The sequence below is a fragment of the Daphnia magna genome, linkage group LG1, assembly GCF_020631705.1.
Source record: "Daphnia magna isolate NIES linkage group LG1, ASM2063170v1.1, whole genome shotgun sequence".
Lineage (NCBI taxonomy): Eukaryota > Metazoa > Arthropoda > Branchiopoda > Diplostraca > Daphniidae > Daphnia > Daphnia magna.
Window position 1 is genome coordinate 10256317 of NC_059182.1, and position 56523 is coordinate 10312839.

General features: G+C 40.2%; 1 protein-coding gene, 3 long non-coding RNA genes and 1 pseudogene across 5 annotated transcripts; 3 read left to right on the forward strand and 2 right to left on the reverse strand.

The window, feature by feature from the left end:
- Nucleotides 1–7667: 7667 nt before the first annotated feature.
- Nucleotides 7668–16763, reverse strand: LOC116935577 (annotated as a pseudogene).
- An 11129-nt stretch (nucleotides 16764–27892) lies between these two features.
- LOC116926952 lies at nucleotides 27893–28883 on the reverse strand. Its single transcript, XR_004396405.2, has 3 exons — nucleotides 28372–28883; nucleotides 28165–28308; nucleotides 27893–28087 (listed from the first exon to the last, which is right to left on the reverse strand). It is a non-coding gene; the product is annotated as an uncharacterized LOC116926952 (long non-coding RNA).
- On the forward strand, nucleotides 28874–29616 carry LOC116926947 (translocation protein SEC62-like). Its single transcript, XM_045173161.1, has 3 exons — nucleotides 28874–29015; nucleotides 29242–29360; nucleotides 29429–29616. Exons 1-3 carry the CDS (start codon nucleotides 28965–28967, stop codon nucleotides 29547–29549), a joined length of 291 nt encoding a protein of 96 aa, XP_045029096.1. The 5' UTR covers nucleotides 28874–28964; the 3' UTR covers nucleotides 29550–29616.
- A 799-nt stretch (nucleotides 29617–30415) lies between these two features.
- LOC123471558 lies at nucleotides 30416–31586 on the forward strand. 2 transcript variants are annotated; one of them, XR_006646323.1, is made up of 6 exons: nucleotides 30416–30551; nucleotides 30602–30653; nucleotides 30737–30852; nucleotides 30923–31134; nucleotides 31194–31328; nucleotides 31445–31586. It is a non-coding gene; the product is annotated as an uncharacterized LOC123471558 (long non-coding RNA). The 2 variants fall into 2 exon arrangements; XR_006646322.1 differs by having other exon boundaries at nucleotides 30613–30653.
- A 17236-nt stretch (nucleotides 31587–48822) lies between these two features.
- LOC116922285 lies at nucleotides 48823–49979 on the forward strand. Its single transcript, XR_006646397.1, has 3 exons — nucleotides 48823–49174; nucleotides 49241–49457; nucleotides 49522–49979. It is a non-coding gene; the product is annotated as an uncharacterized LOC116922285 (long non-coding RNA).
- Nucleotides 49980–56523: the final 6544 nt, after the last annotated feature.

Here is a 56523-nt window from a genome sequence, read left to right on the forward strand (position 1 = left end):
AACAGACATGGGTCCTACTAAATCAGAATGAACTAGATCTCCAATTCGAGTGCCTCGAGTGCGACCGTCCGTTGGAAACGGTTGAATATGTTGTTTGCCGTACACACACCCCTCACATATGGAGATGGGTGACGTCTTCGATATCAACAAACCATCAGCAGCTCCAAGAGATTCCATTCTTTTGATCGTGGCTGTATTCAAATGTCCAAGACGATGATGCCAAGTGATTATTGGTGCAGCTGTTGTTTTTGAAAGAAGAGACGTGGAGAATGGTGATTGATCAAAAGGTTCACCACGGTTGACAGGTTCAAAATCAAGAAGATAGAGATTTGTCCCTTTACTTGTGCCTGTCGCAACAACAGATGAGTGATGAGTGATGCTGACTCCTTCGTCGTCGAATAAGATCTTGGCTCCTCTTCTTGCTCCTGCCCGAATAGAGAATAAATTTGCTCCAAGCTTTGGTCGGCAAACCAGTTTTTCGGATCTCTGCAAGTACTTGAAAGATATGACGTTATATGTGAAGAGAAACCGTAATCTAATGGCCACTCAGTATGGTGTTGACTCAAAGCTGCATCTGCATTCTTGAGTGAGCGAGTAGGCCTACCATGTTTGACCCAACAGCGTTCTTCAATATGACCAGTTTTTCCATTTGGATCACAAAAGTAGCAGATTCTTTTGTCAATCTTCTTGCTTGATTGTGCATCTTTGGGTCTGACTTGATTAGACCTTCTTGAAAAGAATGCTTTATCCTCTGCAGACTCCTCACTCTCGTGCATCTTGTTCAGACTTTCTTCTTTCAGAAGCCTAGTGGTAAGAAGTGGGAGTTTCTTCTTCGCCTCCTCAACATTTTCCCATGCCGAAACGACTGATCTGAAGCTTGGTGTTAGAGTGCACAGCACTTTGGTGATGATCTGATTCTCTGACTGAATTTCACCTAGATCACCTAGCTGGTTAGCCAGAGTTTCAATTTCAGTTATATGTGACATCACATCATGGCCTCGTTGAAAGGAATAATTGTAGAAACGTTGCTGTAAGAAATACTTATTTTCTGAAGCTGCTTGCTTCGGAACTGAAGCTGCCTAGATCTTAAATTAAGTCATGATATTTTTATTCAAAACCAATAACAAGTACTAAACATTGTGTGTTTTATTCCACTGATTCATAAAATGACAGTAATTTTCGGGATGAAGGGTAAAAATAAATATAAATCAACAAAAAGAAGTTTCCATTTGTATTAAAAGCAAGGATGATTCTATTGTCGTGTAATGGTAACCCTTGAATTTTCGTTTGATTCAAAGTTTAGATCTTAAATTAAGTCATTATATTAAATTTTCAAAACCAATAACAAGTACTGAACATTGTGTGTTTTATTCCACTGATTCATAAAATGACAGTGGTTTTCGGGATGAAGGCTAAACAAAAATATAAATCAGCAAAAACAAGTTTCCGTTTGTAGTATAAGCAGGAATGATTTTATTGTGATGTAATGGTACCTCTTGAATTTTCGTTTGATTCACAATTTAGATCTTAAATTAAGTCATGATATTTTTATTCAAAACCAATAACATGTACTAAAAATTTTGTGTTTATACCACTGATTCATAAAATGACAGTAATTTTCGGGATGAAGGGTAAACATAAATATAAATCAACAAAAACTAGTTATTGTTTGTAGTATAAGCAAGGATGATTCTATTGTTGTGTAATGGTACCTTTTGAATTTTCGTTTGATTCATAGTTTAGATCTTAAATTAAGTCATGATATTTTTATTCAAAACCAATAACATGTACTGAACATTGTGTGTTTTATTCAACTGATTTATAAAATAACAGTGATTTTCGGGTTGAATTTTAAACATAGATATCAACAAACAAAAACAAGTTTCCGTTAGTAGTATAAGCAAGGATGACTGTCCTGTCGTGTAATGGTACCTCTTGAATTTTCGTTTGATACACAGTTTTGATCTTAAATTAAATCATAACATTTTTTTAAAAACCCATAGTAAGTATGAACATTGTGTGTTTTATTTAACTGATTCATAAAATGACAGTGATTTTCGGGTTTAAGGGTAATCATAAACATAAATCAACAAAAACAAGTTTCCGTTTGTAGTATAAGCAAGGATGACTCTTCTGTCGTGTAATGGTACCTCTTGACTTTTGGTTTGATGCACGGTTTAGATTTTAAATTAAGTCATTATATTTTTATTCAAAACCATTACCAAGTACTTATTATTGTGGATTTAATTCCACTGATTCATAAAATGATACTGATTTTCAGGTTTAAGGGTAATCATAAACATAAATCAACAAAAACAAGTTTTCGTTTGCAGTATAAGCAAGGATGAATCTCCTGTCGTGTAATGGTAACTCTTGAATTTTCGTTTATGCACAGTTAAGATCTTAAATTAAGTCATGATATTTTATTCAAAACCAATAACAAGTACTGAACATTGTTTGTTTTATTCCACTGATTCATAAAATGATAGTGATTTTCGGGTTGAAGGGTAAACATAAATCAACAAAAACAAGTTTCCGCTTGTAGTATAAGCAAGGATGACTCTCCTGTCGTGTATTGGTACCTCTTGCATTTTCGTTTTATGCACAGTTTAGATCTTAAATTAAGTCATGATTTTTTAAATCAAAATCAATAACAAGTACTGAACATTGTGTGTTCTATTCCACTGATTCATAATGTGACAGTGATATTCGGGTTGAAGGGTAAACGTAAATATAAATCAACAATCACAAGTTTTCGTTTGTAGTGCAATATTTGATCAGCCACGTCTGACGTGACTGATTTGATTGCATGCAAGCAGAGTGATAAATACATAAAATAGTGTTAGTACAATTAAAAGTAGTATTTCGGATTGTGTGGGTGGTTTACGGTTATGTATGTTAAGATCCGTCAGCCAGTCATGTCGGCTGCCCGGATATGAAGAGAACCAAAGGTAGGAAAGCTAGCAAGGTTAGATGGAAGTTTACTTACGCTGGAGTTGATGACATGTTAACGCCTTGTTCGTGACGGTGAGTGCCGCAACGTCGGGTCTGGAAGCACGGGTCGGGCTGGCAGCGGGGTGCGGCGATGTATAAGAGGACACGGTTCGTACGGTGAGTCTTGGCACGAATCGTTTATTTCTCCAACACTTGTTATTCGGGTTCTACACGATAGTAGGGAACACAAAGTGCAATAACTACGCACGACTGCTAAAAGGTGGAAAACCCGAACATCTAAGAAACGGTGGGTGTTATACCACACCCAAGATGCGGAGGCTATAAGGTTAGCGTGGGAAATAAAGAAGGAAGGGAAGGGGGAGGAATCTGCCACCAGTTTGCAGGCCATGCAAACTGGTGTGAAAGAAGGAACAAGGTCAATGATAAGACTGGGTGTCATCGACACCTCGGTCAAGCGGAAGACAGTCATAAAAGAGATAGCGAGGGAAAGGAGGTCAATTGTGGGGAAAAGGAATATAAGATTTTACAAACACTTAACTAAATGTAGTTAACTTAATTTTAATTAAAGTCTTAACTCTAGTGGGAGTCCTTACATAGCTTCCCTTCCTACAAGATTGCGTCCCGCAATCAGCATTGCGTAGGGCGGTTGGGTCGTAAAAGGGTCAGTTATTCCCCGGAAGTTCTTCCTCCGTCACAAGGGGTGGATGACCTCGGCCAGGGCTCCTCCTTGCTGCTCAACGAATGATTCCCGGACGTGTCCAGCTTACCGATCTCCCATCCGTACTCCAGCCCCTTTTGGGGGGTAACCGATAGATGGGTTCGACATACCACGCTGCTGCTAGGTCCTCTTTGTCGGAGTCCAGGGAGTAATGACTGCTGACGAAGCTGACATTGCATTTTCCGCCACGAAGCCTCGCGATGCTGTCGTTTAGCGCTGCAATGTCTATGCCCCTTTCCTGGACGTCACTGACCAGTGACATGCAGTATGGTGAGGGCTTGTCTTCGAGTAGTGCGACCGGATCTAAGGGGAGGGTGGAGGTGCCTGAGGAAAAGGAGTCTTCTTCCCAGGGGTCGTCTACCGAGAGTAGGGATTTCAAGTGCTCAGATTTTGTTTTCTTTAAACACAGCTAGATTATTTGTATAAAATAAATTTAAAAAATTTAATTTTATCATGAGAAGAATGAATTTAATCTGTTTTGACTGTGACCGTATTGTATAACAACAACTAAAAGAATGTCTGCGAATGTGCTGTTATACATTACGGCAACAACCAAAACAGATTAAATTCTTTCTTCTTATGATAAAAAAATCAATTAATTTTTATTTTTATTTTTTTATACGAAAAATCTAGCTGTGTTTAAAGAAAAAAATATCTGAGCACTTGAAATTGATCCCAGCACCCCTGGTGGCGCAAGCACAAATCATAATTTTCTCTGTAAAACATTTCAGTGTAACAACTTTGGGTATAGGGAAGCATTTTTTTAGTTAAAATAATTCAAAAACATGCATTATATTCTAATAGAGTAAAGAAAAACGCGTCGTTTGGCATTAAAAAATTAATTTAAGGATGTTTTGAAGTATTTTATTTATATTTTTGGAAACGCCGGTATTAACATGGCGTTTATGGGGAGAAAAGTTGTGTACCTAATCATGTGAACTATACTTTAGCGCCCTGGGTGTAACTCCTACAATTTTTTCATGTTAAGATAACTTTTAGAGCACTTTCTCTTCTGATAGAGGAAAAAAGAAAAAAAATTTAGTCCTTATCAGTAAAAAGATATTCAAGTTTTCCTAAGACCCGTAGTGCCATAAGAATGCACTAAAAAACAGGGGTGTACGTAATCGTTTGGTGGGTACTGTAAGTATTTAATGTAATGTTTAAAAAAATTAAGTAAAGTAATATAAAGTAAAGTAATGTAATGTACCTTACCTTTAATTGCTTTGCGTCAGTTTCTTCTGTAACAGAAGGTTCAGAATATAGTTTTGCCGCATATTGCATGAACAATTTAAAGCCACCTTTGCCCTTCCATTTCGTGCGCAACATAAAAGATGCTAAATAACCCGCAAAAAATTTTTTACTCCTATTGATGTTCGGAAGACTTTTTTTCGCTGAATTCCACAATCCTAACACAAAATCAGTCAAGTAAAATAATAATATTATATACTAAAGTGATTTACCCTCTCTTTGGTTAGTATGCGCTCCAGTTTCGGGATCTTTAAAATGTAAACTATGGTTCACTTTTAAATGGATATATTCATTATGTTCCCTACGTAAAATAATTTTTTAAACAGAAATGGTTAAAATGAAAAAAGGAAAATGATTAATTACTCTAGCTTAGCATATGCTTTCCAGCAATCAGATATTATTATAGATCCAGGAAATATCCATTCTTTGATTATATCCAGTAGGGTATCAGCGGATCTATCAGGGACAGCAACGAGGAAGCATTTTCCTGATATTCTTTCAACCCCACCAAATACCCATACACTATCTACTCGTTTTACTCGATTATATTTCCCTGTAAAGGTTTCTATTCCAATAAATAACTCGACTACACCGTAATTAAATACTTTTTCCGAATTTGGATTCATCAATTTCTACTGTTATACCAATGCCACCTATCTTTTCTGAATTATTTATTACAATATCTTCTGATACTTCTCGGCAAAAGTTATACCAATCTATTGGTGTACCATGAGCTATTTAATAATAATAAAAAAATATAATTCAGCACAGTATGATATAATATAAGTATCATACTTCAGTAAAGTATAGTAAAGTATACTATATTATACTAAACAATAATAATAAATATAAACAAAACATCAACAAATACTACACTGAAAAATAAAATAATAATATAATAAGGTAAAATAAAATATAGTTTCAAAAGTATACACATACCTAAATCCAAATCATTTTCAACATATTTCTGTGGCATTTTATTCCACCAATAATAAGTTAAAGTCAAAATTTCATGAATAGTTAAATGCGACTTATGGAACCATGAATATCTTCTTATGGTATATTTTTGACCACATTTTTTTTAAATTGCTACTATCAATTGCAATTCTATTATTGCATTTTAATTGACAACCGTCAATAGCGGAAGTGCAAGGAATCTAATGATATACGTAATCAATGAGATACATAACATAACAAATATCGTAATGTAAAAAGTTACCAATGTAAGTTGGCTGGAACACTTCAGACAAAAGAAGATACACTGTTATTAATGAAACCAATTTCAACCAGGTAACTATACAAATCCGTAAGACGTTAACACCGAACAGATCATGGTTATAGTAAAAGATGTCCAACTTAGTTCATCAAAAGGAACTTGCGCTTTAACACTAGGTTTTTTTTTGCATTTTAAATAAAACTTTTCCAACATTTCACTATAACTTTTGATAATTCCACTCGATGAAGATAGAAAAATAGATCCGTTGCTATCCATACTTGAAAACAGACTGTTATTATGAACGTATACACCACCAAATGAAAACTCGATTACTTAATTATTGAATTTACTTAACTTAAAAAAAAAATTCATGTATGATAAAAATGATAATGTGAGATTTGAACCTATGGTCTCTCTCACAGCAATCAAGGGCTTTACCACTAAGCTACCTCATCTACTACATCTATATATTTAAATTAATACTAGTACTGCATTTTTTTGTGCAGTATTGTATAGTAAAGTACACATACTAAAATGTATAGTGTGTAGTATACTAAAGTATAGTATAATATTAAATATAATTACTATATACTATACTATACTAAAGATAAGTAGTACTAAATATAACAGAAAACAATAAACAATAAGGTAAAACCATAGCACAATGTCGATTATTTAAAATATTTACTTCATATAAGCTAGTCCATGAAAAAATAATAAAAAATTTAATGAAAACGGAAGATTTGAACCTATGACATCTAGCATAGTAATCGCGTGCTCTACCACTAGCTACCTAACATTCTAATTTTGTATAATTGTATTCATGTTAAACGAACAATTTAGTAAATACTACACTTTAATGACGGCAACATCGCCTAACTATTAAGTTTGGCAACAATGTCATTTTAAAGCAACTTTTATCCGTCTGACAGTAACTAGAGAACGAATCAGTATATACAGTTCAGTATATTTAGTGACTAAATCAGTATACAAGTTAAGTAAACTACTTCACTTACTTTACTTTACTTTAATTTACGTTGGTCGGGTAAAATAGACTTTTACCAAATCGGGGTATGCCAGAACAGGGTCGGTCATCAGGCATTTTCTAAGGAATTTGAAGGATTTGTATTCAGCGGGCCCCCGTTTTATCCTGTCCTGCGGTTTACCTTTCGCTTGATGTATGAGGGGGTGGGCGACTGTGGAGAACCCCTTGATAAACCGACGGTAGTATGACGCTAACCCCAAAAAGGACTGTTCTTTTGACTGTTCGTCCATTTCTATTTGCCAGTACCCTGATGCCAAATCTAGAGTGGAAAAGCATTTTTGGCCTTGTAACAGGTCAAGCACGTCGTCAATGCGGGGCAAGGGAAAGGAGTCCTTCTTCGTGATCGCATTTAGTTTTCTGTAGTCAATGCACAGGCGGTAGTCTCCTGTTTTCTTCTTTACTAACACTATTGGGGCCGCCAAAGGAGAAAGGGAGGGTCGTATAATATCGTTTGCTAGTAGTTCGTCGATGATTTTCTTTTCAACCTACCGTTGACGGGAGGATGCTCTGTATGGCCTTTGTCGGATGGGCCCTTGCCCCTGAGTGTCGATAACGTGTTTGACCAGGCCCGTGTTCCCCAGATCCCTTGTTTGAAACGCGAAGATACTTTGGTTTTCTAGGAGCAATTTGCGCAATTCCCCCTTTATGGTTTCCGTAACATCTGGGAGGGAGGCTTCGAAAATTGCGGGGTCTATGGTGGTAGGCTTGGTGGAACAAGATGCTATGAGTGTAGGTGGCTCGAAAACCACATGACCTAAGATGGTGTAGCGAGAAAGGGAGATAGTGTGGTTTGTTTCGTTGACTATCACAATTCTGAACATCCCATTGTCACGTTTTGTAGAGACGAAGGGGTCCAGTCGAAGACCGGCGGGTAACCGTGGGTTTTTAACTAGAAAACAGGCAGTGTCGAGAGATAGCTTGACGTCACTATTATTGCTCTCCACCACGCATGCGGATGATGGAGGTATTTTCGTTTTAAGAGCCACCATCATTGTTGGTTTGTCATCGTTTTGGAGTTGATCAGACTCCCTCACTCGATAGACTCGCTTCTCATGACCGTCGATCATAAACTTATGTTCATAAAGAGCGTCTAAACCTAGTACGCATTCTTCCATAATTTCAGAACGACGATGAACTCTTGTTGAAAGGGTTCACGGGGCCTTTCGTCCTCGACGAAAACATCTACTGTTACGGTGCCCTGGCAGACCAGGCCCCTGTTGCTTATATCGAAAAGGTTTACCGCTACTTCTCTTCGTGTCTGAATTCTTCCATTTGTTGCCGTAGTCTTTCGAAGAGTCGACTACTAATGAGGCTTTTGACTGCTCCACTGTCTACTAACGCTTTGAATGAACAATTTCCTACTCTTAGTCCAATTCTGGGGGTGGTAACTTGGGTGGACCCGGGTTTGACAAATTGTTGGTGCTTGGGGCACCCACCGAGTGGTTCAACAGTTGATTTGGTGGTTTCTAGTTTTCTGCCTGCAACCACAGGATGCCGGTTGGTGTCGCTGGAGTGTTGGCATAATGCCCTGATGGTGGAGGGGGTCTTGGGTTCCGGATGGTAGGGCAGAAATTATGTCGGTGCCCTTTGTTTTGGCACAGGCGGCAAAGCTCGTTCTTTTGTTGAAGCTTGGTGAAACAGTCTGTTCCGTGTGGAACCCCCAGATGTTGTGGAATTCGCAAAAAAGGGCTGCCCTTTTAAAAGCTTCGGGCTGCGTCACGTTCAGGTCTCTTTGTCTTCCACCAACCTGAGAGGGCTTCTGTGCTAATTGCCTTTTCATTTCTGCTAGACTCTGTTGTAGTTCCGCGTTGTGAGACGTGGCATTTTGGTCATCTTTGGTGCTTAAGCGATTTAAGGCTTCCAGTACGCTGGTCAGTTCATTTTGATGAGTTGGGGCGATCGTTGATGAGTATGCTGCATGGATTCTAACTTTCGTCTGTGATTCTTCAATAGCTAATGCGGTAAGTTCAGCTCGATCGATAAGCGTCTCGAACGATGCAAACTTTTTATACTTTAAGGGGACTTGCACGTCGCTGGGTAGACCTTCCAGAAACCTGTCCATCATCATTTGCTCCCGGGATGCGGCGGTAGCTGAATCTAATATCCCATCCATAGGGTAAACTTTATGGAATGCCTTACGATTACGATTTGCGCAAAGGCTCATGTTTTCCTCCGGTTCCCTCTTCATGTTGTGGAACTCGACACTCCTTTGTGACCGCGTTTCAGTCGAGTGAAACAGTTTGAAGAGTCGTGCTTTCACTGCTGCGTACTCTTGGGATCGGATAGGGTTGTCTAACTTGAATGTGTCGAATTCTTCAGCAGCCTCTCCGTAGAGCTTAGACGCATTAGGCGTAATTTCCTAGCTTCCTCAAAGTTGCCTAGATCGAGGGCTGATTCGAGGTGAACCGCAAAATCGTCGAAACGTCGACACATCTGACGATCGCAAAAGATTGTTGTTACCGATTTGCCATAGCGACTCGGCCGGGCTTCGCGCGCGCCTTTAATTATCCCCCTTTTTTCATCTATTGTTTATCTTAATTCACTTTCTGTTTCTGCGTAAGCGATCGGATGACGCGTATTAACGAGGGAGTCCCTTTTTTGCCGTTCGAGCGTCTCGTCACCATTTTTCGTCATCTCCCGTTTTGCAGTCATTTTTTCCAATACAGTATTTCTTACCTACCTCTTTCGTTCTACTTCGTTTCATCGTATCACCTTTTCGTTCTTTCGTCGTCTCGCTTTTTGTTTGTAACATAGTGGTGCCGAAACCCGGGAATTTTATTCGACCCTGGTAACTTTAAGTGAATTTGGCTTTTCGTTTCGGTTTTTTTTTGTGTGCCTTTGTCTCAAGACATCTTAACTCTAAATCAACCGCCAGCCCAGGAGGGGTAACGGTCAGGGTTCTCGGATTTCAGCAAGGGCTTCATCGCGTGCTACCGAGTTTTAAATGTACCTAGCCTTTATTAAAGACGTTTTTTGAGTATTTCGAGCATCTGGTACTCTCACAGTAAGGAAACATGGCTTCTCAAGATGACTTTGCTGATGACGCTGCGTTCGAAGTCGATGCCCCAGATAATGCTGCTCAAGCTCCTTCGCCAAGTCGTTCTTTCGCCACCGATTCGACCGGCTGTTTAGACCCTACAGCTTTGATCCGCAAACGCACCCACTCTCGAAGGAATTTCACCCGCAGTTTGAATATGGTCAGGAAGGTGATCCACGAGACCGGGGCTAGCAGCTACATGGACTTATTGAGAAGTCCGATACTCATTATGAGCAATGCATGTATTATCATCATCGGTATTGCGCTAAAATGGGTATTTCCGACGACGCTTTGTTGGACAATCAGCGCCTTGATTTTGATGCCGCTCACGAAGAATTTGCAAGGGCACGTTGCCTTGGGCAGCACACCCTGCCATCAATCCGTACGAGATCTCAAGTTTGTCCCGGTCTGGTCAAGTCAGCCCGTCAACCCGATTTAGCCCCGCTGGACCTGCCCGCCAATACCTCTCTCTCCGGTGGGATTGAGTCGACTCGTCAACCAGAGTTAGTTTTGCTGGACGTTAGGGCCCCCGTCAGTACCTCTCGTCAGACCGGTGAGGTACCTCAGGCCGAAGCAATTCGAGTTCCAGCTTGTGGCAGTCATCATAAAACCGATGTGGATTCTTCGCAATCTGTGTCAAGTTCGAAGTCCTCCATGGCCCGCAGTGTCTCGTCTTCCTATCTTTCACGAAGTTCTTCCCGTTCGTCTCTGACAAGAGAACGCCGTGCAGCCGAATTCGAACTCGAAATGGCTCACAAACGGCGGGAAGAGGAGTCGAAAGAGAACGATCGCCTGGATGAAATAGCTCGAAAACTTCACGAGGAGAAAATTCGCGTGGAAGCCAGGCGAAAGGAACGGAAAATCGAAGAAGAAATTGCACGACTCCGCATGAACGATGAATTATCAAGGAGGTTCATTTGTTCGTCTTTGCGGACTTCTTTTAATTCTATCAGCGAGTCAGATGAAGATTTTTTCCCCGGTCCATCGTCGAGGCGGAAAATTCATTCTCAAAAGGTTTCTGAAACCGGGCCGGCCGTCATGACTGCAGATAGCTGGATCGACCGTTTGGAGCAGAGATCATCAACTTCGCCCGCTTCCGCACCAGGGCCTTGGATGTTCGGAGGTTCTGCTCCATTCCCGTGCAAGACTACATTCGATGGCGACCCAAGAGATTGGCTTCTTTTTGCCTCGCGTTTTCAGGCGCTCGTACAAGACGTCATCCCAAACGACGCCCAGCGCTTAGCAATCCTGACAGAGTGGTTAGGACCCAATGTTTTTCGTCGCATCGCCCCGCTACTGAAGGCTCCCCGTGGGTACGCCACAGTTCTCACCTACCTCAAGAAACCCTATGGTTGGAGTGAGCAAATAGCGCATTGTCAAATCCACGATCTTCTTAGTCTTCCTGGCGTCAAACCGTGTCATCGTCAAGCGCTCGAAGTTTTTTCCGATCAGCTGCATGGAGCTGTTGTAGTTTTGGAGCAAGGAGGTTTGGAACACGATCTGAAAAGTGCTGCCAACCTAGACCAAGCAGTTCACAAGTTGCCTCCATTTGTCCGCCATCGCTGGGCCCGGTACGTTTGCAAGCAATCGCCGAAGGTTGTCGATCTTTGCGACCTCGATCGTTTTCTGGAAGAGGTTGTTGAAGAGGAGCGGTTGGCTCGTTCGTCCGTGGAGTTGGCGCCCCGAATCGAATTCCGTGAAAAGCGTGTAACGTTTCACAAGCCTTTTTTTTTAAACTTAATTCGGTGAAACCTCCAATTCGGAAACCGTCATCCGTTCGTCCACCTTCGACCGTCCTAGTCAACCAAACCGCGGAAGAAGTTGATGGCGAGTGTCCAGATTGTGGGGAAGCCCACCGGCTGATGGCCTGTGCCGAATTTCGACGGAAGACGCTGAGCGAACGAGCGCTGGTAGCGAAGGAGAAAGGTGTCTGTTTTAACTGTCTTGGCGGAAAACATCGTAGTGTCGACTATCGTTCGAAACCAGCCTGCGAATCATCCGGCTGCCGTGCTCGTCATCATTCGCTGTTGCATGGTGCGGAAAGAGTTTTTCCCGAGAAAAATAGACAACGCCAAATTCCGCCTTCCATCGGGGGCCAAGATTACGCTCAAGGACCTCAAACGCTCGCAATCACTCCCCGCCTTTCTTCCAATGTTCTCTTGGCCGTGGTTCTCGTACGACTTCGAGTTGGATGCCGGACTTTGGACGTTTTCGCTCTTCTCGATACTGGTAGCCAAGCTACCCTTTTGCGTGAAGACGCGGCCCAGGCAGTCGGCCTGAAAGAAAGGCCCCACAAAGTTCGTTTCTGGACCTTCCATGGGAAAAATCTTGTAGTAGACACTCGTCTAGTCGATTTCGCTGTTTCGTCGCTGGGTGGGGGGAACATAACTGTCAAGTGTCCGACGCTTTCGTGGTACCTCATCTTAATGTTGGTCAGCGCAAAATGACCGATGTTCTCGCCTCCTTCGAGTATCTTCGTGGTCTCAACTTTCCCGCTCGGAACGCTACCGAAGTTCAAGTTTTGATCGGCACGGACGTCCAAGACGCTCACCTGAACCTGGAAGTCCGTCGCCCGCCAATTGGAGTCAGAGGGCCTAATGCTGTGCTCACCCCGTTTGGCTGGTGCGTTGTCGGGAGAACCTTTTCGTCGCCCACAACACAAACCCCAAGTGTGAATTTCGTTAAGTTGGGAATGGTCCAGCAGCTGGAAGAGTCTGTCGAAAGGTTCTGGAAGACTCAATCTCTACCAGTTCATGAGGCTCCAAAGACCTTTATGTCCGCGCTTGACCATGTCGCCCTCGAACAACTCGAATCGACCATTCGTCACGCGGGAACGCGTTATGAGATTGGTTTGCCTGTTGCCGCCCAGATTGCCCTGAGTTGCCCGACAACAGGGAGTTTAAACGCCGGAAATTTTTCGCCTTGGAGAGAAGACGATGATCTTCGCCGAGCAGTCGTGGAGCAGATGCAGGAAGTCTTCAGCAACGGGCACGCCGTTAAAGTCACGTCGACGGCCCCTGGTTCTAAAGTCTGGTTCCTACCGTATGATCCGGTTCGTCATCCCAGTAAACCCAACAAGATTCTTCTCGTCTACGAAGCCGCTGCCCGTTTCAAGGGAACGGCCATTAATGACATTCTGCTGAAAGGTCCTGATCTTACCACGCAGTTACTCGCCGTGTTGCTTCGCTTTCGTGAAAGAATAATTGGGGTTACAGCAGACATTGCGAGAATGTTCTACCAAGTTCTTGTTCGCGAATCTGATCGTCCGATGTTTCGCTTCGTATGGCGTGATCCTGGAACGGAAGACGATCTTCCGGAGTTAGAGATGACGTTGCATATCTTCGGTGCTGTCTTTTCGCCGACGGGCTGCAGTTTCGCCCTACAACGCCTCGAAAAGGATTCGCCCAACCACCTTTAAGAAGTTGCGAGCCGTATCCGTTCCGACTTTTGTGTGGATAAATTATTATCGTCGTTCGATGAAGTGGAAGAAGGAGCGTCCGCTAGCAAGGTGCTCATTGAATTGCTAAACATTGGTGGTTTCAAACTCGTCCAATTCCTCAGCTCTTCGCGTCCACTGCTTGATCGACTTCCGTCATCATCTCGCCTTGTTCCTGAGCTCGATCTGGATTTTGACGACTTGCCGACCGAGCGGACACTTGGTTATTTGTGGAGCTGCGAGCGAGACGAGTTTGTTTTTTGCTTCGGGCGGATGGAAGAAGCACACACAAAATGATCGATATTGGCTGCAGTTTCCAGCATATATGACCCGCTGGGCCTCCTAACACCGGTAGTTCTGGTTGCAAAATTCACCCTCCAGGATATCTGGCGGCTTAAAGGTGGCTGGTACGAAATACTGCCCTCCGAGATCCTGAACCGTTGGGGTCGTTTCGTCGAGCACTTGCCTTTGCTAGAGCTGTTAAACATTCCCTGAAACTTCTTATCGCGCCCCCGGTCTACCTACCAGTCGTTCCAGTTACATGCCTTCTTGGACGCTTCGAAAGACGGGTTTCGCGTTGTCGTCTACCTAAGATCCGCTCTAGTCGACAAGATTGAAGTTTCAATCACGATGGCGAACGTTAGAGTTGCCCCAATCCATCAGCTATCTATCCCGAAGATGGAGCTTCAAGGTGCCTTGTTAGCAGTCCGGCTAGCAACTTAATTGTTGAAAGAAATGACTCTACCCATAACTGCCGTATTTTTCTGGGTTGACGCGATGACAGTCCTTCGTTGGATTCACGCAAGCCATCGCCGTTATAACGTTTTCGTCGCAAACGGAATCGCTGAAATCCTGGATTCCACTACTCCTCAGCAATGGCGACACGTCCCTGGCGTCCTCAACCCAGCAGACGAATGCATTCGTGGCCTTTGTCCGTCCGAACTCGACTCGAATCATCGCTGGTACCGTGGACCTGAATTTCTCGCTCTGCCCCCCGAACAATGGCCAGCCCAGGTTTCAGCGACTAAAACAATCGAAGCCGAAGATGATTCTGTTGGCTGTTTACTTATCGTTGCCTCTAACGGGCCGTTAGACGATCTCGTTGCTCGAGCAGACAATCTACACCGCCGGTGCGCATCTTCGCCTGGGTGGAAAGATTCATTTCCAATGTGCGGACCCTCGTACACCGAAATCGGGCTAAAGAAAAGGCTCTCCTGAGTGGCAGCCCCGAAGACTTGCAAACAGGACCCAGTGAGCTGAAAACGGGCCGGCGGCAAAGCACGGACGAGTTAAAAGCAGCCCGACACCTTCTGATTCGTGTTTCGCAACGCGTTTCCTATCCCGATGAATTGCGAATGTTGCAGCGAGCAAAGCCAATTCGCCCCGAATCCTGGTTGCGGAAACTTGCAACCTATCTTGACTGCACCGGAACTACTGTGTTGGTGGTTGCTTCGAAAATGCCCCTATCAGCCACAAAGCTCATCATCCAGCCGTTCTCGACCCGAAGCACCCGCTTACCAAGCTGTTTATCCTCTGGGCGCATTTTTCTGTCGCTCAAAAGTCCGTGCCCGTTAATGGGTGTTGAGAGAGCGTGAAGCGACAAAATCAGTCATCACGGCCTGCCTTTATTGCTACCGTATGCGTGCCCACCTGTTTCAGCCTATAATGACCCCGCTTCCGTCAGAACGTGTCCATCCGTTCAACACGCCGTTCATCAGCACCGGTGTTGACTACCTTGGCCCGTTCTTCATTTCGATTGGTCGTCGCACGGAAAATCGCTGGATCGCGCTTTTCACCTGCCTCTCCACCCGCGCTATTCACCTCAAGATTGCCCCGTCGCTGGACGTTGACTCGTTCTTGATGGCGTTTACCCGTTTCGTCAGTCGGCGGGGTGCCCCGATTGACGTTTTTAGCGACAACGGGACGAATTTGAGGGCTGGAGAACGTGAGCTGCGTGAGGCGGTCGCCCGATTAAACGACGTAAGAATCGCCGACCAACTCGCCCAAAAGGAAATTCGCTGGCACTTCTCTCCCCCTGCAGCACCGCATTTTGGGGGCGTGTGGGAACGTCTTGTCCGTTCGTGCAAAGATGCCCTACGAGCGATTCTCGGCCAGCAGACTGTTAAGGACGAAACTTTTGCTGCGGTGGTTATCGAAGTGGAAGCTCTACTCAACAAGCATCCGTTAACCAATCTAAGAGCGGATCCCCAATAGTTTGAGCCATTACCCCGAATCATTTCCTGTTGGGGCGACCCGATCCTCACTTGCCGGCCGACGTCATTGATCCCGACATCAAGTACTTTCGTCGCCGGTGGTTCCACGCGCAACGACTCGTAGACCAGGTGTGGAACCGATGGTTGCGCGAATATTTGCCAACGTTAACCACGCGCAGCAAGTGGACTCAGTCGCAGAAAAACTTAGAAGCCAACGACATGGTGCTAATGGTTGATCCGAAGTCGCCGCGTGGGCATTGGCTGATCTGCCGTGTTGTAAGAACGTTGCCTGGACCTGATGGGGTAGTGTGTGCAGCTGAAGTCATTACGAAGTCCGGCAAGACCTATACCCGCCCGGTTACAAGTTTATGTCGCTTCGAAGCCTGTAATGTTGCTTAAATTTTACCGCAGCAGGGCCGGCTGTGTTATCAGTTGCCATGGCAACTCGGCCAGGCTTCGCGCGTGCCTTTAATTACCCCCCTTTTTCATCTATTGTTTATCTTAATTCGCGCATCTTTATTCTTTTGTTTTTGCGTAAGCGATTGGATGACGTGTATTAACGAGGAAGTCACATTTTTGCCGTTCGAGCGTCTCGTCCCCATTTTTCGTCATCTCCCATTTTGCAGTCCTCTTTTCCAATACAGTATTTTTTACCTACCTCTTTCGTTCTAGTTCGTTTCATCGTATCGCCTTTTCGTTCGTTCGTCCTTTCGCTTTTCGTTTGTAACAATACGCGCATTAAGCGTAATTTCCTAGCTTCCTCGAAGTTGCATAGATCGAGGGCTGATTCCATGTGAGCCGCCCAATCGTCGAAACGACCAGACCTCTGACGATCGCAAAAGATTGTCACTGAACCAAAGGCTTGCATTGCCTGTTCCTGTTGTGCCCTCCTAATTTTGTCGTCTATTGCTACACTTGTTACGGATGAGGGACAACTGGCACTTTGGATCCCTGAGTGTGGGGTGGAGGGTGGTTGTGTGTTTAGCCAGTGGGGGTTTTCCTGCCCACTGTATGGCTGGTTGACTGGTGTCGACGCTACGAAACCTGGGTGGGCAATGCTCTGGGAGGGTTGTCCAGATGAGGCAAACGGATTGGTGGGGGCTGTGTTATAGCCCCGCTGTGGTACGGGTAATGGGGTGACCCCCTGTAATGTTGAAGTCGGGTACGGGTTGGTGGTTCCTTGTAGGATGTCTGTGGTTGCCGTTGGTTGGTTCTGCTCTGCTTGGACAAGGGTTCTCTTGGTACTGACCGCTGTCTTCGTGTCAACGCCAGCTTCTAGGAGGCGGGTCAACTCTTTTTCGTAAGTCTCAAAGAACGTGCTCGGAGGTATTGGAGCCGTTTTTTTTTGCATCTGCCCCATACACGGGGAGTACTGGTATAAATGAAGCCTTCCTGTTTGACGGTGTGTTCATCGACGTAGGGCACGGGGGGCCGGATGTACGGTGTGGTGCTGGGACATCGTTGGCGAGGCGATCGGTGAGCTAGTCGAAGTCGGAGGTGTGAATTTATGGGGGCGTTTTTTTTTTCAGGCGGTTCCACTGATTCATAAAATGACAGTGATTTTCAAATTGAAGGGTAAACATAAATATAAATCAACAAAAAGAAGTTTCCGTTTGTAGTATAAGCAAGGATGAATCTCCTGTCGTGTAATGGTACCTCTTGACTTTTGGTATGATGCACAGTGTCGAATTTTCGTCTTATGCACTATTTAGATCTTAAATTAAGTCATGATATGTTTATTCAAAATCAATAACAAGTGCTAAACATTGTGTGTTTTACTCCACTGATTCATAATATGACAGTGATTTTTGGGTTGAAGGGTAAACATAAATATAAATCAACAAAAACAAGTTTCCGTTTGTAGTAAAAACAATGATGACTCTTCTGTCGTGTAATGGAACCTCTTGAATTTTAGTTTTATGCACATTTTGGATCTTAAATTAAGTCATGATATTTTTATTGAAAACCAATAACAGGTACTGAACATTGTTTATTTCATTCCACTGATTCATAAAATGACAGTGATTTTTGAGTAGAAGGGTAAACGTAAATAAAAATCAACAAAAACTAGTTTCCGTTTTTAGTATAAGCAAGGATAAATCTCCTGTCGTGTAATGGTTTCTCTTGAATTTTGGTCTTATGCACAGTTTAGATCTTAAATTAAGTCATGATATTTTTATTGAAAACCAATAACAAGTACTGATCATTGTGTGTTTTATTCTACTGATTCATAAACTGACAGTGATATTCGGGTTGAAGTGTAAACATAAATATAAATCAACAAAAACAAGTTTGTAGTCTGTTTGTAGAATAAGCAAGGAAGACTGACCTGTTGTGTGATGGTACCACTTGAATTTTCGTTTGATGCACAGGATCGTTCTTAAATTAAGTCACGATATTTTTATTCAAAACCAATAACAAATACTGAACATTGTGTGTTTTATTCCACTGATTCATAAAACAACAGATATTTTCGGGTTTAAGGGTAAACATAAAGATAAATCAACAAAAACCTGTTTCCGTTTGTAGTATAAGCAAGATTGACTCTCCTGTCGTGTAATGGTACCTTTTGAATTTTCGTTTGATACACAGTTTGATCTTAAATTAAGTCATAATATTTTAAAAAACCATAGAAAGTTCTAAACATTGTGTGTTTTATTCCACTGATTCATAAAATGACAGTGATTTCGGGTTGAAGGGTAAACATCAACATCAATCAACAAAAACAAGATTCCATTTGTAGTATAAGCAAGGATGACTCTCCTGTCGTGTAATGGAACCTCTTGAATTTTCGTTTGATGCACAGTTTACATATTAAATTAAGTCACGATATTTATATTCAAAAGCAATAACAAGTACTGAACATTTTGTGTTTTATTTCACTGATTCATAAAATAACAGCGATTTTCGGGTTGAAGGGTTAACAAAAATATCAATCAACAAAAACAAGTTTCCGTTTTTAGTATAAGCAAGGATGACTCTCCTGTCTTGTAATGGTACCTCTTGAATATTCGTTAAATTCAGAGTTTAGATCTTAAATTAAGTCATGATATTTTTATTCAAGACCAATAACAAGTACTGAACATTTTGTGTTTTATTCCACTGATTCAGAAAATGACAGCGATTTTCGGGTTGAAGGGTAAGCATAAATATAAATCAACAAAAAAAATTTTCGTTTGTAGTATAAGCAAGGATGACTCTCCTGTCGTGTAATGATACCTCTTGAATTTTCGTTTGATGCACATGTGGTGGTATGGATAGTTGTGTTCCCGACCACTAGGTGGCAAAAAATCGCTCCACGTTGGAAGGGGAGAGAATGGCAGAGTTGGGCGCGAGACGTGGAGCAGGAAAGAAGTCGGAGTAGCAGAGTCCCCCCAACATTCCAGTTTATTTTGTGCTTCCACTTAATTTGTGTCTGCAGCGGGTGAAAATACAACAAATTTTGTGAGAGAACCAACCGTGCAATGAACTAAGCTTTACTTTTCCAGCCGATCCGGCGTCATTTGGTGTCAGAAGTGGGATCGAGTCCTCGCTTCCCGTGGCTGCGACGGCGTGGTGACCCCTTGCTAAAACTAATCATCCGGCTTAAACGGAAACATCCAGCTTGCTGAGGCATATTTCAACATCCATCGACATTCTCCGGAAGAAAATCTTGTCACTGAACATGGCATTTAGGTGTTTGGGAGTGAATTTCATCCTGATTCGCTGGATTTTGTTGCGGATTCTTCCCATCCTTTGCGACGACCACGTACGGAGCTCAGCGGCTTGGCGCCAAACCAACATGGCGGATCGGTGAATAGACATTTCTGGTTGCTTTTTTTTTTTTGTTTTTCAATTGCTGCTGGTAATTCGCTGAGTAGGACGTTTGCAAGTAGATTTCAGTCTTTTTCTTTTTTGGGGGGGGGAGTTTAGAGTGTTTGTGGGTAGTGAATTACTTTTGCATTGTTCTTGTGTTGCGTTGTGTGGGGTATTTTGGCGCGCTTTTCTCTGTGTGTGAAACAACAGCGGCTGGTGTTGCAGTGGCTGACGTTTTGCGTCGCTATCGCTGACATCCCTGCTGGTTGTGTGTGAGGACTCTCGTTATCGTTTATTTATTTTTATTTTTCGTAAACCAACGGCAGCTAGTGTTGCAGTGGCTGACGTTTATGCGTCGCTACCGCTGACATTCCTGCTGGTTGTGCAGAAGGGCATTTTTGTTAAACAACAGTGGCTGGTGTTGCAGTGGCTGGCGTTTTGCGTCGCTACCGCTGACATCTTTGCCGACCATGAGATAGGTTAATTTGTCGATTAACTAGCGCCGATATTGCGATGGCTGACGTTATGCGTCGCTACTGTTTACATTTCTGTTATTTAATATTAATTTTAATTCTCATTTGGTTGCTCAACACAGAGCAAGTGGGGAAGCTTTGCCTGCCTGTCCGACGTGCGGCAACCCTCCGTTGCACAAGAAAAAGAAGAAGAGAAGCCAGGGAAATAAAGACCGTAAAAATAAGTATAATCGGGAAAAGAGAGCTTTGAAAAGAAGAAACGCGAAGTGGGAGAAGATGCACCGTTTAGATCTTAAATTAAGTCATGATTTTTTTTATTCAAAATGAATTTTCGTTGATGCACAGTTTAGATCTTAAATTAAGTCATGTTTTTTTTATTCAAAACCAATCACAAGTACTGAACATTGTGTTTTATTCCACTGATTCATAAAATGACAGCGATTTTCGGGTTGAAGCGTAAACATAAATATAAATCAACAAAAACAAGTTTCCGTTTGTAGTATAAACAAGGCTGACTCTCCTGTCGTGTATTTGTACCTGTTGAATTTTCTTTTTATGCACAGTTAAAATCATAAATTAAGTCATGATATTTTTATTCAAAACCAATAACAAGTACTGAACATTGTGTGTTTTATTTTATTAATTCATAAAATGACAGTGATTTTCGGGTTGACGGGTAAAGATAATTATAAATCAACAAGAAATAGTTTCGGTTTGTAGTATAAGCAAGGATGACTCTCCTTTCCTTTAATGGTACCTCTTTCATTTTCGATTGATTCACAGATAAGTTCTTAAATTAAGTCATGATATTTAATTTTGCAACAAATAACAAGATCTGAACATTGTGTGTTTTGTTCCACTGATTCCTAAAATGACAGTGATTTTCGGGTTAAAGGGTAAACATAAATATAAATCAACAAAAACAAGAATCCGTTTGTAGTATGAGCAAGGATGACTCTCCTTTCGTGTAATGGTACCTCTTGAATTTTTTATTGATTTACAGAAACATTCCTTACTAAAAAAATTTAGCTAGCTTTTTGTGCGTAATATCGTAGATATCGATGGCATATGTGTAGAGGTTCAGGTTACGACGCCGGAGATCCTTGTTTGATTCCTGGTATATGAAATTGCAAAAATAGGGTTTCTGTATAAAAATCCTTGTTGTTTGCTTAAAAACAAAGAGAATTTTTATTTGTTTGTAAGAGATAATGTGAAATAATAAAAACAAATAAAAATTGTCCATGTTTTAAGCAAAAAACGTTCCGAACGAACGACGATTTTCATGAACATACCACTAATTATGCTATTTTTTATCAGGATTCGAACACTAGTCTCCAACGTCGTAATCATACCTTCTACACATATGCCATCGATGTCTAAGGACCCATGCACAAGCAGCTAGCAAATTTTTGCAAAAAACACACCCCCTGAGGGTTTCAAAAATGACCTGAACTGTTACTTTTCCTGAAGAAAAAAAAAGCAAAATGTAGACTTTTCCAACCCTGCCCTGTCGTGTCCTCACCACGTCTACCCTACCTATAAAAAAAAACCGTAACCCCGCCAATAGATGGCTTTCAACATTTAAATCGGTGTTCGGATTTTGGTGCAGGATACTGTACACCCCCGTTTCTTTAGTGCATTCTTATGGCGCAACGGATCTTAGGAAAACTTGAATATCTTTTTACTGATAAGGTCAAATTTTTTTTTCTCTTTCAGAAGACAAAGTGCTCTAAAATTTATCTTAACATGAAAAAATTTTTAGAGCTACACCCAGGGTGCTAAAGTATCGTTCACATGATTAGGTACACCACTTTTCCCCACAAAAACGCCAACTCCCTTTCCCCCGCTGTTAATACCGGCATTTCCAAAAATTTTAAAAAATTCTTCAAAACATCCTTAAATTTATTTTTTAATGCCAAACGACGCGTTTTTCTTTACTCTATTAGAATATAGTAAATTTTTTTGAATTATTTCAACTAAAAAAAGGCTTCCCTATACCCCAAAGTTGTTACACTCTAATGTTTTACAGAGAAAATTATGATTTGAGCTTGCGCCACCAGGGGTGCTGGGATCAATTTCAAGTGCTAAGATTTTTTCTTAAAACACAGCTAGATTATTCGTATTAAAAAATTAATTAAAATATAATTGAATTTCTTATCATAAGAATAAAGTATTAAACCTGTTTTGATTGTTGCCGTAATGTATTAAAACAAATTCACAGACATTTTTTAAATAGTTATTATACAACTGTCTGATTGGATGCACGCGCGTCACCAATCAATCTTTTAGATAAATATCTTGTGATTGGCTGCGCGTGTTGCGCAGTTGTTTTGTCCGATATCGTTCTGCTGTGAGCGATATCATTTTATTGACTGACTGTTTCTACCGTTCTCTCTCCGACGTCTCAACGAGCCGTGCCTTTATAGTTTCTTCCGTCACTTTCTTTCCCGTATCGCTCATGCTACGACGGTAAGCTGAATTTACGATAACTCCCACTACACGATATGTCCTTGTTCTTTTTTCTATTACTTCCGTGTAGTTTTATGGCCTTAGTTAGCAATACACATTTCATTATTGTGGGTATATCGCCCACGAGTTTCGTTTATTTAAATGCAATTGACTTTAATTCTCGTAATACCATCGACCTCACACGGGAATGTATGATATAATGGTGGCAGCGCTTTTTGGAACTCAACCACAATGAATGAGGATGTTATTACTGGAGGGACTAAAATTGCACGCACCCCCTTACAACCAGTTGTGCCCGAAATTTCTTTTCCGCTATCCAACGAGGAATAAACAGGAGTAACTAGGGGGTTGGCCGGATTAAAATTTTCTAGGTCTCCATCTGTAGTCAGATCTCAAAATTTTGACAAATCACCTACTGTATCCCAGCTTGCTCCTCATACGTTTTCAGAGTGTACGACTCCGGAAACTGTTACCGAATCCGCTAGGAAATCTGTTTCCCTTGTTGTAATCCCACAAGTCGGAAAAGATAATTCTCAGTTACGAAAACTTAGGTAAAGCGCTGCGTACGAGGCCGTAGTAGGACTCAATACGACATCCGCTCGGAAAACACGAAATATGTAAGTATCGGTAGCTGCTTCAGGAAAGCGCTCGCCCTCCATTTTTGGTAGGATTTCTGCTCGTATTTCGTCAGCTAAATCTTCCCCCAAATTTGCGCCTAAATCTAGTTCAGTAACGGGGGCAGTGTTAGGATTTTTCAAGGCGAGAAATACTCCGAATGGAAAGTCACTTGAACTTCCCTCTTTGTCACCTACTCAACAAAGTCAAGAACGATCACGAGAAGATTTTCCAGACCAGGGGTCGAATTCTGAATGTCAATTTCACACTTGACTTATCTTGACTTACACTTGACTTTGTCGGATTTTCTTTACTTTAGTCTAAGTGCTATTCTCAACCAAAAAATGTCAAGTCAAGTATAAGATTTTTCTTAAAATTAAAATACGTTAATTAAGTCTTTGAAACCAACTCTTTAGTCTAAGAACTCCTAACTAACCAAGACACGACATAACTACGATTTTCTATACATAAACTCGTAACTAACAAAGAAGCGTACCCGAAGCCCTAGCCGTTACCGTATGCGCGGAAGAAGGTACCACAGCACCCCGTGGACGACCGAGACGCATGTAGATTGTCCGCCGCCAGAATTAGTCATTGACGACCTCGACCATATTGATGGAGAATCCCGATTGTCTACGATTAAGGATTTCAGACTAGTCACAAGAAATCCCATTCGCGATTCCCCAGTAGAGATATCAGTTAGAATCTTAAATTGGCCTGTTATGATCGACCAGAATAGCAATATTGGCCGACTGTTTTTTCCAGGAGAACAGAGTAGATGTCGTTTTCAGAACACTAGTTGATCGATCAGGATAGGTCAGAATAGATCATTCATGGTCAAATTGAATTTGCTATCTTTTTTAAGATTCAGAGTTTTCCCTTATCTTGGCCATTTTGAATGGGGAACATCTACAGGATTATGACTCAATAAAAAGGTTTTAAAATTTTTTTGGGGAAGAATGTTGCTTTATATCTTTAAAAGTTTAAAAGTTAAGCGTAAGCCAGGCGGAATTGTTGTTGATTACGCCCTTTGGCAACAAAAAATATTTAAACTTTTCTAACTTGTAGGTCATGCCGAAAATCTTTTGCAATTATTCTAATGCAGAAATTTTTTGAGGGATTAGATTCCAAACTGCAGTCAAAAGTAAAATATAAAGAGTTGATAGATTTTAACGAACTGGTTGCAGAAACAACACGCGTGTATGCCAGCAGGTTAGAAGCGTTTGAGACCGACTGCGAGAAGCCTGAATTTTTTTGATCAATTGACTGCTCACATGACACCAGTAACGCAGAATTGAAAGAAATTAAGCAGGTGATGATAGACCAGAAGGAAATGGTGATTAAGGTGGTCGCTAATATTCCCAACGAGGATATATAGGTCGGGGAAAAGAAAACCGAGAGCGAGCAGATTAGGGATGTCCTTATTGCGCTTGTACAGAGCGTGAAAAAACTCCATCTCAATGGGAAAGACGTTTCGTACCCGTCAAATACGTCGTATAAGAAGGAGGTCTCGTTTCAAATGCCGAATGCTAATCGAAAGGGTAATGCGAGACCACCGTCTCTCTTTCTAACCAATTTTGATAGACCGTTTTCAAACCCGCAAAATAGGCCTACAAACGGTACTCCGTCATTCAAAAGGTCTACAAGCGATCCCAACAATAGGCCTACACAACCGTCGGTTATTTTCAATTTTTGTGGTTACCAAGGTCATCTTCAGTCCAATTGTCACAATTATCAATGTTAATTACTAGAACAAGCTCAGTTGCCTATTTGTTTTTCTTGCCGTGACATCGGGCAAAGATCTAATAATTGTCCTAAGTTCAAAAACGCCAATAGACCTAACATAACAGATCCCCCTCAACATCAGGAAAACCAGTAGGGATCAACTGTCGCTTCGGGTCAGTTGATGAAGATCCTCATTTTAAATCCAGACAAGTGGAAAATTAACAACCATTAGGAATGAATCAACTCCATGAATTCCATTAAAAATTTTCCATGTCCCTTTACAAGCATTATTTGATACAGGCGCGTCTAATAGTATTATTCATGAGAGATTATTTAATAAGTTGCCCCCTAAAGGTCAGGTGATCTGCAGTCAACTTAATTTCGATTTTTATGATGTAGAGGAGAATAAGTTACATACGCTGGGAAAAGTGACTTTAGCCTTTGGATACGGAGAGTCAATTTTACAGAAAGAATTTATTATTACAAATGGTATTTCAAAACCTTGGTGGTTCTGGTCCTTGGGTGGGACGCAATTCAGAAACACGCATTTCGGCTCGATGGAGAAACCAAAAGCATTTATCTAGCAAGAGATGAGCAAGTTCCATCAGCTATTTCTAGGGCACCGGAAATGGTAGTTACCTCGTCTGACGTCGCTCGTAGTTGTAGGCCAATTGAAAGGTTCATTTCCACATGTGTCTCCCAATACGGCATTTATATTTACGCCAAGTGAAAATTTCCCAGCAGGAATTTATATTGAAAAATTTATTGGATAGGTATCGGGAGATGTAACGTATTATATTATAGTAAAAAATCATTCCTTAAATCTAGTCAGAATTCCAAGAAACACTAAGTTAGACATCATTGAAATTATCCATCTAGTAATCGGAAAAATATCTTTAGACCAACCAGAAGCTAGGCCTAACGAAACCATCAAGTCTATTGTGATTTCGGAAGTCAACCCAGAATTTCAAGCACCACCCTCTAAAATTAGAACCAAATTTATACAGAAGGACGATGCTCAATTCGACAGCGCCCATATAGAGCAACTAACAACCAAAGAAAATTATTAGAGGACAAAGGGCAAGACATGCTTGATGCAAAGGTCATCCGATACTCGCAGTCACCGTGGGCTTCCCCTATGGTGCTTGTAGAGAAAAAGAATAAAGAAGTAAGATTTTCCGTCGATTACAGGAAATTGAATAGCATTACAAAGTCGTCTCTAGAGACTTTCAATCGGCAACCGCTCAGGTTCTCCGTGTAAGAGATAGGGCGAATAATAAAAACTTTGAAAATTATAAATAATAAATGGGAAACGAGTAAGACTAAAAATTTGTACACGAAATGCGCACACTCAAGATCTATCGATGAGTGAAAAAGCAATTAAAATCGAAGCTAACTTATTTTCACTAGGTTCATTTAAATACAAAATTTTTAAACCCCAATTACCTAACCTTATGTTTAAAAAATTCACAACTTTTTAACCCTGTAGCGCAAAAGAAAGCGGAAATAATTGAAATTTTTAGAAAAAAAAATATTTTAAAAATTAAAAAAACGGAATCTTTTAGATTTTTTATTTTTAATGCGGTAAACGGGAAAAAAATTTCCGTTACAGAGCATTATATACAAATACAATAAATACACTGTAAAAAAATAGAAAATTCGGTGATTTCGAGCGCCGAAATTAATTCGATTTCAGCGTAATGACCCTACAATACAACAGAAAAAGAAGCTTTAGCTGTGTTTGATGCAATTTAACACTTCAGACACTATCTTTTGGAAAAACTCTTGGAAATTATTAGTGACCATCGACCTTTGAAATGCCTGAAACATCAGAAAGATATAATAATTGTAGATTAGGTAGATTGGCTATACTACTAGCTGCAACAAATTGTGAATTAAAGTATAGGCCTCGACGTATTCATCAAAATGCTGATTGTTTATCCCGATTAAAAATAGCTACTATTCAACCGGTACCAGAGATTGTTAAATTGATTGGTGAAAAACAGCTGGAAGACAAACTTTGTATAGCCATTCGTAACTATTTGAAGAGAGGAGAACTTAATGAGACATAAGACATATCCAGACCTGATTGGGCTAAGGAAATTGAATATTTTGTAATTATAGTAGGTACACTTTATCGCCGTAAATTTCCTTCCAAGGATAGTAAGCTTAGTGAAATTAATCATCAAATAGTTTTACCTTATTTGCTTCGCCAACTAGTGCTAAAAGAATTACATGGTATAGAGACAGTGCTACCCCCCGTCTCAAGTACCTTGAGGTTCGGACATACCTACCCCGAAAAACAACAAATCTACCCCGACGTACCTACCCCTGGAAAAACGGGTAAAACATCCCCCGTCACACCTACCCCACCATATGTATCCCTGTAAGAAATTCGAAAACGCTCCCGTCATATCTACCCTCTGAAAAATATATTAAAAATTTAGCCGTCATACCTACCCCTTCTTTTAATAGATCCCGACAAACCTACCCCATCTTTAAAAGATGATTGACCTACCCTAACTCTCCGATTAAAACAAGCCGTCATACCTACCCCTTCGTTTAATAGGACCCGACAAACCTACCCGAGCTGTAAACACTAATCGACATACCTACCCCTCTGACAAATACACGCCGTCATACCTACCCCTTCTTTTAAAAGAACCCGACAAACCTACCCCAGCTTTAAAAGTTGATAGACACACCTACCCGTTCGTTTAATAGTTCCCGATATACCTACCCCAGCATTTTGAATAATCTGTCATACCTATATTTCCCAAAGAGTGAGTATAACATATTTTTCTAAGCAAATATATGATTGTAAAATGAACGAATGACTTGCAATACGCTAAAATGAAAAAAAAAACATTTAACCCTACTGATTATGTCGTATGTAAGAACGAACTCGCATTTGACGGGCACGGCTGTCAAGAACGTGAACTTTGGATTTCTTTGCTGCTTTATTATCTTTCCGAATAAGTGAATTTTCTTCGGTGTTAGGAATTTGGGAAATACGATGATTATACACATTCTCCACTGTTTTCTTAACTTGATGTCTTTGGTATTGCTTCTCTCTTTGAAAAGGTGTACCCTGCCCAATGCCTTCATGATTAAGGAATTGCCTGTGTTGTGGGGCTGTATGCTATAGAAAAATGCACAGAGAAAATTTAGTGTGATGGTTGGATGGTTTGAGGTTCCTGTATGATGATTCATAAATACTTCAATATCATGTTCTAGATTGTGTTCACTTTCTTCTGGAGTTATGTCTTTGTTTACAATATTTTTGTCTTTGTGTGTCAATAATTCTGATCTCTTGATCTCAATGCTGAATTTTTCTTGGAGCTTTCTGTATGCATTTTCAATCTAAATGCCAAAAATTAGGATAGTATATTTTTCATATACATTATTTAAAAAAAAAATTGGTACCAGTTGGAATTTTGCTGAATCAGCTTCTTGATTACTGTCAGGATGATGTTTCTTAGCCAAGCCTACAAAAGCTGCCTTAAGTTCTTCCTGACTGCAATTATCATGTTAACCAACTTTATAGCACACCTTGTAACCAGAGGGTTTATGTTCAATAACAGAACATTTGTAAACGAAAGACGATTTTCAGAACTTGGTAATCCACGGGGAAAGTTAGTTGATTAATAGAACTGCTTGTTACGATTTTTCGTATGTTGGTTGCAGACAACCTCCGAAGGGGCATTTTGCAGCTATTGAGAAGAATAATTGTCGTACAGCTTCCAGTAATGTTGAAGTTGGGCACACCTTATAACTCATACGATTTGATTTCAAATGTTTTTCGCTGTCAAGAAGAAATGTCTTGCCCAAATATATATAATATATAGCCAGTGTAAATAAAAAAGTATGGGAAGAAAAGATCGTCTGCAAGGTATCGTCTGCTAGAAACTGTTCCACGTCAGATTCCAATGACGTCTTGCACCGTTGTTGCTTTTTGCTGAAGTCGTGTTCTGTCTTCTGTAACTGACAAGTTATTTTGGTAGTTCAAGCAGAGAAAAATGGCTAGTAAAGTAGAAAAGAGAAAAGTATCTAAGGCAAAGAAAAAAGATGTAAGATTAAGTTTTATCCCTTTTGTACACATTTTTGTTTCTGTTCCGTGTATGATTTTCCAGTTTACGCCGTTCACGATAAAACCCTCGGGCACGAGTTAACGACCTTTACCTAGTCATGGGCTTTAGTTAATTATAAAGTGTGTCATCATTCTGTGAATGATGCATTTTTTCAAAAGCGTCCACTATTTGGAAAACATTTTTCACAATTTTATTTCTATTTTAGTACTTCACAGCATCCAAAGCAGTTGACAAACTGTTGACGTCACCCTGGAGCTCCCCAGGAACAAATAAAGAAGAACCCCTTTTCACTACACGAGAATCAGTGGTTCAGTACCTTGACCTGTGAGTAACCATTGTTATAGTCTTGTATATCAAAAACTATGGTCTAATATACATCCATTTTATTTTAGATTATTGAGGAAAAAATTCTTTCATAGAGCTAGAAAAATACCAGTTTCTGAACAGGAACTGAAAGCTCGTTCAAAAAAAAAAAGAAAAGAAAAAGGAAAAGAGGATGGTGGAAAAAAATGATGGAAATGAAATGAAATTCTGACATTTTTTTCAGGTTCACGTGTACCATTTGCTTACTCAGAAGAGGTACGATCCTCAAAAATTTTAATTTTTAAAGCCCCTTTCGTTAGTTTTTTTGTTGCTGTATTTCTTTAGGGAGGTTAGAGGGGTGATGACACGTCAGGGCAGGTAGTCTAGCATTTAAAAAGTGCTTAAGCGCTTTTTACAGGTCACATTTTGCACCCCGGTGGTTTTTTAACGACAGTTAATTTAGCTTGCTTAGTAATATTTCCTTACCAAACATTTTAGCTTATGTTTCAGCGGTTATTTTTAGCTGTGTGTTTCTTTGCTGTCTTTCATTCATGAGGTGTTAAATATTGTAACTTAAATTATTTATATAAAAAATTTTTATGCAATATGTGCTTTTTTTATATTTTATAATTTAAAATAATAAACCTTCGTTTTGTAATTAATATTCCAGAAATTCGAATAAGAATATTATAACGATACCATATTTTCTTCGTTCGGGAATCGAATATCCTGTTCTACAATCACCTACACATATGCCATCCGTTTTATAACAGTGCCAGCAGATATCAAGTTATTTGGTATTGATATAACACGGCCTAGTCCATTTTGTCGTTTAAGAAAGGGTGAAAAGCCACTTACTTGCCTTAAAGGTAATATAGGATTTGATCTTCCCGCCTATATGTCATGCATGCCAAAAAAAACGGTCGATTTTGCAGGATACGTACGTTATTATAGTCGTTAATTTTCTTGTTGCTTTGTCATCATTCAGCTACGTCGAGGAACTTGTTCCATACAAACTTTTCACTGTCCCAGCGGTTTTTCCTTTTTTTCTTTTTTTTTAACTTTAGATTTGTTATAAGCTGACGTTGATCCTACCTGCGGCGTCTTTGGAAAAGGAAAGTGATTTCATCGGCTTAACCGGAATTCTGGAGGAAATGGAAATCCTATATTACAGTCCTTGTTACGTCTTTCACTTTCATACACCAATCTGCAGTACGTAAATTCACAGTTCCAAGTTTGATTTCGTATTTACTGTTCCCTAGCTTTTTATCAGTTTCTGACAGCATTTTTCTTGACCTTACTTCCAAACTTAAGGTAGGTCATATTTGGTAGTTCTTTTAGTTCAGTTCTTCAAATTATGCTTTGTGTTTTTTAAATAATTTTTTCGTCTTCTCCAGCATTTTGCTTGAAAGTTGGATGTTGTTGTTGCGGTTCGTCAGGTACCAGGAGAACGTAAAGGTGGTTTCCATTACGTGACAGCGGACAACTTTATATTCCATCGCTATAAAAGAAGGTAAATGTCTTGCTAAAACACTCCTGTTGTCTTATTTATTGCTTAAAGAATTTTTTTCTATTGTGCTCAGTCCGAATATTTCTGATGCCGAAAATATGAATCTTTTGGCTGTCTGGCCCGTCTGAGACAGACGGACCACCAGTATTTCAAGACCGGAAGCGAGCACTACCATGAAAACGAAACGGAAGAAATAAGAAAGAAAGCAGTCGTTAACGAGTGTGTAAAGCTTGCTGTCGAACAACGTAATGGACTTAAACGTACATTTGAAGAAGTCAGAGAAAGGTAAAGTTTCACTATTTACTGTACCTAAATTTTTCAATTATTACATGTTTTTTATGTAGACATGGAGATGTCGTAATTGGCTACAACCATAGCCTTGAGCGACGCATGCAACGAGGACGTCGTGCAAATCAGCCTTCGATCCCACAAACAACGGAAGAGACTAAGAGGCTGCTTCAACAGTATCCAGTGTAAAGGTTAGTTCCATTAATTTTTTGCAAACCATTTGACGCCTTGTTAAATTTAGATCTCTTGTTTATTAATCATACGATCAATGGGACATCGCTGTTTTTTCATGGACGCGTTTCTTCAGCGACTGGATCAGCCCTTATCTTCCTATCACTTGCTGTCCTGTCAGAAATCCGTTTTACTAGCCAGATTCTCAGTGATGGGACGTTTTATTCTGTGCCTAACTTATTCTACCAGCTCTTCACGATCCATATCATGTATAACGGAAAGGTAAGCCTTGTTTTTAACAAAACCATTGAACACAAATAACTTGATCATTTGCCGTCTTATAGTCGTTCCCGATTGCGTACGTGCTGATGACGGAGAAAACGTTAGCGCTGTATGATTCCGTTATGCGGAGAATTTTAAGGTGGTTGAGGCGGAATGTCCCGGTAATGGATTTGCAGTTGAATTGATGATTTCCGATTACGAAGAGGCCATTCTTGTATCCATGCAACATGCATTTCCAACTGGAAGAAGTCGCGGATGCTGGTTCCACTATTCACAGGTAACACAGCGTTTATTAAATTAAATTATTGAATAAAACAACCTAATATTGCATGATTTATTGTCTTATATCAACTATTGAGTTAGTGAAACATTTTTTTTGTCTCGGTCTTTCAGGCCATCTACCGAAGAGCCTGCCAAGAAGGACTTTCGGCTGCATATCTTGCTGGGGGGGTCGTCCGTCGCATAATTAAGATGCTGATTGCCTTAGCTTTGTTGCCTCAAGAAAGAATCTTCGAAGGGTTTCAAGTAATCATTAAAACTTTTTTCAGTTTTCAGTGTTTGGTATTGTTGCTGAAACTAATATCTTTCTTAGTGTATTAGAAACACAACGGCAGATGATCTTGAACGAGAAACACAGGAGGTCCGTGGTGCTATCGCTCAGTTGTTTACATACTACGGTGGTTATTGGGTCGCATCCCAAGGCTCTTAACGCATAAGCGTATGCGATGATGACGATCGAACAAAAAAACGCGTAGAATCATGGAATAGGTGGTTCAACGCTCGCTGCAAAATTGCCCATGGAAACTTTTGGGATTTCATAAGTGAGTACTGCAATTAGCATTTCGATCGCATTTATCAAACGTTTATTTTGTCACTTGTACATCTAGAAAAAATTGAGGCCGCTTCAGCCAGAGATTTTGCTGCTCTTCGTTCTAACCAAGAAATAGGCCGACATCGTACGAGGCGACAGATTGGACAAGATACTCGAATCTCGCACAATACAAGATTGCTGAGGAATGGCGAAATAAATCTTCAGCGGTTCCTTGAGGTTGCAACGGGATTTTTCGAACCTGCTCGGGTAAGTGTATTTATCTGTTTATTTTTATTTTTGTACTAATCTTATTTTTCTGCAATCAGGATTTGGTACCTATGCCTGTGAATCAGGAGGCACCACAGCACAATGATGTTCGTCTTCCAAGGCATGATGGTGTCCGTCTGCCAAGAAATGCTGGAAGGCAACCTCGAAATGTTGCTAATAGGCAACTTCGAAATGCCGCTGGAAGACCGTGGGAACAGCGTGCGGGTTTAAATAATCCACATGACATCGCAGCTGATGCACCTGTCGTCGCAGCTCATATACCTGTCATTGCAGCTGAGGAACCTGCTGTGCGACATGAACCATTTGCCATTGTACATGGCCAACCTGCCGTTCCACCAAGAGTTGTGTGAAATCGCCAAATGCCACTCCATCTTCGGCCTGATGGGGACGCTCTTGCGATTCCTATTCGCCAGTGACGACGCCGCGGGAAAGGGCCAACCAACGTCGGGGTGGCTGTTGCTCCCGCTGAAGCTGCTGCTCCCGCTGACGCTGCTGCTCCCCTTGAAGCTGCTGCTCCCGATGACGCTGCTGAATCATTTGCCATTGTACATGGCCAACCTGCCGTTCCACCAAGAGTTGTGCGAAATCGCCAAATACCACGCCATCTTCGGCCTGATGGGAACGGTCCTGCAATTCCTATTCGCCAATGACGACGCCGCGGGGAACACCCAAACAACGTCGTGGTGGCTGTTGCTCCCGCTGAAGCTGCTGCTCCCGCTGACGCTGGTGCTTTCTTTGATGCTGCTGCTCCCGATGACGCTGTTGCTCCCGCTTATGCAGCTGCTCCCGCTGACATTGCTGCTCCCACAGAGGCTGCTGAACGTAATCTTTGTGGTGTGTGCCTCATGAACACAATTGATTCTGCTTTTGTGTCATGTGGGCACACACTCTGTGCAGCGTGTGCAGAGCGTGTCGGTTCATTATGCTGTTTCTGTCGGACTCCTGTCCAACATATTTTAAAAATATATGTTCAATAAATTCTTACCTTATTTTGAAACTTCTGGCTCTTTTAATTAATTGCATTAATCTAATGACAAATGGTGTGTTTAAGACTCTTTTGGGAAATATAGGTATAACGGATTATACAAAATGCTGGGGTAGGCGTGTCTATCAACTTTTAAAGCTGGGGTAGGTATGACGGCGTGCATTTGTCAGAGGGGTAGGTATGTCGATTAGTGTTTACAGCTTGGGTAGGTTTGTCGGGTCCTATTAAACGAAGGGGTAGGTATGATGGCTTGTATTAATCGGAGAGTTAGGGTAGGTCGATCATCTTTTAAAGATGGGGTAGGTTTGTCGGGATCTATGAAAAGAAGGGGTAGGTATGACGGCAGAATTTTTAATATATTTTTCTGAGAATAGATGTGACGGGAGCGTTTTCGAATTTCTTACAGGGATACATATGGTGGGGTAGATGTGACGGGGGATGTTTTACCCGTTTTTCCAGGGGTAGGTATGTCGGGGTAGATTAGTCGTTTTTCGGGGTAGGTATGTCGGAACCTCAAGGTACTTGTGACGTAGGGTAGCACTGTCCTCATGCCAATTACATGACGCACCAATGGGAAGACATTTAGCTTTTTATAAAACTTATCAATAGGTCAAAAATCATTATAATTGGCCTACAATGAGAAAAGATATTTTAGAATATTGTCAAGCTTGTGAAATTTTTACAGCTAATACTTCTACCACTTATAGAGCACTTTTACATCCCATGAACTTGCTAAAGCCCCTTTTCAAGTAGTTTGCATGGACTTTTTAGGCCCTGTAACTCCAGTTTGCCTAATAGAGAAAGAATAACTTTCTCTTTTTCCAGATTATTTTAGTCGACTGGTTGAGTGTGTATATAAAACAATTATAAGACATGGAATGCCCAAAGCAATTGTTTCCGATCGTGGGAAAAATTTTACTTCGAATTTGTTTCGTTATTTGTTTATGAAATTAAAAATTTATGAAAGGCTTACCACGGCCTACAATCCCACTAGTAATGGCGAGACTGAGAGATTTTATCGGACACTAACCGCTATGTTAGGAAAGGAATTAAAAGATCGAGAACGTGCTAATTGGGAAGATATGTTAGACGATGTTTTATTTGTCTATCGTAGTTCAGTTCAGTCTTCGACACTTGAAAGTCTTTCCGAACTTAAACTCACTTGAACTCTTTTCTGTAGTAAATGAATTTTTGCTGAAATTCTAAAATATTTTTGAAATAAATCAACGTCGTTAATCAAATTGAATATATTATCACAACCATACAGTAATTATACATAGTACGTTTAAAAAACAAAAAAACAATTTCACTCCACAGTAGCTTCTGTACTGTCCCCGAGTTCCTACGTTCTTCTATGATCTTCATTTATTCATCTTCTCCAACAACCCACTGCGAGCGCTATCTTGAACTCCAGCGATCCTATAGAAAAGGTATCGTGACGTGGAGAGGCGCAGCATCCAACAGGTGAAGGCCAAAGTCGAAAAAAAGTGTTACGACCGCTTCTTCACCCTTGCGGTGCGACTGGATGACATGGAACCACCCGGGTCAACCGAGGATCAACTCGACGGGGAACCCCAACCCGCCAGTAAGCGGCCGCGTCACTGAAGACGACGCCTAGAATTTATTTGTTTCTGAAAAATTTCGTAATCCCGAAATCCTACAGTAAACCGTTATATAGCTGTTAATATATGTTCTATGTTCAATCAAACTCTGTTTTAGAAAAAAAAATGCAAATAATAAACAAAACACAAATAATTAAAAATAAGGCAAAGAAAAAACAGAAAAAAGAAAAAACCCACTAGGAAAGGAAAGGAAATCGAAACAATAGAAAGAGAAAAAAACAGCATACATAACAGAACCGAAAAGAAAAATGTTTTTAATGTGGTGAGTCTTCCATGAGAAGAAGAGAAAAAAATCTAAAAAGATCAACACTCTCTCGATTAATTCTCTCTAACAAAAAAAAATTAATAAAATAAAACAGAGTATTGTGGAACGAATATGAAATTTTTGTGTGTATGTTCTCCGATATCAATGTTTATCTTCGCTTGTATTTCTACGAAATGTTTATCTTACTTTTTAAATTCTTCCCTTTATGTTTACTCCATAAAAATTAAATTATAACCAATTTTGGTTCGATGTTAAAAAAAATACTGACGTGCAAAATATTCTATTTATCTAAGTTCCACATTTTTTTCAACAATACCATACTTCACACTGACACTAACACTAACACCTCACACATAGTCGAACACTGAAACACTGACCCACTTTTCGTTTTACAAGTTACAACCTCCCTTTTCTTAGTTTTTCCCGAATATACGCCTTTGTACCATTTACACCACACATATAGCAGCGCCAACGCTAGCGCATTCCGTTCTCACACACCCCAACATACATATATTTCCATATATTTCCTTTTCGTCCCCCTGCTATGCGTTCCCCACCCTACCAACGTTGAAAATATTCTAAGTTCCTTTTTGCTAATGGCAACTAGCTAGTCTCTCCTATTCAATATTATTCCCCTCCGCTTCTTTCCCCCATTTGCGCTTCTCCTGTATCGGAGTTTACTTGGAATAAAACTTGTCAACACTTCAATATTAATGAATATTTTAAATTCTTTCTTTTTGATAATAAAGACTACTTTCTCCTGTTCTCAATGATACCAATTGATTCCAAAATATACTGTATTCTTCTAGTAGAAAAAATTGTTCGATTGCGAGGACCCTTATTTCCCTATCCCTTTTCCGCAGCGCAGTGAATAAAAAGCCGACGGAACACCATTGACCTTTCAAAAAGTTTTTTATCTTACATCTATATTTTCCCTTTTATTATTTTCATTGATTTAGAATTAAGAAACCCACATGATGATTAGTTTTCCATAATATTGTTCCGTTTTATTTTTGTCTGTACTGTTTCCCCTATGTATCGCATACAGAAATGTCGCCATTGCCATATCTACTGCTGCTATGCCTTTTTGGCCTAAACGCACGTGCAATTCAAAAGAATTTGTGCGACTGCGCTGAAACGTTGAATATGAGAATTATTCAATTTCCTGATGCCGACTGCCAAATAATACCAAATAACACCGACTGACAAATAATACCAGTGCCATTCCATTGAGATACGCTGTCTATAGTAATGAACGCGCCGCGGTAAAATTTCTTGGTTTTATTAGCGCAAAGTGGAGAAACATTCGCCATGTAACAATGACCTTTTTCGGACAATTAGTGATTGTGCCTGACAAAACTCCCATTGATACAATGCCAGCAGAGTGCTATAGCATGATTAATAATAAGAAATCCGGTGGCCATGACATGATTCTTTCGGACGATAAATACAGTACACACCAATCCATTAGGTACTCCCCCGTTTTTTTAGGGCATTCTTATTACGCTAAGGGTCTTAGGCAAACTTTAATATCTCTTTACTGATAAGAGTTATATATTTTTTTCTTTTTCCTCTATTAGAAAAAACTTGAGTTTTTTATACCAGCACCCCTGGTGGCGCAAGCCCAAGTCATAATTTTCTCTCTAAAACATCTGAGTGCACGAACATTGGGGTTTCCGAAAGGATTTGTTTAGTTAATTTAATTCCAATACATACACTATATTCGAATAAAGAAAATAATAACGCTTTGTATGTGGCATAAAAAATTTATTTTTTGAATGTTTTAAAGTATTTTATTTATATTTTTGAAAAAGTTGGTTTTAACATGGCGCTTATAGGGGGAAAGGTGGTGTACATAATCATATGAACGATACTCTGGCGCCTTGGGTGTAACTCCTACGATATTTTAATGTATAGAAATCTTTTACAGCACTTTCTCTTCTGATAGAGAAAACAAGAAAAAAAATGTAGCTCTTACCAGTAAAAAGATAGTAAAGTTTTCCTAAAACTCGTAATGCCATAAGAATGCAAAAAACAACGAAGTTGCACCTAATCGTTTGGTGGGTACTGTATGTATTTACACGTTATCCGGAAATTGTCGATATTGGTTACGAACCATCGACTCAGAAATTCTTAACTGTGCGCTTGAACAAGTGCAGTTGTATGAACAAATGGAAGATGAAGATTTCCCGACACCATTTGCAAAGCTTCCGCAGCTGCCGGTGCCTTATCGCACATCCATTTAACTCTAGTTTGGGACACGACATACACCCATAAGATTTGAGATACAACTCGAGTTGTTGAATCCGGAATTGAGGACGCTGATGAAAAAACCGGAAGAGGAAAAGTATTTCCGCCTTTTGAACGAAGAGTGTCAGCTAGATTATCATCTAACTCTTCGTTCACCTTGTGTTCCAATTCAAGAACATTGCTCGAGCCGTACGACAAGTTTTTTCATCGTCGGCCAATCAAAATTGATTCTAATTACGGCGGCTATAATGGAAAAGTCGCCGTTAATCACCGTTGGCGCGGGATTCTAGATAGAACGGCTAATAAAAACAAAATATACGAGACCACGTCTCCGATCGTGGGAATGAATTAAGGCGTATGATTAAAATGTTAGAATGTAATGCCCGGAAAGCAAAACATGAAAGAGCAATTGGAGCCACTCGGTATAACGGTTTGAGTGCCGCTTTGCATTTAAAATTACCACAGTGCATGAAATTACAAGCTTTTGGACAGACTACCGCAGTGACCAAGAAAAAATAACAGTGTATTATCTCCCATCCAGTTGACACTACATAAGTTGACGAAGAAAACCTGGTTCCTCACACCACACCGCAAATGTTATCCTCAGCAAATGGTTCAACTAGCACAGCAAGTTGTGAGCTAACCCCTGTGGTTTGGTGGCTTAAGTGCGAGCCATAGACGAACAGGTTAAGAGAAACGGCGATGTGTTTGATGACTTTTAAAAAATACTGGGAGTGACCTGTGGAAATGTTACTTACGTTTTCAAAGGCCAAGCTGTGGCCTTTCATGGAATCTGCTTGTGAGCCAGCTCAATACCACTTGATTGAAGAGTCGTTAAAGGAAAAGACTACTTTACAACAAATGGTAATATAGTTATTACTTGTTTCCTCTTTAAAGGCTAAATTGCGTCTAAGATAGGCACTGCATATGAACAATAAACAAAGGAGGAGACACTTGCTCTGGCTCCCAGAGCTCATGTCCAACTAATATAAGCAGTTCTACTTCCTCCTAAAGTTCATCCAGTGCTGGCTATTCAACTGAAATTATAGATATGATTTTTAGTAAAAAATTCTTGGTTTTTTATGCAAGATTCGTTTAATCTCCGATTTTTTAAATTGTTGTGCTCTGCATGTTCTCTGTTGCTGCTTCTTGCATGTTGTATTTATGTAAAATACAAGAACCATTTTTGACAAGTAACAAATTCCATTTGTTGTTTTGTTAAACTGATGAAACGTATCGTAGCAGGTAGCTTCCGGCCAGGGAACAGAGTCATTCCAAACAAATTACAATGGTAGTTTCCTTGAAGCTATCATCACTAATTTCAAAAGGCTTTTACTCCTGAAGTTTCAAGCCATCAAGCCATCATCCAGATAAGCCGTCGAAGACGCACCATACAAGGAAGGCACTTACCTACCTGCATCACACCACCAGCACGTGATGGAAACATCACTGCGAGCTATGCTTTCATGCCTTTTACGAACGTCTGCAACACCTATAAAAGACGGGACCCGCAAGCGTGTCGTCACGGGAGTAATACCTACGACTTGTGTTAATGTAAATGTCCCTAGATAAATACAAAGTCAAGTTCATTCCAATACGTGTATTTGTTTCCCACCAATTATACAGGTTACAAACTTCATGCCATAGAAATACGGGTTCTCTTGGTAAGAAACCATAAGCTTTATAACCCATGACCTAAGCTAATGAGGTAGCTTTATGGAAGCGTGCTGGTAACAACCAGTGCCGTGTGGGTAGCGATTTTCATGTGGACATAGAGGGTGGATTCCAACCTTTTACAGAGGCGTAAATTTGGGCTGCCGAGCGCCGCTGCATTTGGTCAAACAGCAAGAAGATCAGCCGAATACATTTCGCAAACTTGTTAGAATACTGGAGTATCATATGTCAAATACTTGAAACAGGATAGGTCCTTTTAACCAAAAACCCTTTTCGTAAAAGAAATAATAAATGAAAAGAATTATATAGCAGCTGATCATTACTGTGAAACTCGGTACGTGGTTTGCGACCGGGAGAAACGTACATGGCGGATTTCTTGCAAGGTGTCACTTGAGAATCTTTTCGCAAATCGAAACTATAAGAAGAGATTGTCACAAGAAGACTATTCAAGACATGGTGATTAACTGGTGAAGAAGACGTTGGAGATGAACGTCTTCAATTGGTGAGAAAAGAAACGGGAAGAGGAGATGAAGGATCGTCTAATACAACCCCTGCAGCAGATTCATCGGCATCTTCATTATACGAATAACTTTCAATTGAAATCAAACAGTCAATGGCAATATCGGAATCATCATCTGCAATAGTTACGTTTTCAAGAAACAATTTAAGATGACCCAGCACACAATACTAGGTCGGATCGAAGAAATATTCGATGCGAATTTTTCTATTTGACACGTCTGCAGCAACACGTAGTTAGTAACGTACGGCCATGCCCACAGTGTCAGGCGAGTAAAACTTCGCCATTGGATCCTCTGGGGCAAATGGAAAACATTCAAGTGGAAAGCCCTTTCGAAAAGGTTGAAATGGTCATACTTGGGCCATTCCCTGTGTCAACGGTGGGCAAGAAAAACATTATTGCCGAGGTAAATTATCTCGTGAAATGGGCAAAAACAAGGGTAACCCAGTCGGCAACGACTGGGTGTGACGCTGCCAAGTTTTCGTCAAAGACATTGTGTTGTGACATGGGCCGCCGGAAATTTGATAAACGATCGTGGGAAGTGTTTTATAGCCGATTTTACAAAGGAAGTTGTGCGAGTAATGGAAATGGATCATAAAAAAACCAATACTTATCACCCATATGCAAATGGCCTTGTCGAGAGGAAAAACCACACCTTGGGAGATATTCTATCAATGTGCATCAACAGTGTACACATGAACTGGGATGATATTCTGTCCTATATTACCTTCGCGTACAATTCGAGCACGAAGAACTCGAGAAACAAAAGCACGTTAGAACGAGCCAATATCTAACACAAATTGTTAAGTGTGCAGACCTTTATTTGTAGCGGTAAAAGAAGAAGCCCATATTACAGTTTCTTATCAAGATTCCTTTCTCCTCCTTTTCCACTGAAGCAGACTAATGATGGTGAAATCATAGCACGTCAACAGATCCCTGGCGATGGAAATACATTTCATCACTCTTTCTCGCTTTTTTGTCAAACATAGCAGATCTATTACCAGACGCGAAGAAATATTTAAAAAATATCCCCTATGATTATTATTGTCATTTAATGAAATCATGTATAGTCAGCAGAATCTACAAAACTTGCGGACTTTACTTGCTTCGCAGGTAACTGTTATGTTATTATTAACAACTAGGCCTTCAAAAATTCGCCCCGTCCGGATACCGGCCAGAAGACAACGAGAGTTGATGGCTTTTATCGATCGGGAATAAGATGAGGGGAAGTGGAATTGTTTGAGGAAGAAGAACTTAATTTATTACATATCTCTCTTTTTTTTTAAATTGAAGAAAAAAATGAAGTGATGCCCGTCATCGATATTGGAAAACATTCAAATATCCCTTGGGAAAATTAGAAACTGTAGATTAAGAATTCTATTTTCTTTATTGCTAAAATTAAGAAATTATTCTTTTTTAAAATTTTGTATGGGGATGGGGTTGTCTGAGATGTCAAACGTAATTTTTTAGTAGGGGTAATAGTTTTTTGACAGTCAGTTACGAAGGTGGGGGGTATTGTTTTCGATCAGTGTTATTGATTATCATTCCACAGGAAAAGTAATTAAAATACAAATTTGATTAAAAATATTTTGATCGCCGTTATAAATTGTGGTCTTGAAACGTGACCAGCTCTAGTTATGCAAAATCGTGAATTCCGACTATTCTTTGCTACATTTTCTTACTACACCTATCCATTCTGTTTTCTTGCATCATCTTTAAATTCTTTGTCTTTTTCATTTAATGTTATTGCTCATTTTCATTGTTAGGCTTCCATTGGTGTCGGCTTTTTCCTCCCCCCCCCCAATACCTTACAACTAATTTCTCTTATTTGTGTTTTTTAATCCTTCCTAAGTTCACTTTTTATTAGTCTAACCCTTTAGTTAGTTCCATTTAGCTCTTGTTGCTTCAACGGCTATGGTCAGCTCACTGTTGTGGTCTTCTTCAATGATATTCTGTTTGAGTCGGACCGTTAAAGTTCAACATCTTCCAGCCTGTATTTCTTTTTCTTTTGACTATTATGGCAATCCATCTATGTAAGCACAACAAATTTAATTCAGTAACCATGGGTGGCGCATATCACTCTACAGGAATTCTATTCTGATCAAACCCAAAATTTCCCGTTTCCAAAAAACCAGAAACTTTGTTTTCCGGAGTCATACTCGCAATGAATGTCTGATTTGTTAGTTAAAAAACCTCCTCAAGGCTTATTCGTTTGGCTTGGTTTGTTTGCAGCCACTGCTTATGGCTGACTTAATGTAATTTAAATGGTCTTAATATGGAGGAAGGCGCAAAAATAAAACCCGGAGAAATCAGACCCGGAAGAAAAGGACCACGAAAATAAGGGCCAATTTACCTAATTCATTTGAGGGTGTTCTATTTTGATTCAAACAGCTCATTTATTATAAATGTAAATTTTTTAAACAGGACTTGAAATTTATCTGCTTTACATAATTTTAGTAATAAATATTTTACCATCTCATCTTGTTGTCCCTTTTACTTCTTTCCTTTTATCCCCTTTTAAAAAAATAGTTTATTAACCCATTAGATGAAACAAAGATGTATGTTATTGAATTTGTTACTTTTAAAATGATCAACAACAAAATACGTATGAACTTCAGAGATTACCGCGTTGAAGAAAGAAAATTGACATTCTAATGTTATATGAAAGGGTAGACTGGCTCACAGTTGTCGCAATTGTAATACATCTCCGTGTGAGGGTGGATGGTATTACCAGAATTAAAGTTAGTTATAAGTAAGGAATGGAACTCGGAGACGATTTACCCACAATGATTAAGGTGTATTATTGAACTAAGGCCATAAGAACTACACGAGAATAAATATCAAAATAAACAGAGCAAGACAAGAAATAAACACAAGTACCAAGACATGAGGGGAATAGAATAAAGATAGGCTTACCGTCATAGAGCGAGCAATGCAGCGAGTACACGACAAAAGAAACGAATAGGGCACGGTTCGTCGAAACGTCGGGGAAGAACGGGACGAACAGTCAGTAAAAAAAAGGGAACTCAGTGATTGCGCTCACAGCCGAACAATATCGGACAAAAACAAAAGACAATTTCTACGGCAAGATGCAAAGATAAATTCACAATTCAGAGGTCAGCAAATCAGTAACTGTTCGTCTTGCAGCTTCTACTTGACTCAACTCGTTTGATTTGTGGGTTCACTACGAAACCTTGAATTTCGTCAGTGACCCAGATGCTGATGGCACATGGATGCGTGGGACGTGCAGCCAATCAGAAGATGTTTAATTTAGAGATTGATGGTGTCTTGCGTGCAGCCAATCAACCAGTTTTTTATTTAATCGCGTTATAGGCGTCGCGTGCTTGCGTCAGATGCAGGTGTTCAAATTAGTCAACCCAAAGCGTCGATGACTAACAGCTACGGTGCGACTTACAATATTTGAAGAAAAGAATATAAAAGGAATACAGTATATAAGAGTTAAATCAAAGAGTAATAATGATGACATAATAAATGTGAAAAGGGAGTAAATATAGGAGAGTAAAATGTGGGCATAATAAGTCAATGTATTTTTAGGCCTTCATTACATCGCTCCCGGTGATGCGAGATTACGTCCCGTAATCAGACTGAATGCGTGGCGGTGCTGTTGTTAAGGGAACTTCCGGGGTCATCCATGGAACGGCAACATTCGTTGCAGATGAGTCCAAAAGGACCGAGACAGCAGCTGATACGTAAGACGACGAAGACAATAATACAAAGGAAGGCGATAGTTAAAGAGATTTTGATGATCTCCCACCAGCTGCTATATTGTTCAACTCCCGCGGCTTTCAATTAAACATTTATCGCACTAGAACGATGGTTTAACGATAAGTCAGAAGGCGGGTGTTCGTTCATGGCGGCCATTATGTCGGCCACAACGTTCATGTGGTTGAGTAAGTTGTCATTATACACTGTATTGCTGCGATGGTCATAATCGAAGGATTCCACGTCGTCGTAACGAGAGGAATGTGCCAGCGTATTTTCCGGCAGTGCAATATTGGGGTCGATTCTTTTCCAGGTGTCGTTGCGGAAAGCGCAAGGTATATCGTTGAAGCTAACGAAACCATTTGTCCAATAACACGGGGAATATTTCACTAATTCCCATCTATCAAGACTAACGGTATAATTGTTAAATTTCGGCTGTGGTCCACAAGACGTGATAACAGTCTCAAATGTGGCATTTACACTGAATCACAACGGTAGTGATCTTGAATATATTGTTTATTAGCCGATATGTCTAATTCTGGATCACTACCTCTAGGGGGTCTCCACAGCAATGACGGGTGGAGCCTTTTCCATGATGGCCGCCGGCTCAATGGTGATTGCCGAAGATTTTTCCATGATGGCCGCCGTTACCAGAATCAATTTTTATTGTCCAACGATTTTAAAGCTTGATGTTCGGTTTGTGCAGTGATGTTGAGTTGGAACGCAAGGTGGCTGAAGAGTTAAATGAAAATCTAGTTGACGGTCATTGTCCAAAAGGCGAAAAGATTTATCATTTTCCGATTTAGTCATGAGAGTTCCGTTTCCAGATTCAACCAATTGCGTTGAGTGTTCAACTTTATGGGTGTATGTCGTATCCCAAACCATAGTTAAATTATTGTTAGATAAGGTACCGGCTGCTGTGGATGCTTTACCGATTGGTGTTGGAAAACCTTCAACTTCCACCTGTTGATGCTGCTGTACGTGCTCTAGCGCACAATTCAGAATTTCCCAGTCGACGGATTGCATCCAATATCCGACAATTTCTGGTTCATGCGCAAACAAATATTTATCGTCCGTAAGAGATATATCATGTTCTCCGCACCATATATTGTTAATCGTATAGTAGCACTCGGATGGCGTCGTATCGATAGAAATTTTCTCGGGCACTATCACTAGCTGTCCGAAAAAGGTCATTGTCAAACGGCGAATATTTCTCCATTTCGTGAAAATAAAAACCGAACCCCCCTTTTATCGCGGTGCGTTCGTCACTTTAGACGGCATATCTTACTGGACACTGGTAGCATTGGGTTTTGGCTTGCAATCGGCGTCAGAAAATTCAATAATTCCCATATTCAATGGTTCAGCGCAATTGCATACATTTGCTTCAAATGCGCGTGAGTGTAGGCCAAAAAGACATAGCAGTAGTAGAAATGGCATTGACGACATTTCTATATGCAAAAAAAAACACAGGGAAAACAATACAGGGAAAAATAAAACGAAGCAATATTATGGCCAACTATTCTAAGCCATCATGGGGGTTTTTTAATTCTAAATAAATTGGAATATTAAAAAAGTAAATGTAAATGTAGGGGTAGAAATGAGAGAAGAAAATGAAATTATTTTGACAGCTTTTGAAAGGTCAACTATCTTCCGTCTGCTTTTAATTCGCTGCGCTACGGAAAACGGATAGGGAAGTATAGGGTGTCGTAATATAACTGTATTTTATAGTAGAAGGATATAATATTTTTGGAACAAATTTATATCGTTGGAAAGAAGAGTAAGTGAATTTAATTATCGAAAAGAAAGAATCGAAAAATATTCACTCGTGTGGAAATGAATGAAGGCATTCAATAGCCGAAACGGGAGTAATAGGGCCTAAAAAGTCCATGCCTATTACTTGAAAAGGGGCTTTAGCAAGTTCATTGGGGTGTAAAAGTGCTCTATAAGTGTAAAAGTGCTCTAAACGTGGAAGAAGTATTAGCTGTAGAAGTTTCACAAGCTTGACAATATTCTAAAATATCTTTTCTCATTGTAGGCCAATAATAATGATTTTTGACCTTCCAATAGGTTTTATATTATATTCCAATGTCCACACATCAGTGCGCCATGTAATAATTTTAGCACAAGATGGCGGAGGGATGATGTGAAAACTAAATGATGATTAATTTCATCACGTTTGGAATTCAGTTCGTGTCGATAAAGCGTACCTTCTATTATTACCAAATATTCAATTTCCTTACCCCAATTCTCCTTTCTCCAAATAATTACGAATGGCTAGACAAAGTTCGTTTTCTTGTTGTTTTTCACAAATCAATTTAACATTATTCGGTACTGGTTGAATACTAGCTGCTTTTAATTGGGATAAACAGACTGCATTTTGCAGGATACGGTCATGCCTATACTTCCATTCATAATTTGTTGCAGCTTATAGTATACCCCATCTACCAAGTCTACCGTTATTATCTTTCTGATTTTTTGGCCATTGCAATGGTCGATGGTCATGAGTATTTTCAAAAGGTTTATCCAAAAGGTAATGGCGGCAGTGGCGGAAGTGTAATTACATTAATCACAGCCAACGCTTCTTTTTCTGTTGTACTGTATTTCATTTCAGCTTTCGTTAGTTGTCTACTGGAATAGGCTATGGGATGTTCTTGCCCATCCTGAATTTGAGACAATACCGCTCCTATTATATTCACATGCATCAGTGAAAAGTAAAAAATTTTTGTTAAAATTTTGATTCGATTTTCAAGAACTGGGGGAGTTACTTGAAAATTGCAAAATTTCTCAAAGGCAACCTGTTCCTCAGTTCCTAACGCAAAAGGTTTCCTACTTAAATCTTTATGGGTTAATCGAGTTAATGGCTTAGCTATTGAACAAAAATCTTTAATAAATCTCCTATAATTTCAGGCAAGTCCAAGAAATAAAGAAGAAGAAGAAGAAGAAGAAGAAGAAGAAGAAGAAGAAGACCAACGCTGTGAAGACCTGACAACTATCAGCATAACATTTGTTCGCAGTCTGCAAGTCAATAAGAGCGTGATTCAAGAAATGCAGGTAAGTTAAAATAACATCTGTACCCACCCAAAATCGAACTGATGGCCTTCAGCGTGTTTGGCCGAAATGAAAACCGCTAAACTATGTGAACGCACAACGGCATAGTAAGTAACACAAATTTATACATTTTGCGTTGGTTTTTTTCACAAAATGTGTTGATCTGTTCAATTGGGTTAAATAATACACAAGAAAACATAATATATGACAATTAACACCCATTGTGGTGTTCGAACCCACGACCCCGAGATTAAGAGTCTCATGCTCTACCCACTGAGCTAGCCAGGCACAGAATTTTCTAGAAACATACAGCAAGGATTTTACCAACTGTTTGCTGAACATCTGTTTGTTAAACCCTTCATTGACAAACAGAGTAATGAACTGGAATACATGTAACGCATTCAATCCTTGATTTCAAATTTTCCTAATATTATAATATATATGCCTTTGTAGCGCAATTGGCTAGCACGTTCGGCTGTTAACCGGAAGGTTGGTGGTTCAAGCCCACCCAGGGGCGTTCTATAGTACATAAAAAAATGATTTTTCCTCGCCGTAATTTTTCTTTAATCAAAATGTCAACATCGCTTTGAAAAACCCTTTCTAACTTTTCACACAGTATTGCTGTCTAGTTATAGGCGACCAATAAAATATTTTGCTTTACAAGTAAACTACACACATGCAACTTACTGGAAACAGATCGCAGTGTGTAAGCAGAATGTACGAAGGATGAGCATGGACACAATAATGGACTTGATTTTCACTAGAATACGGTAACGGTTCCTATCCTTCGACGCAGAGCAGCTGCGGGCAGCTGTAATAATGCTACGTGCCGCGACTCAACGAATTTCTACTTACCAATCATCGACATGCTCACTTAGCGCACTTTACATGCTACCGCTATAGGAACTTACTCCGCATACAAGCGTCGTACCATGCATATCGTGATTAGCAAGTTGCTGTGGACCCGCTACCGCATCAAGACATGGTGTATAAGAGACGATGCAACCAAGAGCCTCTTCAGAGAATTGCACGCCAGAGTGAGGCCTTGTCTTTATATATCTAAACAGACATCGGTCTAATCGTTATACATTTTTACTCCAATCAGAAGGCAATCTAAATAATAGATTCCACATAATCAGAAACTTAGAATCAGAATCCCTATTAACTATTTGATTCTAAAATAAAGAATCAAACCTACAAATGAATATGAAAGAAAAATGCTAATTTCGCTTAACCCCAGTTGACGCAGTAGTCCCCCAATTGGCTTTTTCGGGGTGGAGCTGGAACTCCGACTAGAACCAATTGGAGCCGATTTCTATTACAAAACGATTTTCGTTATTCAAAATTAATTGTCCAGATTGAATTTTGTTAAAAAATTGAGAAATAAAAATAAAAACCAAAAATTATCGTTAAAAAATGATTCAAATAAAATACAAAAAATTGCTAAAACTTTATTCTAATTATAAAAATTAAAACAAAAAATTATCGTTAAAAAATGATTCAAATAAAATACAAAAAATCGCTAAAACTTTATTCTAATTATGATTTAAATGAAAAATATTATTTAAATAAAAATTTGTTGATCCGATCACTGAATATAAATATTTTATTATAGCAATGTGTAGAAATGCAAAAGCAGATACCTCGATTCATCTTTATAGTGTATTTCGTCAATACGCAAACATTACGCAGCCACGAAGTAAGATTCGTCTGCTTGGCTGCGTCCTGGTAAGGAGTATTGCCCTGTGGGGAATTTCTGGGACCAAGCTCGCAAGTACTTCTGCTCCCCCCAAAAGCCAAGAGCCACAGTATCACACAGTTCCTTATGGGACTACGTGTTTCTTTATTTTACTAATGTATTAAAAACATTTGTGTTTATTCTGAAATAAATATATGTTAATCTTTAATTCCTGCTCTTTTTTTTGTATATTTTTCCATCGTCGATCGCTTTAATGTAAGATTTGGAAAAAAATTAGGAAGAAATGGAGGGAAAGCGCACCTCTATTTCCAGTAGTAGTGCAACCATTGCAAGCGACTCGCGTCGCCGCATTTGCGATCGCGAGTGAAAAAGGGAAATAGTGGATTGTGGAATAGCTATTGTTTACATCAAAGTGCCCAGTTGTAATGGCTTGACTCTCGGTTGTACTTCTCGAAATCCAAACAATACGGTTGAAGAAAATAGGTCTTTCTTTTCTTTCTCAAAAGACGTAGAAACTATCGTTATTGGAAAGAGCTATTCCTCGAAATCCAAGTGACATAGCGAAAAGTAGTAAGCTGTGTGATATACATTTCAATGACAGTAACATTCTGAAGATTGTACTAAAAACTGTGAATGGTAAACGTATTGAAGTCCCGTCGCGAGGTCCTATTAAAGATACAGCTGTACCAACCAAATTTCCAAGTAAAAAACTATTGCGTTGTATTACTGTATTATCATAATAACATGTCTCATTTTGCTCGACAACAGATTGCTCATCATATCCCAGCAGGATGGTCAAACCCCAAACCTCTGTTATTTATTTTGAAACACCATGAGACCAATGGATGTGTTAAACTTCACTTATTTGCACCTCTTGCGGTCACCAAATTTTCCCTTCAGAACAGATGAATGGCATATTCATATTTTGAAGGAAATTTAGTTAGAAGTAGGACAGCGAATAGTTTATTTTTGGTACAAAGATGAGGTACATCTCATCAATCTGTTAGTGAAATTGTAAATTAATCTGACCTTTGCTTGTTTTCTTTTAGTTTGGCTTTCAAGAGAAATTTTTTCGGTTCGAAGCTACTTCTCTTGTCTTGCAATGCAAGTAAAGCGGATTGAGGGATAGTCTTCAATGACATCTGCTATGCAGTCATTTCGATACGACCTCGCGACGGGACTTCAATACGTTTACCATTCACAGTTTTTAGTACAGTCTTCAGAATGTCACTGTCATTGAAATGTATATCACACAGCTTACTACTTTTCGTTATGTCACTTGGGTTTCGAGGAATAGCTATTTTCCACAACGATAGAATTTTCCACATCTTTTGGGAAAGAAAAGAAAGACCTCTTTTCGTCAACCGTTTTTTTTTTTCACGTCGATTCGTACATCCGGGAGCGAAACAAGTAGGCATGTTATAGAAATTGAAACAGGCAAGCCATTAGAACTGGAAACTTTGATGTAAACAACAGCTTTTCCGCAATATACTATTTCCCTTTTTCACCCGCGATCACAAATGCAGCGACGCGAGTCGCTAGCAATGGCTGCACTACTACTTGAAATAGAAGTGCGCTTTCCCTCCATTTCTTCTTAATTTTTGTCCAAATCTTACAGTTAAGCGATCGACGATGGAAAAATATCAAAAAGATTAAAGATTAACATATATTTTTTTCAGAATAAACACAAATGTATTTAATACAATAATAAAATAAAGAAACACGTAGTCCCATAGGGAAGCGTGTGATACTGTGGCTCTTGGCTTTTGGGGGGAGCAGAAGTACTTGCGAGCTTGGTTCCAGCAGACCCGCGGTTAGTGTATAGGGGGACAATACTCCTTACCAGGACGCAGCCAAGGAGACGAATCTTACTTCGTGACGCAGCTACGAAAACAAGTGTCTAAGAATTCTCATCGAGTATATTCAACGTGATAAGACCAACGCTCTGAAGACCTGACAACTATCAGCATAACATTCGATCGCAGTCTGCAAGTGAATAAGAGCGCGATCGCTCCTTTATCAAACAAATCCAAGAAATGCAGATAAGTTAAAATAACATTTGTTCACACACAGGATCAAAAAAGGGCCTTCAGCATGTTAGGTCGACGGGATAACCGCTACACTATGAAAACGCACAATAGTATAGTAAGTAACACAAATGTATACATTTTGCGTTAGTATTTATTAAAAAAGTTGCGAGGATGATTCTCCTGTCATGTAATGGTACCTTCTTGAATTTTCGTTTGATGCACCGTTTATATCTTAAATTAAGTCATGATATTTTTATTCAAAACCAAAAACAAGTACTGAACATTTTGTGTTTTTCTCCACTGATTCATAAAATGACTGTGATTTTCTGGTTGAAGGGTAAACATAAATATAAATCAACAAAAACAAGTTTCCGTTTGTAGTATAAGCAAGGATGACTCTCCTGTCGTGTAATGGTACCACTTGAATTTTCGTTTGATGCAGACTTTAGATCTTAAATTAAGTCATGATATTTTTACTCAAAATTTATTACAGGTACTGAACATTGTGTGTTTTATTCCACTGATTCATAAAATGACAGTGATTTTTGGGTTAAAGGGTAAAAATAAATATAAATGAACAAAAACAAGTTTCCGTTTGTAGTATAAGCAAGGACGACTCTCCTGTCGTGAAATTGTACCTCTTAAATTTTTGTTTGATGCACAGTTTAGATCTTAAATTAAGTCATGATATTTTTACTCAAACATAATTACAGGTAATGAACATAGCGTGTTTTATTCCACTGATTCATAAAATGGCAGTGATTTTCGGATTGAAGAGTAAACATAAATATAAATAAAAAAAAAGTTTCCGTTTGTAGTATAAGCAAGGATGACTCTCTTGTCGTGAAATGGTACCTATTGAATTTTCGTCTTATGTACAGTTTAGATCTTAAATTAAGTCATGATAATTTTATTGAAAAGCAATAACAAGTACTGAACATTCTGTGTTTTATTCCACTGATTCTTAGAATTTCAGTGATTTTTGGGTTGAAAGGTAAACATAAATATATATCATCAAAAAGAATTTTACGTTTGCAAGTAAGGATAACTCTTCACTGTTGTGAAACGTACCTCTTGAATTTTCGTTTAATGCACAGTTTAGATCTTAAATTAAATTATAATATTTTTATTCAAAATTAATATCAGGTACTGAACATTGCGTGTTTTATGCCACTGATTCATAAAATGACAGTGTCATTGCCGAGGGCAGACAAGTCTGAACTTGTCTGACCTTGGCTAAACTAATACCCTTTGGTTTTGCTAATAGGTTACCCTCCCTAACAATTCTATCACCCCATTTGCACCTAAAGCTAATTGTTCGCGTTAGTGCCCTTCTTTTGTTTTCCCTTTTTTATGCATTTCCGCCGTATTCGAAGACGGAGGGAGATGCTGCAATGAGGTCATTCTCAATCGTTTTCGTCGTGGCTGCAGGCGCAACCTGTTTTTCCCGTTTTCTTGGTTTGTAAAATCGTGTTCGTGTTTAATACATCGCAGCGTTGCCCTTTTGGCCACTGAGTTAGCCACAGTTTCATCTCGTTTATTTCGGTGGTTAACATTTTGGTGCATCTACCGGGAATCTTCATCGTTCGTGTCATTCATCCTTGGGTATCCCGGCACATCATTTGAACACTTCAACAGGACGTAAGCATTCGTTATCTGGCAGTTTTGTCCGACCTATGGCGGTTGGTCAGTTCTTGTCAGTATTTGCTTATCTCGTCCTATTTACCATCGTCGATATCTTTTCAGGGCCGTCGATTGGTAATTTTCGGTGTCCAACACACATTTCAATCGTCAATACCTTTACAGGGCCGTCGATTTTTCATTCCGTTTTCGTCTGTGCACATTTTCAATCGTCGATACCTTTACAGGGCCGTCGATTGTTAATTCCGTTTTCGCCCGTCTTTAATATTTTCAATCGTCGATACCTTTACAGGGCCGTCGATTGTCAATTTTCATCCGTCATATTTTCAATCGTCGATGCCCTTACAGGGCCGTTGATTGATAATTACCTTTTCGTCCGTCTTGTACATTCTCAATCGTCGATACCTTTACAGGGCCGTCCATTGATAATTACCTTTTCGTCCATCTCGTTCATTCTCAATCGTCCATACCTTTACAGGGCCGTCGATTGATAATACACTTCATCCGTTTTGTGTACTGTTTATCGTCGATACCTTGTCAGGGCCGTAGATTATACAGTGGTGATTCGCAGAGGAAACTTTAAGTTACCGAAAACTTATTTGCCTAGCGAAATGGCTCAACCACGGACACAGGACGGCAGCACAACTAGTATGCCAGATATTGGTATTTCCGGTTCATCGTAACAGAAATGATAATGGAGTTGGCAGTCAAAGTGGATCACCAGATTCCAGAAGTCAAACGTCCCGTACACCAGAAGAAAGAATTCAAGCAATCTAAGCGGCACGTGTCGAAAGAGACACATTGATCGCTATTCTTGAGAAACAGTGTCGCGAAATTGAACAACTGTTGAACAACCGTGGTCATCGTTCCATATTAAAACACCTGAAGACACAAATCTATAGCAGCTTGGAGCAAGTGCGAGATGTCCATTTCTTGTACAATCAACGATTATGGGAAGCTAGAAGCCGATGACAGATGCCTATACTTTTATTATAGGCATAGAAATTCATGTCCGATGAGCATCACAACAGGTGAACCATTACCTTTGTGAGCGCCGTTACTCGCCAGTTTCTACTGTCAGTCGTGATACACTTAGCCAAGCTGATGAAGACTCTCAACCGCAAACGCATGATCCGGTGCCAAGTCGTTCAATGGATAGGACTATCAATCGATATAGATTCGATACCTCTCGACCTGTATCAACGATTGGGAGCCCGTCCCCGTCTGAGTATGATCCTAGACCATTAGAGCAATCGGGGAGAGGTGGTCCACCACCAACCTTAATGCCATCGTTCAGCAGCGAAGATTGGATTAACAGGCGTACACCTCCAACAAGGGGAGCTTCAGCGGGTTTCAGCCCCAATTGGCTAATGAATGCGTTACCACCGATAAAGATAACGCCATTCAATGGCGATCCAAAGGAATGGCCAACCTTTATTTCTTCTTTTAGGGACATGATCCATAATGTAGTACCATCGGACGCTCAACGCCATGCTTTCTTAAAGCAGTTGCTCACAACAGAAGTTCGTTCTTACATAGCCGAATACTTGGACAATCCGTCCACTTATTATGATGCCTTAGTAGAACTGAAAAAGCGATATGGTCAACCACAAGTGGTTGCTCGGAGCCAGTTGATGGCTCTTATGAATCTTCCATCGATCCGAGATGATGATTCAGAGGAACTAGCCAAGCTCAACCGAACTCTTCATGGAGCCATGTATGCCCTGAGGACCGGCGGATATGAGCAAGACTTGGAATCAAGAATGACTCTAAAACATGTCGTCTCTCGTTTACCTCCGTGAATGAGAAGTAGCTGGGAGCGTGAAAGTGTATCGGATGACCCCAACACGAGCTACTCTAAAGGATCTAGGAAAATTGATAGACGAGATGGTGATAGGTGAATTGACGACCAGGCCGTCTACTCATAGATCACCGGCTCCACAGAAGGAAAAGAAGGCGGGAGGTGCTAAGCCTTCTACCAAACCAACTCCTCTCTTTGGTAAAGGTCCTGTTGTCTTTCACACCTCCACATCTTTGCCAGTAAAAAAACCGCAGCAAAGTAACCCCTCTGAAAGTCATTCGTCATTGCTATCGCCAAAGAAAAGCGTTTTCAAGAAATGCCTTTATTGTGATAACGCGCATTCGATAAAAACCTGTTCCACATTTAGGGATCAAGATGTGACAGCTAGAGTGGAGTGGGTGAAGGAGAAACGACTATATTTTAGGTGTCTGATCGGAACACATCGGGGAACTGAGTGTCCCAAAGAAATCCTCTGCAATATTGGGAACTGTAATCAGCGACACCATCCCTTATTGCACGGAGTGCCTCGAGTTTATCCCGTGAATACTTCAGCAACTAAAAACACAGTCCAGTCATCAGCAAAGTCGTCCGATGGTTGCACAATGAATTCCCATTAAAAACAGGGATACGGCGATCAACACTTCCCTAGCTATCGTTCTCGTGTTACTTCAAGCTAACGGGGTGGAAATAGAAACTTTCGCTTTTCTAGATCCAGGAGCGACCGTTAACTTAATTCGAGAGGATGTAGCTAAACAGCTCAAATGCAAAGGGAATGCAAAGAATGTATCCTTTGGGTCGTTTCATGGCCAAGACCCACTGTTTCAATCAACTACGGTTAGTCTGACTGTTGAGGCTCGTGATAGATCTTTCGAAGCCGATTTAAAGCAGGTTTCTACTGTGCCGACTCAGTACCCAAAGTTACCATGCCCACCAAAAGGAGTGAATGGAGATCCGAAGTCGTTACCCTCATCTCAAAGACGTGAAACTCGTTGATGTTGGAGAACCAGCTATCCTAATTGGAGCGAGAAACCAATGGCTACACTTACGTCTCGATGAAAGACTACCTCCTATTGGAACCGACGCTCCCTTTGGTTTATTGACGCCATTTGGTTGGACTTGCGGTGACGATCTAACATTAGGGACGCAGCAGCATGATTCAACGGTTCGTTGTTCAAACAAAGCACTGCTGGTGGTGCAGAAACTTTGCTACCATGTACAAGAATCACAGACGGAAGCACTACTTTTACGTCAAGTTGAGAAATTGTGCGAAACGGAAAACTTTCCAATTGTAACTCCAGCTGAACCGCTAGAATCATCCGAGGATAAACTAGCGAGAAAGAAATTCGATGCAACTATTCAATTCGACGGAACCAGGTATGAAGTAGGTCTACCATGGGTTTCAGATGTTATCGCATTACCCGATAATTACAATAGTGCATTAATCGACTTTTTTCTATCGAAAACGAATTCGCGCACAATTCTAATTTTGCTGAGAGATACAAAGCCGTAATCGGCCTTCAAAGAAAATGAACTGAAGGGCACCTTTGGGAGAAATTGGTACCTTCCCCATCATGGAGTCGTAAATCCTCAAAAACCCGAAAAGGTTAGGGTGGTCTTCGACACTTTGGCAAAGTTTCAAGGAGTTGCACTCAACGAAGTATTGTTATAGGGTCCCAATCTCATCAATGACATATGTTCTACCCTTCTACTCTTCAGAGAAAAGCCGTTGTCTCTATCTGGGGATATTCAACAAATGTTTCTTTAAGTTGGCGTGAACAAAGAAGACCGTTCCGCCCTACGATTTCAATGGCGTCCACCTGGTTCTCGAAAAAAACCCACCGTATATGAGATGCAGCGACAAATCTTTGGATCGGTCTCATCCCCTTTCATCTGCTCTCAAATGCTCCGACATATTGCTGACCTACATCGTGAAGAAGTTTCTGAAGCTGCTGAAAAGGTCTACAAAAACTTCTATGTGGATAACCTTCGGGATTCTTTTTACACCGAGGATAAGGCTAGTCGAGCAGTCAAAGACTCTACGGCATTGCTAAAAAGGGGAAAATTTAATCTAAATCAATGTCTCTCTTCATCTCGACGGGTATTGTCTCGTGTTCCAGAAGGTGATCGTAATCAGCCTCGTCTGAATTTGGATCTAGCAGATTTGCCAATGGAGAGAACCTTAGGCGTTTTATATGACAGCGAAAGTGACAGCTACATCTTTTATGTTAAAACGGTGTCTACCTTGTGTGACCCACTAGGGTTTTTATCACCAGTGATCCTTAGCGCCAAAAGAATTCTACAAGAATTGTGGCTTGTCGGTGTTGATTGGGATTACCAAGTTCCCGAAGTAATTCAACACCAGTGGAACAAGTGGACTACCAAACTTAACCATCTCGAAGCGTTCAAGATCCCGCATGCTCTAACTTCTTCCAGTGACATCAAAGAGATTCAGCTGCACGCTTTTTGCGATGCATCCACCGTTGGGTTTGGCTCTGTGGTGTATCTTCAAGTAACCTAACGCAAAAATATCGTCGCCGTAAATTTCAAGACGTTAAGTCCCGCGTGGCACCACTTCGTCC

What these genes read in the sequence shown, in the direction of transcription:
- LOC116926947 (XM_045173161.1), top strand. Translation starts at nt 28,965, where the DNA reads ATGGCTAGTAAAGTAGAAAAGAGAAAAGTATCTAAGGCAAAGAAAAAA. An exon ending in CTAAGGCAAAGAAAAAAGAT is followed by an intron (nt 29,016 to 29,241) that starts GTAAGATTAAGT and finishes TTTCTATTTTAG; the next exon opens with TACTTCACAGCATCCAAAGC. An exon ending in GTGGTTCAGTACCTTGACCT is followed by an intron (nt 29,361 to 29,428) that starts GTGAGTAACCAT and finishes ATTTTATTTTAG; the next exon opens with ATTATTGAGGAAAAAATTCT.